Source organism: Strongylocentrotus purpuratus, unplaced genomic scaffold (genome assembly GCF_000002235.5).
Source record: "Strongylocentrotus purpuratus isolate Spur 01 unplaced genomic scaffold, Spur_5.0 spur5_scaffold_17, whole genome shotgun sequence".
NCBI classification, from domain to species: Eukaryota; Metazoa; Echinodermata; class Echinoidea; order Camarodonta; family Strongylocentrotidae; genus Strongylocentrotus; species Strongylocentrotus purpuratus.
The window spans coordinates 25,461,717-25,533,805 of record NW_022145602.1 but is presented as its reverse complement, the minus strand read 5'-3'; the positions used below and the strand labels follow the sequence as shown (position 1 = coordinate 25,533,805).

General features: G+C 35.3%; 2 protein-coding genes across 2 annotated transcripts; both read right to left on the bottom strand.

Moving 5' to 3' along the window:
- Positions 1–21,901: 21,901 nt before the first annotated feature.
- LOC100893829 (sushi, von Willebrand factor type A, EGF and pentraxin domain-containing protein 1-like) lies at positions 21,902–40,892 on the bottom strand. Its single transcript, XM_030988327.1, has 16 exons — positions 40,877–40,892; positions 38,357–38,539; positions 37,682–37,873; positions 36,793–36,981; positions 36,298–36,483; positions 35,721–35,906; positions 34,918–35,106; positions 34,421–34,606; positions 33,360–33,548; positions 32,847–33,032; positions 31,341–31,526; positions 29,757–29,960; positions 27,117–27,308; positions 25,627–25,812; positions 24,217–24,367; positions 21,902–22,833 (listed from the first exon to the last, which is right to left on the bottom strand). The coding sequence occupies exons 1-16, from the start codon at positions 40,890–40,892 to the stop codon at positions 22,641–22,643; spliced, it is 2,814 nt and encodes a 937-aa protein (XP_030844187.1). The 3' UTR covers positions 21,902–22,640.
- Positions 40,893–42,810: 1,918 nt separating this feature from the next.
- On the bottom strand, positions 42,811–63,430 carry LOC115924958. Its single transcript, XM_030987966.1, has 6 exons — positions 63,409–63,430; positions 47,216–47,404; positions 46,013–46,204; positions 45,190–45,375; positions 44,219–44,369; positions 42,811–43,682 (listed from the first exon to the last, which is right to left on the bottom strand). Exons 2-6 carry the CDS (start codon positions 47,361–47,363, stop codon positions 43,490–43,492), a joined length of 870 nt encoding a protein of 289 aa, XP_030843826.1. The 5' UTR covers positions 47,364–47,404; positions 63,409–63,430; the 3' UTR covers positions 42,811–43,489.
- Between the last annotated feature and the right edge of the window lie 8,659 nt (positions 63,431–72,089).

Below are 72,089 nucleotides of genomic sequence, written 5' to 3'. Positions count from 1 at the left end.
GCACAGATTAGGATCGAAAAATGAATGATCAACCAAAAGGATCACTGTTCGATTTACCAACTACACTGCGTTACAATGTCTTCCAGGCAAGAAAGAAACTCAGAGGTTTGGAAGGGACTCCCATCTACATACAAGGGCATTTGACGAAAGAGGGAGACTCTTTCGGGAGATGAAGTCAAAGCATAAGAAACAACTGTAAGCGATTTAGACTCCAGATGGCTTAATCATAGGATTGACCACATTTGAACGCAGTTTGGTTCTTACAAAAATGGCTGACATCAGCAACTTTGCATTGTCTTAATAAGTATGATAAGTCGATGGTTTCAGTGAAAGGGGACATTATTATCCCGTTTATTGGTCTTGATCAATCAAATAAACTTGAGAATAAAGCGGGTAGAATCATTTTGAAGATAAATCGGCAATCATATGCATACAGTTAACAATTGCATGATATCCTAAATGGGACACTTTGTCTATACGGCGTACTAAACACATGGACATTATGATGTTTCAAATACTACATGGCCTGACTCCAAATTATATTAATTAAAATGTTTCTTGTAGAGGTACTAGATAAACACTTCGACGTCAATATAATATTGCCCTTCTTAAACCAAGGACAAAATATTGTAACAGAACCGTTGTCTATAGAGGTTCAGTGTTACCGTGTTACCATTGACGTTACGCAACTGTAATACATTGTCTTCCGTTTAGAGAAATTTGACAGAAAGCTTATGAAACTTGATCCTTCTAGATATTTTTGTTGTAGCTATTATGTGAACCACATATTGAGACCTTAGTGACTGTAGAGAGTGCCGATAGATCGCATTTATTTGAAGTTTGCCTCACTCTATTGTGTTTCTATTAAAAAAAAAAATAAAAAAAAAAATAATAATGTTTTTGTTGGACATTTCTTACTATTTTTTGCTTGGGAAATTGATGTTTTGCAATTTTTCTTAGTGGTTTGTTTATAGAAATTGTATTGTTTTATTGTTCGATTGCTGGTCGCCATGGAAAACCTCCGGCATCATAACGATATTGCTGAAAATGGGCTTTCCAGTCGTTTATTTTTTATATTGTCACTCATTATTCAATTCGCTATTGTTTTACTGAATACGTCTTATCTTTTTTATATGGAAAACAAAACAAACAGACAAACAAACAAGGCAATAATCAAACGCCTCACCTGGTTTGTGGCATTCAACGAATGCTTGATATTTTACTGACACTGTAGAAAACCCCGTGCAGCTTCGATGGTGCGCAACGTCGTAAGTGCAGTTGTACACCGCTGTCATAGTGCGCGCGCTGCTATATTAAAAAAATTCCCACCACTTATTGATTACCCGAAACCAAGCTGAAGACATATGTTCTTTACTGGTAAAACCAATAATCAGCATTATCAATATCCATCTAAATCCAACTTCCAAATGTCTTTTACTCTATGTACCGAATTTCTTTTAAACATCTTCTTCTCCGTTCTGTATATCATTTTATTTATGTCTTATTCATTATTACAATTATGGGTACAATGGCTAAGTGGTCATCCTGTATCTCGGCTTGTACGTGAACCTATGCAGCGGAATATTGTTTTTCGTTTTTTTTCAGCTGATGAGTTTGATTGATTGATTGATTGATTTTTATATTTCATGCAAAACATGATACAAAAATAATTATATCACAACAAATATGTAATTAAACGATAAATATAGTTAAATCTAATTTAAATGGATTAAAATGTTTCAAATTGAAAATAGGCATTAACCTTTGGATAACGAATCTTTATACATATTGGTTATCAGTGCGCGTGTGTAATTTGCTTAAAGAACGTAAGGACTATTTTATTTTGTCTATATAAATATGCACACAAAATGGGTTTCGGCACGAACAAAGGTGGTTGACTTCAATTCCAAGCAAACCGATCGACACAGTTCGTACAAGTACGATGGGTTTCACGGGTTGGTATATGGCTTAATTATAATAATGATAATAATACTAATAATAACCATTATAATACTAATAACAATAATGATAATCGTAATATTAATACTACTAATAATACTAATAATAACTAGACTACCTGCAATCGTGGAACAACGATATGCGTGCAATGACGGGCGATGTAGCACCAACGGTCGTCTATACTAACATAATCATATACAATATAATATGGTGTCTAAAATGCCCCCTGACAAATTGTAAAAAATATTTCAAGAAAAATAAAGATCGTTCTGGGGGCCGAAAGCGTGAACCCAAATTGCCCCTTAGACAATGCGTGTAATGCATGGGCGAAAAAACGTACAGGATCTGTAATATGACCGGACTGAAATTGTTCTTTTTTCTCTCTCTTTATGTCTTTTTATGGGCCGTATTTAGTATCATTGGAAAGGGAATTTCATGGTTGTTATTGTAAACCACTCTCTTTTTTCTATGATGATTCTATCGAAACACGTGATGTAAAACAAATTTATAGGACAAAATGGCGTCTTAAATGGCCCCTTAACCAATTTAAAAAATCCGGCTTAGAGGTGCTCTGCTTATTGCAACTCGGAATGTCACTGCAAATTTAGAAGGAAAAAAGAGAACGTTTAGGGGGCGAAAAGCAGTCTGAAAAAATGACGTCATAGCCGATACGTGTTATATTTGGGCGGAAACTCGCCGGAATTCGTATGGTGATCCTTGTTCAGATGCGATTTACTCACAATTTTATGTGTGAACATATACCATTCTCGGTATCATTCGAAAGGGCACTTCATTGCGGTCAGTTTGACACCAATTTCATCTGCGCGCAATGTATTGCACGCATCAAACGTGCTATAACGTAATGCATAGTAAATTCATCATTTTTGGCGATAACTTTGCGCTGACGTCTTTGAAATTTTCCAAACTTGGCGGACAGTTGTCACGTATATGGATACGTGTCTGCCAATTTTCATTTACGTAGGTCTAAGGATCGTAATTTTAGAGCAAGTTAAAGTTATTTCGCAATTTTCTTGATAAACTGCATATTTGGATGGCAATTTTCTCAAATTTGGTCAGTGTTAGGGTATATAATTTTGTATATGGCCTGAAGGGCATATCTTCAGGTGTCTAAATCTATAAAAGGGTACGGGTCTGCCAAGCCATAATTGAGATACGGCCAAATCCCAGAATTTTAGAGGGCGCCATTTATGTTTTGCATATCCATAGGAGCGTGAAATTTGGCACGGCTATGCGAAATTATGAGATAAAGAAATCGTAAGCTTTAAATACAAAAATAAATTTATATGAGAAAGTTATGGCAGTTTTAGATTTTTAGGGGTCAATTTTTCAAGAATTTGAGCGATTTTTGACGGAGTCGGTTTCAGATTTGAATTTTGAGTACGAAGATGGCATTTTAAAAGTCAGGCTATTTGTCGCAGATAAAAGAACATCTCTTAGACCATTTAGAGGAATTTGTTAAAAGTTTGTAGGATCTAGGATAGTGAAGATAGGAATGATGACAAAAAAGCCTTAGAATGGACCAGAAATGGACAAAAAACTGAGTGATTTCAGAAAACGAAAATGTAGATGACCTTGATGAGATGCTAGAGACTATGGCCCGTATTCTGAAGTCGTGTCTTACTTAGCCACGTCACTGTTTAGTTAGACACGACTTAAACACGAGGTCGTGTCTAAGTCCTGTCTAACTTAATTTGGTATTCTGAAGTCGTGTCTAAGTCTCGTCTAACTAAACAACTGTTTAAGTCCTGTCTAAGTGGTGTTTAACTAAACAACTGTTCAAGTTCTGCGCAGGTCGTGTTTAACTTTTAGTCACGACTTCTGCGCATGCCCAGTAGGCGTTAATTCTGACGAAAGACCCAATGCGCATGCGTGCGCGCATCGGTTAAATAAATTAACGCGCACAGCTAGCTGTGCGCGTGCTGGCACCATGGTGATGTGATCGTGACGTAATGACTAGACTGCATGTACTGTGTGTACGTACGTACGTGCACGTAATGTACACTGCCATTGACAAACAAACTACTTATCAGTGCCTCAGTGCTCGGAAGAACCAGAAAAGAAACTTCTCCAACATATTCGTTAGTTAATTATAGATTATGGAATTCCCAAGATGTTACCAGTAGATAAGAATAGTTAATATTATCGAGAAATAAAAATTAGGCTACACGAAACAAGATCCTGCAAAACGTATTTGAAATTTTAGAGAATGCACGTACCATCGTTCTCCCCCGCAAGTTCGTGGTCAGCAAGTAGCAGTGGCGGATCCAGGGGGGGGGGGGGGGGGGGGGGGGGGGGGCCGGGGGATCAAAAAAAAAATGTGCTCACTACCCCCCCCCCCCCCCCCCCCGAATTTGTGGCCGGCGCGTTTTTCAAATTTTCGGGAGCAAAAACAAAAAAAGTTGGGCCCCCTCCCCTAAGAAATCCTGGATCCGCGCCTGGCAAGTAGAGTGTACCATCGACGTTGAAAAGCAGCAGAATCGCGCCCTTAAACAGGACTCAAACAACCCCTCGCAGTTGTCTAAAGTTAAACAGGACTTAGACAGGACTTCGTGTTTAACTTTATTTAAACACGACTTCAGAATACGATCAAAGTTAAACACGACTTCGTGTCTAAAGTTAGACGGGACTTAGACAGGACTTTAATAGACAACTGTTTAGTTAAACAGGAGTTAGACACGACTTCAGAATACGGGCCTATGAATAGGAAGCTGTAATGAATTTCATGATCTGAGATATCTAGAAGGATTGTATTTGTTATTCAAACTAAGATTATACTGAGGGGAATACCCATGTAAAGAATGAAAAAAGCATGAGTATCTTTATATGTATACGATATTGAACATGGCAATTATAATCATCATTATTATCAATATTATGTACAACGAATACATAACATTAACACCTTATGTATGATCACAGAAGTACGTCTTATACAATTTAAAAATAGCTGAATTATCTCACAAATAACCTAATCAACGCCTCACCTGGTTTGTGACATTCAACGAATGTTTGGTATTTGGTTGACAGTGAAGAAAACCCCGTGCAACTTCGGTGGTGCGCAACGTCGTAAGAGCAGCTGTACACCAGAGTCATACTGTACGAGGTGCTAAATTCAAGGACATCCCACTACTTGAGTTACCCGAAACCAAGCTGACGACAGATGTTCTCAACATACCGGTTATTCCAATAATCATAATAATTATCAAGAAGCGTTTTCAAACTTCCAAACGACTGTACATATTTAGCAACTGTTTGTTGTCATCTTCTTCTCCATCCTTTATTTCGATCATATATTTATCATTCTTTATTAAACAGAGCGTTCGTCCTGTGTCTCAGGTTGGAAATCAAATAGATGCTCTACTGTCTGTTGATGTGGCATATTCCTATCTTATATACCAATTCCCTCTGAGAGAGCTAACCGATTAACATACGCATGCCTTCTTATCAGGCATTGAAAACAAAACAACTTTAATACCATCATATCCATAGCAAAGGGTTCAGCTTGTTTTTTTAATATTTATTCCTGATTTGTCATTGGTTTCTATTGATAATATTAAATTTAATTTTCCTAGGAAAGAATATGTTTCAATGTTGTACAATTTTCCTCCATCTATAACCAATGTGGTGCATTTCTGGGATAACCCCCAAATAATATGAAATTATTTTCCAATCCCCATTGTGTAGAGTTTTAAAATGTGAACATATCATAAATGAAACAAATAATGCCTTTGTCCTTGTTGTGTATTAATAAAATGGGTTAGTTATTTCAAACACCTGGAAATACCCTTGGTTCTTTAATAAGAAACATAAGTTATCTAAACAGAAACGAAATATAATCCAGAAATAAAGCAAGGTTTATACAAATTATAATCGAATGCCTCAACTAGTTTGCGACAAGAAATATAAACAGATTCATAGAGTAAAGGACATCCGATTAAACTTTTAAAACGTTGGCTAGATAAGAATGGTTCGAGGGAAACTTGTGCAAAATTAAGAAATTCGATAGAACTTAAACAAGGAAATCGTGTCAGGAAAAAGATGCAGAGCATATCAATTCCTTCGCGCTCCTTTTGGGTGATCAACCGACCCGCGCGCATGACATATTGTAATGACATATTGTAAAATTCTCGACATCTTTTTACACTTTTCTTTACCATTAAAAATCGAAATTGAGTATAATATCCTCAATCGAGATATGAGAAGAAGGGAATATTTCCTTTACATTCAATGTAAAACCATGCCCTTACTTGAAAAAGAAACTTCCGTCATTTTGACGTTAAACTTTACAATCCATTTAACTTTTTTTTACTTTCTCATATATAATGTCCATTAATCGGTCGCACTTTGCTCGATTGCCTTTCAATATACCAATCTTCAACTTTGCAGCAACGCGTTTTGTGTCAAATTTGTAAATCCTCAATCCCAGACAATGTTATATGATACGTAAGCTTTTCATACATATAAAGATCATTTTGATTTAATAATTTTTAGCCCCGTCAATTTTCATGTCAAATCATGCTTCATGTCCCATTTTAAAAGCCCGACCCAGGGTTTTGTGCCAGCTAGCCGTGTATGCATACATGTACGTAATGCTATGCATACACATATAACTGAACATGCATAAGTACAATACACACGCAGCGCAGCGCGTACCAGCCCAACGTAGTATGTATATCAAACCTACTGTAGATGTGGACGGAGAAAGAGCGAATTGGTGTTCTTGACTTTGTCTTTGTTTTAGATCTTTTCTTCGAAGAGTTTGATTCTAGCAATGAAATTAAGCTAATTCTAGTAAAGTATGTGAATATGTGATGCTCTACATGACATTATCACTTCATATACCATTGAGATTTGGGATCATTTACTGTACAAACAAAAATGTATAGACTATATCTGAGATTGAGAAATCTAAAAAATAAATATGAAGCAGCATCGGCCATTTCATTGGGTCAGTACCATTATGAAAATAGGGGAACAATGAGTGGGATGGGTTTAGTGCCTTCACAATAAACTTGCGCATTACACGCGTACGTACAATTAGAGCAATTTATGCACCCCCAAGAAATAATGAATACGGCCCGACCTCTCTACACACAGAAATGCACAGATACCGCACAGTCCGGTCAAGGCGGTACGCGTAGCGTTAAACTGCCAATTTACAGAAATTGTGAGGAGCGCTTTTGCTATGAAAGGAATTGATATGAAGATCGACAATGATTCTGAACCGGTGGGCGCAACTAGTTCAAAATAAGAGTATGTACTACAATAATTATCACACTCGTGAAACACATCATAGAGGGCGTTTTTCTAACGTTACGACGTGAGTTTCGTCTTCTCCGATTTTGTGCTTTTAATTCAAGAAAGTCAGGAAATTTGTCTCTTTTTTATTTGAGACTTCATGTGATTTATTACATAATGATGAACTAATATAGTAACCCGACAATGTATGGCCAGTTGCGAAAATTATACTGTTTTTGATATTGAACATCAAACATCAACGAACTACAATTTACAGCGGAATTCAGACTGACGCCATAGTTGATATTCAACGAATTGGTTCACTTAGGAGATTTTATTTTGACTCGCAAGGGCCTAGAATCAAGCTTATCATTGAGGAAGTAAAATCGGTAGGAAATATCATCTGAATCTACAACATCAACCCATTCACCAAATCTAGAGATGAAAATTAACAAGGGTCACCATCAAGGATGTGCCACTCTCAGTAGACGATTGTTTGATTTGGTGAGACTACAGGAAATTAAATATGGTGTGAAAGGAGATATAGATTCCGTAAAAAGCGATCTCGTGTCTAGGAACTTACCCGTGCCGTCCAAGATCTTGCCAAGGGCACTGGAAACATGAAACAACTCGATGGCATTCTCCTGTATATTGCCAACGCCTTTGACAAGGTGACACATGGAAAGCTTCTCAATTAGCTCGACTACTACAGCCTTTGCAAATCTACCCATGCATTGATTGTTGACTTTTTGTCGTGATGAGTATACGCAGCAGGTAATCATAACATGGTGAGTACAGGTCATGTTCAAAAACCTCACCTGGTTTGTGACATCCAACATATGTATGGTATTTTTCTGACGATGAAGTAAACGTGCACATTTGGTGATAAGTAACCCTGTAAGTGCAATCGTACACTAACGTCATACTTATTGTACTGCGCCAGTCAATATTATACTCTACAAGTTCACTTGTAGCATGTTAGCAGGGCACAAGTTTATGTGAACGATTTCATCAATTGGTCTAATAAAAATGGACCGAAACTCAATAGTAACACAACTGATGTTCTACATTTCACCAGCAAAATCTGGAACAGTAACCAGATGAATGGCATAGAAATAAACAATACCATTGTCCAATGTGTCGATACCGCTAGAAATATTAGCGTGCGACTATACAACAAACTTACAATGACAGCTCAAATCAATAATGTAGTTTACTATATGGTCTTCCTGACGTTCATTCATATACATTACCAAGAATCAAAATCTCTACAGCGAGAATAATCACTAGAACTGAACGCAGAGAACATATGAGACCCACACTCAAACAATTGCGCTGGCTCCAACTTAAGTCCGGTATTAATAATAAGATCATTTTACTGACATATCAATGATTTCAAGGTACAGCCCCGTCTTACCTGCAAGATCTCATTCAACAATATACCCATGCAAGAAAATCAAGATCAAATAATAAGTTCCTCCTGGTAACTCAAACAAAATATTATGGCACTCGCTCTTTCAAACAATTTCGGTCGAATTGTAAAATAGCTTGCCCGATATTGTAAAACAGGCAAGCATATCAGATCCATTTGACAATATATTTAATATGTTAGATATCATATCACCTTTGTTCCAAATGTCTCGAATGCATTACGAGCGGATGAATAGTCGTGTGCACCTTTCATCTAACCATCACGATGAACGAACGTGTGCGTTTATCGGGTCTTGCCACTAGCTATGTACGTATCGAACCCCACTATCGAACCCCACTATCGGACCCCACTATACGAATGTGATTTTCGGGATGTCGTGTTTATCATCTCTTCACGATTAAAAATAAAGGCCTTGTCCAGAGACCTATTCGCAGGACCACATCACCTCCTAATGGTCTCATGGTCTGATTATGGTCAACAACATATAATATAGGTGCCTCCCTGTCACACCCTAACGTATCTACATAAAGTTAACATGCGACGGATCAAAACTACAGAGTAGGAAGCTTCTGGCATTTTAACCTTGAAAATGCATTTACCAGGGAAATCTGACACGGGAGCTTTGCAATCGAACAGGCGAGTTCACGTTTAAAATCACTTCTTGCTCGAACAGGGAGCAGAATGAGAAAAAAACTGAAGAGAAATCCTATCGTCCAGTTTAAAGTGAAATCTAAACTCAATGAAACATACAAGTCATACAAGTAGACAGGAGGAAGTTTGAACGAAATCTCGAAGACCATGACAAAGTCTCTTATGGCCAACAGAGATTCCGTGAAAAGCGATTTCGTGTCCCTCAACTTACTCGTGTCGTCCAAGATCTTGCCAAGGGCACTGGCAACATGACATAACTCGAATTCACTCTCCTTTATTTTGCCAAAGCCTTTGGCAGGTTGCCACATCGACTACTACGGCATACGAAACTCTACCAATGCACACAAATCTGAATTTGTTCGTGATCGTACGCAGCAGGTAATCATTTAAGTAACCAGCTCTACCAAGTCCAAAGTGACATACAAAGTTCCGCAGGGTAGTGTCATCGGTCTAAGCTTATTCTTTTTGTTCATGTATTACCTGCCATATTACCTGTCTCGTGACACCACTGTTAGATTCTGTGCAGATGACTGATTAGTATATCAAGTTTCAAGGAACGTTTGCAATTATTGCGTCGATTTTTTCTCCAGCAACAACCAATATTACATTACCTTGCGCAACAATGGAAGTTAACTACTTCACAAACACAACGACGTATCGGCATTGCAATTAATTTTGATTGATAAGTGAATTTAAAGGATACTTCTTAACATGACTCCCCCCCCCCCCCTAAAAAAAAAAAAAAAAAAAAAAAAGCACACAAAAAAAACAATTGTGATTACCGGTCTGTTCAAAAGCCTCACCTGGTTTGTGGCATCCAACGTATGTTTGATATTTTTGTGACGTTGAAGAAAACGTGCACATTTAGTGATAAGTAACCCCGTAAGTACAATCGTACAATAACGTCATACTAATCGTGCTGCCCCAGTCAATAAAAACTTCCACTTGTTTAGCGAAATTTAATAGTAAAACTTAAAACTGACTAATAAAATATTGAGAGCGCATGTTTATGTTTGATTATCTTTTTCTTTATTTAGTTTCATTGTCATTTGTATTTATAGCGAATGAGAGACCCATTTGTAACAAGAGAAAACTCACATGTTACAAGGTTTTTACACTGTAAATGAAATGAATATCTTGCCTGCTGTCCCCATTTAAAGAAAAATTATAATGTATTAGTTTTAACAACAAAAAACCGTTTGAGTGACTCCATTTAAATAAAGCACGCGTGCAAAGTCCCTTCATCATGAGATTTAACCCTTACTGTACTGGGCTATTTCGAGCACTCTCTGACTGGGGAGGGGGGGGGGGGGCTTGGAGGCCGGGTTAAAGCATGTTTGTTGTTTGATCACTTCGCACTCTTTGGTGTATCTGATGCATACTGTATACGTTCACGAGAAGTAACAATAAAGCAAACGCCTCACCTGGTTTATGGCATCCGACGAAGAGTTGGTATTTGATTGACTGTGTATTAAATGAGCAGAGTGTGTGTACAAATACCCGAATAAGTACGAGACAATTTAGTCATACTAAGCGTGCTGGCATGTTCAAAGTAATCCCACCAATATCGGCACAATTTGACGACAAATTTGTGATTAGTGATACTATGCAGACCAATCATAATAAGCATACAGCATACTCCAACTGTCATTTAGCAGCTTGACCTGTACCTTGCTTTAATATTGATTAGGTCCGTTGGTGAGCCGAATACCTGCTTCATAGCAAAAATTTTGGCCCAAAACTTATATCACCACCGATAGTCCATACATTGTACCATTTCTAAAAGATTACATAATACTGCTCCTAGTATTAGGTAAAGCATCCCCAAAATAAGAATGTATCACACATGTATACTTTTGATTTTGTATGAAAGATATGCTTTATTTTTTTACTATCATTTTCAAAAATGTGTAAACGGTTCCAAAGTAAAATATCGACTATTTACCCGAAAAGGGTAGTTTCATGGATTTAAACCATTACAAATAGAAAGACAATGGCATATGAATAATATTTCCATTTTTATGATATGCAAAGTTTCCTAGTTTTCTATAAAGAATATAAAGTAATACTTAAACCAAAAATGGTAATATTTGGTATTTGCAAGTAATTCATGGGGGCCTATGATTTAACTTTTATAGTAAACAAGCACACAATGCACTGAGAGGCTCTAGTTGCAATTATGGATCGAGGTGGCACGAATAGCACTATTTTTTGAGGGGCGTAGTCCCGAAGAAAATATTACTTTTTCTGTTGCCGAGGAATCCATAAATTCACTAGTGGCTTGAAATAGTGGATGATATATTTGTTTTATTTTTTTTCAAACCAAACGTTATTAAAAATAATAATAATAATAATAATAATAATAATCTTTACTGTCACTGAAGTAATGTAGAGTGCATTTATAGCAGCACAGACCGATAGCACATTGATCTTGATTGATCGCATATATATGATGTCATCCATGGTATAGTGCCATGGCATAGTGCACTATATTATGGATGACATCACAGTTGCATCATAGCAATGTTATGTTAAGATACTATGTTGACCAATCATAGAACAGGATTTTATTGATCAAAACTTTAATACTATGTATTTGTTTGTTATTCTGCTTATAATGATCTAATAACGTTGAAACCATTATGACACTTTCCCTTCTTTAGACGATGAAATACTTCAACTTGTAATCATGTCAACATTTTATTTCCTAAATTTTAAAACGTTTAATGTATATGTTCGGGAAATAAAGGTACCTTTAAAGGGATCCAGTAACTTTGTCTCAGATTATGAAACCAAATCCAGGATTTAGCTCATCCTGCAATAATAATCGTAAACCTTTAGGTCAGTCGGGAACCCCATGACTTTTACAAGCCGATCGCCTGTCTTATATCAATATATTTATGATTGGAAACCGAAACCAAATTTTGCGTTTTTCTAACGGTTCTCATAAAACTACGGTATATTGTGTAAAACGAGTATGGTAAAACAGGTCACTCACAGATTTTTACTTTTTTGAGGCACTTCTTGATTATTTTGACGCGCAATTTTAGTTAGGGCTTCAATATTTCACCAAATCACGGCCACTGATATACGTAGGGCCGTGCATCTCAGATTTAACTATGATCGTTAAACGATGCCCCTACCACTTTATGGACTTTAAGAAAGGAATATGATAATAATGAATTGTTAAAAACAAATGAGAGAAATATTATTTTTGCAAAAAAAAAAATTATGTATTGTCTTAATTTGTTATACTTATTTAAAGGTTGGTTACCAATCAGTCCTGGTTTATTTGTAAACTCGGTTTAGTACTATTTCAATCAAATTGTTATCCGTAGAGGAAATGGGAAGGGGTGGGGAGGGTGTATGATTATAAACAAATCCATCGTAATCAGAGAGAAATGAAGTTACATGTGGACATTTTGTAATTTGAATAAGGAAATACCAAGCCTACTTGAGGATGACGTATAGATCAAAGCATTTGAAAACAGATACACCCACTTCTATTACTAACACATTAATACAAAATTAGTAATATGAATAAGGAAATATGGATCCTATCCAATAAAAACTTATGGCAAAGACAAAGGTATGAAATAGGTTCTATGGTTGCTATATATGCCATTGCATTGTATCTAATGTTAACCGTCTAACCTGGTTTGTGGCATCCGACGTATGATTGGTGTGTGCGTGACAATGTATAAAACGAGCAGCCTTGTTGGAGTGCCTGCATTCATAATAGACAGCTTCTTATCCAGTAAGATGTTTGAATCATTGTTAATATTTGACATAAAACTTGATTTTTGCCTGTTACCAACACAAACAAGGGGTATGAACGCCCCCCCCCCCCCCCGGGACGCGAATTTGCGATTCCCAAACCATTCAGCTATGGAAAACATTTTGAGCAACGTGATTGGTTAAAAAAGTTATAAAGACACGCCCACATCGACGCGAGCCATCTCATCATGGCGGTGCGAATGTGTTTGGGGCCAAGTCCGAGTGAACCATCAAATCTTCAAAATGATTTTCCAAATCTGCATGTAAGTAGATATTTAGACCCTGTATTTAATCATTTTATTATAAAGTCGCCATGATCAGATCCGTGTCTATGACTTTTGGAATGATGTTTGCATGAATGGGCTGCACATAAACAATGGATAACAGTGGGCCTGTATGTGCCTGTAGCTAGCTCGCGTGTGAAGTGCATTGTACCTAACAACATAGCGTATGTGCAGTCATGAGTGTTTTGTTGAGCCTAGCCATGCATTGTTTGAACATTGACAATAATACAAGTCACATGTAGATTTAGATGATACACACCTTCAGTAGCAGAATTCTAAGGCATGTGAGTAGTTTGCAGGCACATACCTGTGCAAAATACAGAGTCTGAATCGTGAGACTACAGTGGGCCATTTCATGTAGATAGACTATCCTCAGACATGATATCTTTCGTAAAGTGTCAAATTAGAGTCTGTGCTTGCATACTAACACCGTGAGTGTTTGTGTGTCTGTGTCAGCTGTGAGCGAGCCCGAGCGTGCAGTAAATGACGTAATATTTATTTCTTCTCTCGACCAATCACGTTGCTCATAAAGTGTCCCATAGATGAATGGTTTGGGAATCGCAAATTCGCCCCCGGGACAATCCCCAACTGAGGAGAAAGGGGGGGGGGGGGTGTTCAAATACACAAGGAACATACACAAATAAAAAATTATTAACAAAGATATACAGAGAGAGAGAGAGAGAAAAAAAAATCAATTAAAGAATTGCATAACATAATTAGGATAAAAAAGCCAATTATCTTCTTTTCCAGAGTGTAACTGTGGGGGGGGGGGGGGCACCTATGTCAGGTTATGTTTTAGATTGGTTTAAAGAAAAAAAAAGTTTGTTTAAAGGGGGACATTGTGTATTGATATATATATATATATATATATATATATATATATATGTATATATATATGTTGTCATTCGTTGCAGTTTGTCACGCTTTTAACAAAAGTATGGGGGCGGGGAAGGTAATCTTCACTTTAGTTTTCCTCGGAGCTTGATATATATATATATACATACATATATAAATGTATATAGCTATCTTAATGATAAAGAGTAAAATTTGCAGTTTAATGATGATGGTTTAATGATGCGGCTAGACTGAGCACCCAGCCTCTAAAAAGATAACGATGGGTTAATAAATGCACTCACAATCACAAGTCCAGTTCTCCCTTCCCCTTTGCTTTTCCAACTGGGCTCATTCAATTCAATTGAATTACCGTCAAACATAATGAATTTATTACATTAGCCGTTATTTTTCGACTTTAAAGAGGCAATAATTAAATGCCTCATCTGGTGTCTGATAGAGATGAATACTTGATATTTGGTATAAACTGTAGAAAACATGAAGCTTCGATGGTGCCAAAGGTCAAAGTGTAGCTGTACACCCACGACATAGTGTACGAGCTTCTATATGCAAAGACATTCCACCACAATAGCTCCCCGAAACCAAGCTGCTGACAGACGTTGACAATGTACGAGTGATCCGCATAATTATAATTATAATTTGACCCTATAACAGACGGAACACAGGTGGCAGCTTCACCAAACACTTACGATGTGTAAATTGCACTGAGACACACCTCCATACAGCATTTGAAAGAAATCTGTCAAGTAATGTGGCAGTTAGAGCGCCTATGGCCTTTTACCCTATAGAAGACAAAACACTGGGGGCAGCATCACCAAAAGTTATAGCTGTGTAGATTATACCAAGATACACCTCCATACAAAATTTAAAAGAAATCCGTCAAGAAATATGGCAGTTAGAGCGCACACAAGATGACGCGGCGTAACGCTGCTGAATCCAAAGTACCCCTGAGGCATACTGCCGGGGGATACAATAACCATCATATTCATAGCACAGGTTCGTTTTTTCGTTTATTTTCATTCCTGCTATTTCATTCATTTATCTTGAAATAATTAAAGATAAATTTGTTAAGAAAGATTGTGTTCCGACTGTTATTAATATTGTGTATGTCTATTGTGCATTATTCAAAATAAATTCGAATACATTACGCCAAACCCACTGTGATAGGTGTGGGAATGTGAACATGTCCCAATGGAAACATTTCTGTGTCATTGTTGCGTATTAGTAACATTATCTATTGATTCAGTTATTTCATAGCATGGAAATATCCTTGGTTCTTCTCTAAGAAAAAAAGTTCTCTTAACAGAAAAGAAAAAGAATCAGAAACATAGGAAAATTAGATGATGTTTGAAGGTTTGCATGGTGGTATGAACAATCGCGGAAGAGGTTTACGGTACACCATGTGTAAAGTCCTAGAAGGACAGTCAACCTGTCCGAAACGTCGAGTCTACTCTCCTGCTGCTGCTCTGCAACTCTACTCAACTCTCCAACTCAATCCAGTCTTCTACTCAAACCTCTCATCCTGTCTACAACTTTCTGGTTTACAGTCCTTTTCAGGACTATACTCACTTCCGAAAGATACTCTTCCTTCCAACCTCCACTTTCTCGCCTTTCCATTTCACTTCTATTTTCTATCCACTTTCCTTAGTCCTTCTAGGACTTTACACATAATGTACCGTAAACCCCCGGCCCCCCCCCCCCCCCCCACTCAGTGTTATTTAGGGTACGCATATGCGTGTTCCAACCGACCCCCCCTTTTCAGCAAAAGTCCGGTGTGTAAAGTCAATACGGCTCGACCTTTTTCTTTTGTATACGAGCCTTTTTCAGCATCCCCCCCCCCCCCTTTTCAGCAAAAGTCCGGTGTGTAAAGTCAATACGGCTCGACCTTTTTCTTTTGTATACGAGCCTTTTTCAGCATCCCCCCTTTTCAGCAAAAGTCCGGTGTGTAAAGTCAATACGGCTCGACCTTTTTCTTTTGTTACGAAAAGGACATTTTGGCAACACGCATGCGGTCATTTTGAAACCTGAGTGGGGGGGCCGGGCGTAAACCTCTTCCGCGGTAGGAAAATTAGTATAGCAATGCTCTAACACGAGCCTTAATCCTATCCTAAAGAGTGGGGTTCCACTTCAAAGAGGGAATGGCGGAGTAAATTTTGTGCTTCCAAAGCTTCCGCCATTATACGGCTACAAGAGTTTATACAAATAGGATTGGCAATTAAGTTTTCTTAAACAATTGCAGTTTAATTTCTTTTGTAGCACTTCTTAAATCTTTGAGTTGTCCTTGAATACATTTATTTTTTGACATGCATAATTTTGAGTACGATTTTGATAATTATGCTGATGACACTTGAAACGTAACTACAAATTTGATTTTACACACAGTAATGTTACGTTCTTTTAGCCCCCCCCCCCCCATTTTTTTTTTATTTAAAAAAAATTATATACTGTACTTCCTATCATGCCCCCTAAATAAGACCGTGATGTGATAAGCAGTTTGTTCAAAAGCCTCACCTGGTTTGTGGCATCCAACGTATGTTTGATATTTTTGTGACGTTGAAGTAAACGTGCAGATTTGGTGATAAGTAACCCCGTAAGTGCAATCGTACACTAACGCCATACTGATCGTGCTGCCCCAGTCAAAATAATCCTATACAAGTTCAGCGAAATTTAATATTAACGCTTTAACGAATTATTTAAACGCTTAGAGCGTATTATATATTTAAATGTTCTTAATATTATTTGTTATTATAATTTGTCATAAAAGAGAATGCAATTCTCATTTGTTATAAGACAGAAAATCGCACGTGACAAAGTTTTTAGACTGGTAGTGATATGTGTTTATTGCTTTTCTTTTTTAAAGACGAAATTAAAATCTTTTATTTGACTTACACCCAGTCATCCATCCTTATTTATTTAACGATCACACACGTCATTGTTGTATTTCATATTAATGTCGACGGTAGATGGTCAAAGCCCAGTAAGGAAAACGTTAAATGTCCAGACCGATTCCCTGTCCTACCTATTCAATATCAATCTCAAAATAGATGAAAATAGATATAGAGTATATTGTACTCTAAGTCCCAACACTAATAAAATGGCCTATCATAAATATATACATATATGTATAAATAGTTATGTGGTGATTGACGAAAAAAAATAATAAAACAACCGTAGAAGTTACAAAATATAGGAATTTTCTACTATTTGGTATATTCTGCAGTTATTTTGTTATATCTTCGTCATTAAGATAATAGCATATGCACGTGTGCGTTCACGTTGAAAATATCATACGTTTTATTTGTTAATAATATAAAATATTATTTACATTTTTTCTCTGCTTTATTTCGCCGTCTTCACTCGGAATGCCAGAGCGTTAAAAGATTTTCCCTGCCAAATTCGTCCAAAACATGATTTTACTTCTCAACATTCAATCAAGTTCACTCAAATTTGGGTTGCTTGCGGTTTCTTATGCTTGAATCTTTGTACATATAATGTTTTGTTGTTTCTCGAAAACCCCGTGTTTCACATTCAAATTTGGGTGTATTTCAACGAAATTCGAAATGCGTAATCGTAATTTTATTTCGCCAAGTGTGACTGGAAGGGTGAAGGGGTGCTTTTGAAATATAAATTAAATGATCGCATTCAAGCTGCCGTACATAGTTAGTTTGCAGGCAGAAACCCTGGTCAGTCGTAAAAGAGAGTCTGCACTGTAAGACTACCATAGGCAATTTACTATAGCTGCTCCTGACACAGGCACAAACCTTGGTCAGTCGAAAAAGAGAGTCTGCACTATAAGACTACCATAGGCAATTTACTATAGCTGCTCCTGACACAGGCACAAACCTTGGTCAGTCGAAAAAGAGAGTCTGCACTATAAGACTACCATAGGCCATGTACTATATATATATATATATATATATATATATATATATATATAGCTGCTCCTATATTGACACAATCAGTAGGTAGCTGGTCTAGGCTTCTTTCAGGGCACGATGATTTTTTGATAAAGTGTCACATCAGGGTCTGTGCTTGCAGACTAGTATATAGTCACATGCTCCTAATTATTGATTGAATGAGCAAAATTACATGTTGAATGACGATCTACGCATTCATTCGATTTCGCACGAAATTGAATAAACTCTGGCAATGTTAACTTGGTTACTAATTTAGAAAGTTGGAAGTGAAACCTATATAAAATTATTTATGCTAATGTAAGGAAAAGAAGTCCCATCTTTTACGTGTTTACACATACAGATGCATATTGAATATTATTTGTTCTTCAATTTAAAGAACTCAAACATTTAATGCCGTTATGGTATATGTGGTTTTGCCAGATTGAGAGAGAAGTAGAGAGGGGGCGGGGAGGGTGCTAGCAGGTAAACAACATTCAGTAGATCAATGCAACATTTAATATCGGTCTTATTTTGGCGTTGTCGATATTTGTTTAGAACTTCCATTTGCCTTTTTGACCTCTACCCTGCCTGTATACTGATCAGGTCCGCTGACGAGCCGAAACAAAACTTTATTTTGAAATTGAGTGACTATTACATACCGGATTCCATTTTTCTTGTGCATTCATTGATTATGTTAATAATTGGAATTAATTACTCCATCTTCTTTAGTCACGTCAAAATTGACGGGATTGCACACTAAGCCATAAACCACGGGTATTTCCAATCCCTTTTTTCTTCTTAAGTTCAAGTGTCATGAAGCCCATATTAAGATTAAATAATATTCAGCATTCTAAATCAGTATAGTAAAACGCCTCAACAGGTTTCTAGCATCTGAAAACATCAGAAAAGTGTTCTCATCATCTGTAAGGCTGCTTTTAAAGGAATATCTCCAAGGACAACTCAGCACTGTCATATGATTTATTTGTCGCCACGATTCGTCGACCATTTCACAATTGCAATTATTTTAATTTGGCGTCATACTAATGATTAAATTCGAAGCTGTTGAACATTGTAATCAAGTTCTTCCAAATGTCATTTGTAAGCTTGACCTGGACCATGCCAGAATAAAGATTATGGCCGTCGATGAGTTTAATGCCCACTTCACTTAATCTTTAATCCATTAAATGTTCTATAATTAGATAGATTTGTTAAACAAACCTTGGTTAAGAGCGGATATGCATTGTTTTACCTCAATCTGTAGCGGCCGTTAGCACTTTTATGTATACGCGTGTGTGTGTGTTTATGCGCATGCGTGTTGGTGAATGTACCTCGCAGTATGTCACCTAGTTTTCACCGAACTTGCTATTTAATAATATAAATGTATATATGTATATACAGTGCGTCCCAGAAAAAAACGAAACCAAGAATTATCGATGTTTTATCATAACTCGATCACAATTATAATTAATAAATGACACACATTTGTAAAGTTTAGATCCTCCTCTTTCATTTGATGCAAATCATGTGAAGCATATCCTACGAATGAGTGATTAAAACAAATTAAAGAGAGGGTAACAAAAAGTCAATTGGCGGGGGGTATCTGCATTTCAAGGAGAAGATTTATTTCGGAAAAGTTCATTTTCTGCCCTTTCATATGACGCCTCAATAAGGAAAAATGAACCAGGAAAAACAAAGTTCTGTTTGTTTAAAGTAATGCTTGCATTTCCATAAATTGAGGCTTAACTGTGTTTCGTTGACGATCACCCATGCACAAAGAAGACGAAAGACTTGATGCATGGCCGATCGTCTACGAAACGGAGTTAAATCTTTTGTCAACTTTGTTTGTTGCAACGGCTGGCAGCCATTGGAAACGAATTTTGGGTACCTTTTAAACAGTCCAAACCTTCCCAAAAGATTAGCATAAGGATATAAGTCTTACTAAAACCCTCACTGAAGTCTATTATTTGTAGGTTGTTTATTCATCTCCCCACTATATTAGTTATAGTAATAATACAAGGAAACCATGTTATGTTCAATTATTGCTGAAAGCGAGTGACAATTTTATCTTGTGATAATCAGTATTGTCGTTACGTATGTAGGGTGGTGACATGATAAATTGTTCACATGAAATAAAAGTCGTAAGAAATCATTTCTGCTAATGAACGGATTTATTGTATATCATTCTCTGTAGATTGACATCTAGATATCACTAAGTGACAGTTTTCCTTCTTTTACATAATGACATGTACTTTGTGGTATATGAAGTGCAAGTCTGAGTATAAATATATCGTACACCGGTGTAACGAACACAATGGCAAACATCGAAAGATAAACCATTTTCTTAATTTTCAAGTCCATTTAGATCTTACATGCTCTGAAATAAAATGTTATATATATCCTATCATCATCATCCTTGACGATTTTCCATTATTATCATTGTAGTATTAGTCATATTATTATCAAAATCATTATCATCATAATTATCATTATCATTATCAATATTATTATTATTGTTAATCCAATTATCATTACTTTTATCTTTTCCCTTTTATTTTGGATGGAGGGGGGGGGGGGGTATTATCATTATTGTTACTCTGATTGTTAGAATTCCTGTGTCTCCCTGATTATCCCCTTTAAGATTGTATATTTACTCATTCATTAACGTACTATGTTTCATGTCCTACGCCATTATACAAAGGAGGACTATGAGACGTAAGCCTATTGTGATAGTTATTATTGTACAGTGCGTCCCAGAAAAAAACGAAACCGAGAATGATCGATGTTTTATTATAACTAAATCACGATTAAGATTAATAAACGCCACATATATGTAAAGCTTAGAACCGCATCATGCACTTGATGCAACTCATGTGATGCATATTTCACGCTAGAGTGATTAAAAACAATTTGAAGAGAGGGTACCAACAAGTCATTTGACGAGCGGTATCTGAATTTCAAAGAGAAAATTACATTTCTACACAGTCCATTATCTGCCCTTTCATATGACACCCTAATCAGGAAATATGAGCCATGAATATAGTATTGCTTGTCAAATACCGCCCGCCAAATTATTTTTTGTTACCCTCTCTACACATTTTTTTCGAAGAATGCGTAGAATATGCTTGATATGAGTTGCTTCGAATAAAAGAAGAAGACCTAAGCTTTACAAATATGTGGCATTTATTAATTATAATTGTGATTGAGTTATGGTAAAACATCGATAATTCTGGGTTTCGCTTTTTCTGGGACGCACTGTATTATCATCAATGTTATAATCATTATTAATACCATCACCATTATCCTTATTGCCACATGTATCGCCATTTTTATATGATGTATGCATACATTGACATTTTGCGAGTCATGCCAACAAAGTCATGGGTACTTTGTACACAAATGACTTCTAATAGGTTCTGTGTATGTATATATATCACGTTCATACATATATAACGTCTTGAATTTTATAATAATTTGTCACCTTATTCAATATTTTTATACTGTTTTTTTCCTTCTTCAAGTTTGATTGAGTTTAATTTACATACATTTCCACAAAGGGAATACAAGGAGCTAACGAGGTGTGGTACTCATTTATAAAGTTATCACCCTTACGACTTTAACCGTACCTTTTATTAAGCATGTACAAAATATATATTCGTCCTGATTGATGTTTCTTGAGAACATGACATAGTAAAGCTTTTAACTAAACGTATTCAACAAAACGTTCATTTAACTGTTACATCTTTTATTCTTGAGTTACGGAAACCAAAGAAACAAAAACGAAAAACATCAAATTTCAAGGGGTGCAAAAAATAAATTTAGTCGTTTCTTTTTAGTGAAAAATACACATATGCCTAGCCAAAGGAATTTCTGTGAAATGGATTGGAAGTTGACCAATTGTTTTGTTTTGTTTTTCATTAAGGCAATCTCATTTGGTATTGATGGATTCCTTGATATTAAATCCATCAATTAACTAAATATTGTACAACTTTATATTAACCTGGACATGTTTTTAGAAAGAAAATAAATTATCATTATGAGGAAATACGTTCTTTATCTTGATGTATACATCTCCTATCTACTATACAGAGAGCAAAAATGGTTTAACCTCATCTTAAAATTATCTCAATAATACAAATAGGATACAAGAGCGATAGCGGTCTTCTTCATATTCTTACTTGAACAATCATGACATAAATCAACATATACGTTTATAACTTTTATTGAGTGCAACATAACAAGATATTCAGTGGATTCAGTTGTGGATCCAAGACAACAACGAATGCATTATAAAAAAGAAGAGGGGATAAATGGTATGCCATTTTCATATATTGAATGTACATGTAAATAAGTAAGGAATGGGGAATGACTGCGTGAAATAACTTCTAACATTTGAGGGAAATATTAATCAAAATTTATAACAACTAAACAACACCATAGAACAACAGCATAAGTATAAAAGAAGGTCAATAAAAGAGAGTGGAGTTTTCCTAAATAAAGTGCACACCGAATCTAAAACTGGTAGTAATTTATTCAAATTGGTTTTTCGTAGACTTCATAGCTTCGAATGGGATCTCCATTTTCTTTGAGATATGGTTCGACATAGAGTGACTGGTCACCTCCAATGTACTTGGCATAACCGTCAGGGACGTCAGGAAGAGGTCCTCTGGATCCCTTCTCATCTTGAAGTGTGTCTTTCGATGATGTTGCTAAATCATAGCCACGGCTGTAGATTATAAAATAAAATTAAAACAAATATTATATTCAGATAACATTTAATTTACTATTCAGATTTCAATTGAATCGTTAAATTATGGGAAGTATAAGTGCGCTGTTAATTATTAAAAAAAAAAAAAATTCTTGGATGAACTTTCATATTATTTAAGCCCCTCGAAAGTGTTGGGAGCCCAACAAACTTGATGGAAATTTTGTATTTAAATTGTATCATAATGTGAAAGAGGATGTAATTTAAAACATTTGAAAATGTTTGAATTTAAATACAATTATGAAAGAATATCAAATTACGTATTTTTTCATCAATATTTGTCTTTGAACGCAATTTTAGGGGAAAATCTTTGCAGAAGTGCGTCTCAAATGACACCCTCTTTCACATTAAGACACAATTTAAGTGAAATTTTTGGCGAATTTGGGACTCCCAACACTATAAGAAGGAGATGTTAGGTTGCATTTCATGAACATTATCTTTCTTTTCAATGATTTAATAATTTTTCCGACTAACACTTCTGTTGGTTCAGCTACTTTTAAAAGATATATCTATACAATAACACAGACACAAATTACCTGAATATGTCAACATCTTTTCCAAGTTTTATCTAAGTTAGTAAGGATTTTTTTCCGGAGTTTATTAGACATGTTATTCTGTCATATTGTTTTCCATTCTAAGATTATACCTAAAGTGTATCAACAACCACGAAACCACCTCTTTCCTTGATTTCGAGGAAACGCTTTCCCAAGTACTTGTAGTTTTACACATTATGAACGCGAGCGGCGGGGTTTCAACCTCCTTCAATTAGTCCCAGTAAATTGAGTTAATTGGAATTGAGTAATTGATGTTAAAAGGGTAAACTCCTGGAATCAACTGAGAGTTGATTTTCATCATGAAAAATGTTTTGCGTAAGGAGAAAATACACTGAAAATATAATAACAAGTTATTGTACAGATCTAGACATTATAGAGTATCGAGGTTGTGAAATCATACAAATCTTTTTTTTTTTTAATTTCTTCATTTTCCAAAAGAGCATCAAAAATAATGTCCGAATGTCGAAAACTAATTGAATATATTAGGTATTGGCTGAGATATGACCCGATGAATAAATAAATGGTTTATGGGAACTCAGTGTTATAGTGCTCTGGTTCCTAATGTTATGAACCAGAGCACTACACACTGAGTTCCCATAGGACATTTTTTTTTCTTCAGATGGTCATATCTCAGCCAATGCTAAATATATCCAATTGGTTTTAGCCATTCGGACATTATTTGTGATGCGTTTTCAGAAAATGGAGAAAAAATGAGAAATTCTAATAATATTTTTTTAACGACGTCACTCTTCACCACTCTATACGATTATTATAACAAACATTTACTTACTTTCTCATGAAGATAACAAACGCAGCCATACACATCAAAACAAGGATGAATAAGATGACAGCTGTAACCAGAAGACCGGTGATAAAGTAATCCCTTCCCTTTTGCTCACTACTAGAATATGCAATGCGCTCTGGAAATGTAGGTTTTCCTCCTGTAGATATAAATAATTTGGTTGTAAGCAAACACCAATTATCATGAGATATATTTGTATTAAATTTCAGTAATTGAAGTTGGATGCATATTTTTCTTAGTACTCTAATATGTGTTTGTATTTGTATTTGTATTTTTGTTTTGTTTTTAATTTGTATTTTCCTTTAAACTTGTAATTGTATTTGTACTTGTACATGTATGTGTATTTTTATCATTTCATTTGCATGTGCATCATTTACATTTGTATTTTTATTTGTATTCTTCTTCATATTTGTATTCGCCTTCGTAAATGTTTTTATCTTTGTATATATATATATATATATATATATATCATTAATATATGAGTAATTATATTCTTTATTCTATTTGTATTTCTTTTCCTTAGATATTCGTTACAAAACAAACAGCTAATTTCTGTACATGATTACAGCAGCCCCGTAAAATATGTTAAACAAAATAAAAAGATAAAAAGATAAATGATCATAACAAAAAGTTTTGCATGGAAGAAATACCTGGAAAAAATAAGTAGGAAGGTAAATAATAAGCAATAATAATACAATCCCAAATTAGTAAATTGATGCAATATTATTTCTGATTTGCAAAGAGATGAGCTTAATTTGTAAAGCAGTATCCTTTTTTCCCTTTACATTTTGTTTTTCTTTCCCATCTTATGTCTAAAATGATTTAGCTTTTGTTATTCATCACCGTGTTTTGCTCGGTCTTTCAACAGAAAAAAATATCATGCAACATAAGAGCTAGTGTAAACTCTCCCGAATTTTGTGGCGGCAGAGATGGTTTCTCTTATATTACTTTTATTTACATGTAAAAGGACCAGTTTACATTCATTATTTTAAATATTTTAGTATGCAACATATTAAGATGATTATCATTTACAGCATAACTATTATAACATATAACACAAGATCGTTATCATAGTCTGGTACCACACACTATGAACATGACGGACAAAGAAATAGGACAAAATATACAGTTCCTCATTCTACCCTCAACAAATGCTGTGGTAGGCAAAGGAACATCCCTTCACTGCCATTGTGTCAGAAATGCGTAGAACAGATGGCACATGCATATTCGCCTGTTCTACATATGTTTACATCATAGCAGTAAAAAGATGTTCCTTTGTCTACAACAGCAATTGTTGAAGTTAGAATGAGGAACTGCATATTTCGTCCTCTTTCTTTGTCTGTTATGTTCATAGTGACATTATCCCCGTATATCAGACATTTCTAAGTGCATAATAACCTCCGGTTGGTGGACAATCAGTAGAGCACTGGACAGAATTCCCTCGCCACAAGCCATCTGTGTGACATTCCCAAGCGAACCAATCAGAGTCGTCGTTACATGTGATGTTGACTTGGTCACCAATCTTGTAGCGAGGCTTAACATTTTCAACGAATGAGACGACGGGGATGATTGGTGGATTGCATTCTGCAAATGAATTATTTAAACATTACAACAAACTCATTCACTGGATAAGGGTATATTTGTACACAAACAGACAATTGGAGAATATTCAAAATCAATGGCTTCTTCGAAGACTCTTCAATGAATACATCACAATAATCATTCAAGGAAGCCTCTTTCGAGCGCTTGTAGTTGCCTAAAAAAGTGCAAATCTTTGATGATTGAAAATGGAACTATGTTTCGATCGTAAACGTAGTTACCTTGATCACGCACGGTACAAACTGTCCAATACACACACACACACTCTCAAAGAGATCATAAGATTTTTGAAGGGCGCTCACAATCTTTTGTTGATCACATTACCTCTTATCCTCGTATCATTTTTAGAAAATCGACGTTATTACAAATAAATAATGATCGAGTCTTCGTCTTGCAATTTGTAATGTCCCAGTAATTGTCAAGCACCTATACAGTGTGAGTCAAACGACAGTTTACACCTAGAAAATTGATAATTATTTAAAAAAATCATCTATGAACAATAAACGATTATACATTTTATAAAAGAGTGTTTTATCCCAGATATTTGATATCAATTTTATGTGGTATGTGTTCACGCTTTGATGAGCAGGAGGCATTGTTTGCGAGAGTGCAAACATCGATTTGCGCCAAAGTTGCTTGTGTTATGTTTGAATTTAAAAAAAAAATGGGATTTGGGTATTAATTCGGTCTTTGCAGATCCAAATAACAACCCTAACAAAATTAATCATGACATACATATCAAACATCGGATATCAAATAACAACGAACATTTGTGCGTGTGTGTGTGTGTGTGTGTGTGACTTTTCCTCTGCAAAAAGCATATGTAATACATTTCATTCAATTCAATCTCTCACTCCGCTAATCCCAAAATAATACATGCTGTAGGCATCACTTAGTTTGGCGCAATTCGATTTTTACACCCTCGCAAACAATGCCTCATTTTTTATCCAAGCGTAAACACATACCACACAAACGTGATACCAAATGATTTGGGATAAAACACTCTTTCATAAGATGTATAATAATTACTATTCGTAGATGATTTTTAAAATAATTAGCAATTTTCTAGGTGTAACATTTTGTTTGACTCACACGGTATGTACATGGTCGAAAATAGGCGAATGTGCATCAATGTGTTCAAAGGACGTTTGTAGAGGGATGGGATTCGATCCCTCAACCCTTCGACTGATAGTTAATTGAATGAAGCCCTATACCACGACACATATACATTTTTATTACACGAACTGACTTTACAACAGGCAGCTTTTTAAAACGTATGTTTTGCATACCTTTGGGAGGGTCAGGGCAAACTATGTTTTGGCCTATCCATATTCCATCGTCACATGACACGTCGAACCAATCAGAACCAACGTTACATGTCACGTTCATCCTGTCACCGTTTTTGTATGAGAGACGAAGATTCTGAATGGTTGAATCAATAGGCACTGCTGGTGCACTGCAGGAGGCATGCGATGGAGGAACTGTGGAGAGAATAATTGCAAACAATATTATGGAGGCCACGAGAGGTGCTGTACTATAAATGGGAAGCGTTGGTTCATATTTTAGGAAATCGTTAGGATATTTAAATTTGTGACGTTCTTAAAATAATTAATGTGTGAAATAAACATAAAAGTATTGAAAAGGTGATTTGAACCTCTCTCAGAAATACCTGTACGACTTTGCTCAGTAAATACAAGTTTATTACTCATACAGAACAAACAGTCTTCAAAATATTTACATAAGATATTGTCATTGTAATGGCAATTTAAGCGTTTTTAAGTTTGGGACAGCAACACATAAAAGGAAAACAATATTTATATTTAAAAAAATGCTTTAAATCCACAAATGCTACTAATCACGGTTAAAAATATTCGTCCTTGTCATATGTTAAGGACAATGGAATAAAATTGATAGGTGGTAAGATTTTTTGTTGAAGAAAGTTTGTAGGTTTAGGTGTAAAAAGGGAAATCAGATTTTGGAAATCGAAGAGATGGAAAGAGAAAAAAAAGAAAGAAATTCATTCCATGGACCTATTCTGATGTTAAAATATTAGGGGTTCATTTTGGGGAAAATGAACAAAACCTAATAAATCTTAATTGGAAACCCAAAATATCAAAGATTGAAAATAAAGTACGTCTATGGAAAGCAAGGCGCTTAACATTTTCTGGTAAAATAACTATAATCAAATCATTTCTTGTTTCTCAAATTATATACAATGCTCACATGATTTCCATGCTAGAAATGTAATGAAATTCATTGACTCTTTACTGTATACATGTTTGTGGAATGGAAAAAAAACACAAAATAAAAAGAAAAGTGGTTTGTATGAGTTACTGGATATTGCATTACTTCTCCCACGAAAACTCAAAGTGGAAAAAGATAATTGATGGTTTCTTTAAAAAAAAGTTGGCAATTTACAATATGTGTTCAATAGTAAATGTACAAAAGATGATATGAAGTTTTGTTTAAAGAATATAAAAATGCCCCAATATTACAATAATATGGTATATACTTGATTTGAATTTAAAGAGATAGTAGAATGTAAGACGCCAATTGATTTACAATGTACTAATGTTAGAAGTGAAAACATATGGTTTAACTCAAATACAAGAGATCATAACAAAAATGTATTATTTATTTTTAAAATGGTTCGATGTAGGCCTTTTGAAAATTATTGATGTAGAAAACTCTAGATTTATGTCTTTGAGAGAAATTGAAGAAAGATTTGAGAAAAAACATGCTACTTTGTTTCAAGAATATTATATCATAGTACATGTAATTCCCAAAGTGTGGAAACAAAATATGTTTAGACAGGTAGATGTATAAAATGCGACACGAGAAGAAAATGAAGGTGTCATGAAAAATGTTTTAATGAATGTTAACACTAAACGAAAGTCGAAGTTTTTTTTACTCTACGTTGTATATTCATTCAATTGTTAGACCTCCAATATAAGAGAAATGGGAAGAAATGTTAAATAGTACAGAAAAAATTGACTGGAAAGTCATATGGTCATTTAATTTACAAGCTATGAAAGAAAACAAAATATCAGAATTCAATTTTAAGTTATTACGCAACGTATTACCAAATAGGTATAATTTATTCAAATGGAAATTGTGTAACAATCCCTTATGTTTATATGATAATCAGTTACACGACAATCTCCATTTATTTGTAAAATGCAAGCCCACAAGATTTTTTTTGTTAAAATTTGGAGACATAATTCGAAAACTTTACAATGTTAATTTTTCTTTTGACAAGTTCGTTTTAATTGAAGGTTATAACTTGAAAAAAAAAATTTTAACAGTTTAAATTGTCTTATCATATATGCAAAATACGCAGTTTATTTAACATTTATGCAAGCAGAAAATCACAAACTCATGTTTCATGAATTCTCTATTCTTTGTATTTGAAAAAGACTTATCCACAATCGATTAAAGATCGAAAGGAACTGTAAAACAAAAAAGCTATGCATTTTTTAAAACACTGTTATTCAAGAAAACGAAACATGTTTTATTTGAACTATGTTAAGATGCTACGATATTATTTCAATCGATTGTGTATGATTGTTTGATTTGTGCAAATGCATATATATTTTTTCAATAAATTAATTTTACAAAAAAAAAAAATGTACTTTGTATTTTTGTTTAACAAAATATCAGGTTCTCTGGAAAAATACGTTATTCTAGATATCAGTGATTATTGTAACGGATTGAGCGCAAGATGTGCGTTCATCTCAGTGCGTGTTTATATTACTTTTATATTTATATTTTTATACTTCTCCGGGCCCCATTTATGCCATGGTTATGGAACTGGTAGTGGTGATGATAATGAAGAAGAACATGATGATGATGACGATGATGATGGTGGAAACAAGGGAGTATAAGAAAGAAAATATTTCAGATACAATACCCAAAATATATTTACTTACATGGACCTGGTATTATCGGCAATGTCGGTGCTGCACAGGATATATCAGGGCCATCCCATAATCCACTTGCCTGACACCGTAAAGTGAACTGATCACTGTTCGTGTCACATGTCACTGTCACTCTGTCATCGTAATTATAGTTCAATTGATAACTCTCAATCTCGGAATATCTCGGAATATGAGGTGCACTGCAAAGTGGTGGAGCTGTCATATTCATAGCATTTGGGGGAAAGAAGAAGAAAAGTTCAAAACTGAAACCACTGAAACCTCAAATTAAAACATCACATTATACAGACACCTCATTCAGGAAGAATGAGCAAGGGATAACAATGTTCTGTTTGTTTAAAGTAGTGCTTGCATTTTCATAATGTTATTAAATGGTCTCGTTTTCACTGGCTGTGTGCCGTAGCAACAAACGGAATTAACAAAAGACTTAACTCCGTTTTGTTGACAATCAGTCGTAGACGAAAGTCTTGATGCATGGCTGATTGTCAACGAAACGGAGTTAAGTCTTTTGTCAATTCTGCTTGTTGTTACGGCAGGCAGTCAGTGAAAACGAATTCGTTTGATAAAAATATGGAAATGCAAGCACTGCTTTAAACAAACACAACTTTGTCATTAATTGCTCATTTTTCCTGATTGAGGTTTCATATGAAAGGACAGAAACTCAGCCTTCTATAAATGTGATTTTCTCTTTGAAATTCAGATACCGTCCGCCAAACGACTTTTTGGCTTCCTCTCTTTAAAATAATTGTACTCACTCATGCGTGGAATATGCGTCATATGAGTTGCATCAAATGAAACAGGAGGTCTAAGCTTTCCAGCTATGTGTCATTGATTAATTATAAATGTGGCTAAGTTATGATAAAACATCGATAATTCTCGGTTTCTTTTTTTCTGGGACGCAATGTAAATAATTACAGTGCTTATATAGCGCTTAACACTTACTTTGTCTGAAGTCTCTAAGCGCTCTACAATAATGCAGCATAATTACCCTGGCTTTAGCAGTGCAGCTGTTACGCGCGCTGCGTTTCAAGGAATAAATTCCTACCAGTGTACAGCATTGCGCAATATAAATCTACAATTATTATAATTAGTTTATTAATTAATGTATAACGTTGGGGAGCGGGGTAAAGGTTCGTAATTCCGAATATCTATAGACTAATTCCGAATACACTAACTTGCAATTTCCAGCCTTGGTGGCACTTTTAATATTGTGTGTTACTCCAAGGTTTTAAATTGCGAGGATTTGTTATTTTCAAAGATTTTTCGTCTGACGGCTCACAATTTTGATAGACGCTAACGTGCTATTTTGTTGAAGTTTTGCAATTCCCAATATGAAATAAGATTCATAATTATAAACATAAAAGAAGTTTCGTTCATCTCAACGTACATAATTCTAAAATGATTTAGTTATGTATATGGATGATGAAAATGACAATTCTATCTATCTATTCAACTGTTGGAAATAAAAACTATCTCTAATTTTTTAAATTATGATTCATATACATAACTAATTAATTTTTTGGTGAAGGTAAACCAAGCACATTACCATACTAGTCAGATAAAAACCAAATATCTTACGTTTGGCTGGTTCTCGACAAGACATTTCTGGTCCACTCCACGTTCCACTGTTGTTACAATGAAGGGTAAAACGATCGTTGCTTGCATCACAAGTTACAATCACGTCATCACCTGAGTTGTAGGTTATTCGGTAGAATGCAATGGTAGAATGTCTGGGAATAACAGGAGCACTGCATTGAGATGGAGCTGCTTGGAAAATATAACATAACATCATTGGAAAGTGAGGTTCAATGCAACAAGGAAATCACGTATGTAGCATAAGAACATAAATAAATAATCAGGTAGTAGTAAAAACAGCAGCAGTAATAAAACGAAAACAATAATATACAACTGTATAGAAATGTGAGATAATTAAACACTTAACACATCTCTGAAGCACCTTACATATATCATTACCCTTATCATTAGATTTTGAGCATTATTTCTAGCTCCTCAGCATGTATTCTTATCAATTATTCACAATGACAATATAATATTTCAATGAAATCACAGTCTGTCCCAGGTAAAATGATAGATTTTCTTTTTTTCCCCCGAGAATTAAGTATACAAAATTTATCAATAATTAGACAAGGACAATGATACAATTTGATTTGATTTTGATTTGATTTATTGGTTTCTGTATCTTTTTTCTTTTTTTCATCATACATTTTCATTAACATAATATGGCTTAATACAATATTTCAAGTGTATATAATTGTATACAGATAATAAACGATATTAAACAAATATATTGAATTTAAACAAATATATTGAATTTAAACAAATATATTGAATGCATAATTAACATACATTAGATGCAGGAGGGCTACATAAATAAGCAAAGTAGCTTGACGTGCCGGCAGCCCTCAACTTAGATACAACAATACAAATAAAAATAAAAAAGAGTGACTTGCAGAAAAGAAAGGGAAAGAGGAGAGAAGGAGGAAGAGAAGGAGCGTTGGTAATAATACAATAAATCTCATACATCTGTTGATTGAATGCAGGTTCATTCATGAATGGAAAGACGATGCTAGGTCACAATTACATGACTATGTAGATTGTGTAGTTATAACAAAATAAACAGACATCAAGAATAATGTGTTAGGTTCCCAAACATATTAAAACAAATGTCGTTTTGAGTATGGTAAAATTTTAATTATAAAAGTTTAATTTTCCATCCCTCTGGTACACGTCAATGTCCAGGTACATGCGAACGGACAAGTCGTATGTCTAAAATTTGCAAGAAGGCCACAACATTACATTTTTAATAGGGTGAAAATGTTATTTTGTTATAGATACATCAGGCATTTGGGGCGATTTTATTTGTGTTGGTCAAACTTTTTTTTAAATTGTAAACTCTCACAATTGGCACAGCACCTGTCAGTGTTCCCTGGATCTAATTTCAGATTCATTCTATTTATCCCCACCATCATGACCATTGATTTGGGGCTTGTCTAATGAGAAAAGCGGTCCAATTCGGAGGGGAGGGGTAAGTGAATGCAATCAAATCAAAATCGAAAGTCTTACATTGTGGAGGTCTAGGACAGGACACCACCTGACCTGTCCATTGACCATTCGTGCGACACTGAAGGGTAAACTGAGCATTGCTGCTGTCACATGCAACAGTAATACTGACACCGTAGTCATAATTCAGTTGCAGGTTTTGAATGGTTGCATATCGTGAAACGTAAGGGGCACTGCACTTCTCCGGAGCTGTACAGAAAATCAAATAAAGATGATAGTTGGTACATCAAACATTTATCTACTTGAAATGTTATTGTATTATATTTCCGGACGTAACCAGGAGAAATTAAGAATAATGTTGTTGAGTGATAACATAAAACAATGAAGTGGTTGGATGCTTTCTTCTTTTGACAACAACCACTAACAACGCCAAGTGTCAGGTTCCTTATTCACGTATGCGCGTAGGATCAATGGGGTTATATATGTTCTTTGATATTTAAAGGTTTTGGACAATAGATAGGTGGGTAGAGAAATGAATAAGACTTAATATATAATTAAATAATAAATAAAGCTAACCTTCGATCGGCTGTGTGCAAGAAAGGACACTACCCGCCCAAAACCCATCTGAGTTGCACTGAAGAGTAAACGACCTGTCTGTATTGCTGTCACAGGTGATTGTTACACTCTCACCGATGCTGTAGACCAAACGAACGTTTACAGCTGATGCATACTTTGGGATGTATGGACTAGTGCATCGTATAGGGGCTGTGAATGGAAATACAATACGTATGTTTATTAAAATAATTAATAGTTTAGACAGAGAAAGTAATGATCAATATCTAGAGTTTAAAGTAGGAGCTGATGTGTTGATAAAATAATATACACGCTCTAATTATGAATAATGTCGAACAGTTTTACGACCAATATTGCAGTGACCAAACTCTTACCCTACTAAAACTTCCCAACTTGAACTATTTATACCGATCTCCATCTGATGCTTCGGCTAGACATAACCTTAATGTTAATCACAGGTCTCAATCGATCCGACGGTTCTAGGACACCTACCCCCTTGACATCCCCCGGATAACCAACCCGCAGTCACCTACCCCCCGGGGTAGTCGTCCTAGAGGGTGGTTGCCCTAGGGGGTAGTTGTCCTAAGGGGTAGTTGTCAGGGGGAAGTTGTCGGGGGAGTAGTTGTCCGGGGGTAGTTGTCCAGGGTGATAGTCGTCCTAGGGGGTGGTTGACTGGGGTTGTTATCCGGGGGTGGATGTCTAAGGGTAAGGTGTCCGGATACGCTATTTTACATTCTGATAATAAACCCTGATTAAAATGTTACCTGATCATATGTCGGGTCTCCAGTTGCGTGCCCATTCATTTACTTTGTTAATGTTGTAGTACATTCGCAATTACATTGCTATTGGTCAAACTGTGCTTTAAATTTGAACTCTTACAATTTGCACATTAACTGGCAGTTTTCTCTGGATCTAATTTCAGAATTCTTCTAACTCCCTTCACCATCATGACCATTGATATTGGGCTCGTATAGTGCGAAAGCCAGTCGAAAATAGGGAGGGGGGGGGGGGGTGTTCAGACGAAAACAATGAATCAAATAAATTTACAATTTAATTTTTTTTACCTGGGGTAGGTACGGGACAAGAAACTTCCTGACCAGTCCATCGACCTTTCGTGTCACACTGAAGGTTAAACCGAGCACTGCTATTGTCACATGCCACAGTAATGCTGTCACCATACTCATAATTCAGTTGCAGGTTTTTAATAGTTGCATATCTTGGAACGTAAGGGGCACTGCACTTTTCCGGAACTGTAAAGAAAATCAAGTAAAGATGATAGTTGATACAGCAAACATTTATTTACTTGAAATGGTATTTGAGTATATCTCTGGACGTAAACGGGAAAAACAAAGTATAATGTTGTTGAGTGTAAACAGAAAACACTAAAGTGGTTGGATGCTATATTCTTTTGACTACAACCATGAACAACAACAACTGTACAGTAAATTATAAACGTGTGTGCGTTGAGGCTAAGGTATTATTTACACGTTTTCGAACATTGATAGCTGGGTAGCTAAATGAATAATAAATGATGAATAATTGAATAATAAGAATAACTAACCTTCTATCGGCTGTGAGCAAGAAAGGACAGTTCCCGTCCAAAACCCATCTGAGTTGCACTGAAGGGTAAACGACCTGTCTGTATTGCTGTCACAGGTGACTGTTACCCTCTCATCGATGCTGTAGACCAAACGAACGTTTACAGCTGATGCATACTTTGGGATATATGGACTAGTGCATCGTGTAGGGGCTGTGAATGGAAATGCAATACGAATGTTTCTTATTATTTCATTAGTAGTTTAGACAGAGAAAGTTATGATTAATATCTACAGTTAATACTGGAAGCTGATTCTGATTTTATCCATAATTTACATCCTACAATTATGAATAATGTCTAACAGTTGTACGACCAATACCACAAGAATCAAACTCTTACCCTACTGGACCTCTTAACTTGAACTATTAATACCTTTCTCTAATAATACTTCGTCTCGACATAGCCTTAGTTATAATAAACAAATTCGATATTTCCGACATTTTCATGATAAGCCCAGTTCAAAATGTTACCTGATAATAACTCGGGTCTACAGTAACGTGCCAAGCCAGTTTCTCTGTTAATGTCCTAGCATTTTGGGCAATTATATTGTCGTTTGTTAAACCCTTTTTTGAAATGTGAACTCTAATAATTTGCACATTCACTTTTTCCTAGATCTAATATGAAGATTAAAAATATCGTCCTCCATCATCATGGCCATTGATTTAGGACTTGTTTATTTTGAAAGCTAGTCGAATGGTGGGGGGGGGGGGGGGGGTAAGTTATAGACAGAAACTATGAATAAATCGAATCAAAAAAAAAAGTCTTACCTTGGGTAGGTACGGGACAAGAAACTTCCTGTCCACTCCATCGACCTTTCGTGTCACACCGAAGGTTAAACTGAGCACTGCTATTGTCACATGCCACAGTAATACTGTCACCATAGTCATAATTCAGTTGCAGGTTTTGAATAGTTGCATAACTTGGAACATAAGGGGCACTGCACTTCTCCGGAACTGTAAAGAATATCAGGTGAAGATGATAAATCGTACAACAAACATCTATCTACTTGAAATGTTATTTGAGTATATCTCTGGACGTAAACAGGAGAAATAAAGAATAATGTTAATGAGTTATAACAGAAAACACTGAATTGGTTGGATGCTATATTTTGTTGACCACATCCACCAACAAAACCAATTGTTATGTAAATTGCGAAAGCCAGTCGATTTTTTTTTTTTTTTTTATTGATTTTTTTATTATTATTATTATTATTATTTTTTTTTTTTATTTTTTATTTTTTATTTTTTTATTATTTTTTTTTTTTTTGGGGGGGGGGGGGAGTTTTAGACAAAAACAATTAATCAAATAGAATCAAATAAAAATAATTTTTTTTAAAAGTCTTACCTGGGGTAGGTGCAGGACAAGAAACCTCCTGGCCACTCCATTGACCTTTCGTGTCACACCGAAGGTTAAACTGAGCAGTGCTGCTGTCACATGTTACAATAATACTGTCATCATAGTCATAATTCAGTTGCAGGCCTTGAATCGATGCATATCTTGGAACGTAAGGGGCACTGCACTTATCCGGAGCTGTTCAGAAAATTAAGTGGAGATGATAGTTGGTACAACAAACATCTATCTACTTGAAATGTTATTTGAGTATATCTGTGGACGTAAACAGGAAAATAAAGTATTATGTTGTTGGAAGATAACACAGACAACATTAAGTGGGTGGATGCTATCTTTTTTGAAAACCACAACCACGAAAGACAACAAATGTACCGTTAATTAAATACGTGTGAGCGTTGGGGCTTAAGTATTATTTACAAGTTTTTGACCATTGATAGCTGGGTAAATGAATAATGATTAATGAATAAATGATTAATGAATAAAGCTAACCTTCTAACGGCGGTGGGCAAGACTGGACACCACCCGTCCAAAACCCATCTGATTTGCACTGAAGTGTAAACGACCTGTCTGTATTGCTGTCACAGGTGATTGTTACACTCTCATCGATGCTGTAAACCAAACGTATGTTTTCAGCTGATGCATACTTTGGGATATATGGACTAGTGCATCGTGTAGGGGCTGTGAAAGGAAATTCAATACATATGTTTAATAATATAGCATTAGTAGTTTAGACAGAGAAAGTAATGATCAATATCTAAAGTTTAAACTAGGAGCTGATGTATTGATACCATGATGTTAATGCTACAATTATGGATAATGGCGAACAGTTGTACGACCAATAGCGCAGCAATGAAGCTCTTACCTTACTGGACCTCCTAACTTGAACAATTAATAGCTATCTTTTTATAATGTTTTGCGTAGACATAGTCTTCGTTATAATCACAACTGTTGTTTTTATCCTACATTTCGATGATAAGCCAACATCTAAATGTTACCTGCTAATAAGTCAATTACAATTACAGTTTGCACAGTAATGGGCACTTTTCCCTGAATCTAATATTAAGATTTAATATATCTTCCTCCATAATCATGAACATTAATTTGGGGATCGTATTTGACGGAAGCCAGTTGAAATTTTCCTGTCAGAGGGATAGGTTTCAGATACCAATGCACTGCTGTTATCTTGTTCACCTCTTTATAAACCTCAATTAATAAGGCAGCATATATATTCATATATTTCAGTCGTTGTCAATGTTTTTGATCTAAAGTAATCGAAATTTTGAAAACTAGTAAACTTGACTTTTATAGGTGTTCTATTTTTGGTCCCGTATATATTTATCTTCTGTGACAATAATGGATGCATGTATGTTTTAAATACCTGAGACGGGTGGCGGGCACGACTGCATTGGTCCACTCCATAGCCCAGTGGTTTCACACAGAAGACTAAACGGTTGAATGCTGGTATTGTCACATCGGAATGTCACACTGTCTCCAAGGTTATAATTCGGACTGAGGGTTTCGAGCGTTGAGTATCTCGGGACTGAAGGAGCATTACAGTTCGTCGGAAGAGCTAGAGTTAAGGGAAACAATTTTAAGTTACTTGCTTCACATCTGTACGAAATGTCTACAATTACTATGTTATGTCTGAACCCTCAGTGTGGTGGATTGTGTAAACCAAACTAAACGAAAACAATATGTTTTACTTTCACCAAATTGTGAATGCGTCTCACGTAATGAAGTGCAACAAGAACATATATACGGACTAAAGAACAAACGAACCAATCACGTATGCAACACATTCAGCAATACCATTTGGAAAAAAAGTGCTCATCAGCATTAATACTAGCATTGCGAGTTCATAGTTTTTTGGCAGCTAGGGATTCATTCGGGTAATTAAGTTGGACTCCGTTCAGAACGTTTCGTAATGGGACGAACATATTCACGCCCCGTACAACCTGACGCAGTGTTAGGGATTTCGATGCATTGTTTAGATTCAAATCTTAATAGAAGCAAAGTAATCCTAAACCGGGTACGGATTTGAATATTAGCTTACCCGTCGATTCAGGGCAGGATACAATAGGTCCACTCCAAAGTCCTTTGTTATGACACTGAAGGTTGAAGGTATCCGAACTGGCATTGCACGTCACAGTAATTTTGGCCCCAAAGTTGTAGTTGAGACGAGGATTTGTAACATGTGCGTGTGCGGGAATGTATGGGGCACTGCAAGGAATGGAACCTGTAAAGAAGGTCATAATAAATTATTTTAAATAGATTTTCTTTCGTTATTTCTTAACAAGAAAAATACTTGTACATTGCAATTTGAGATTTATTAATACCTCACGCATTATTATGCAGTGACAAATTAATTGTTAAGAGTAATGAAACTTCGAAGTTTAAGGATCATGGAAAATACTTCGACGTTATTTTAATTTTTCTTCTTTTTGATTTAATTCAACATGCATCCCTTGAAAAGGGTTTAATGTGTCTTGATTATAGACGGTAATTGATATCAGCAATTGTCTTCTGTCCGTTCTTGCGGGGGAGGGGGCATGTGAGGAAAGAAAATTCCAGTAAAATACATCACCTAGTTTGTAGTACATCACTGTTTGCTTGGGTCTTATGTGTTTATTCGGAAGAGATATTATCTGCTGTGTCAAAGTTAGTAAGCACAGCTAGATACTAGGGTCATAGTAATTGTGGTGGTAAGGTAATGTTATCATGAATCTGATTCACAAACCAAATTATAGACAAATGTTCGGGATATGCTGATTTATATCAACATCATTCTGCCATACATATATATTTTAGGTCCGAGAGCCAAATTGGCCACTATTGGTTGCGAAATGTCAAGTGTTCCTCGTGCCAATATAAAATACATGAGCCAAAACCTTGTTTCCTAATAATTTAAAATTGCTTAACTTTCCCTCTCGTTTCACTAAAAGAGCTCACATAGTCTGTGGTATCTGACATTATTTGAATGTGAAGAAAAAACATATATTAAACGCGTGCCTTTCTCCAAAAAGGACAGCTCACGACGAAACTGATATCTAAGAGGTCTGAATACTGATCAGGTCCGCTGACGAGCTGCACACCCGCATCACTTGTATTGTATTATATATTCCAAGTCCCTTTATAGCTTTGCAGAAGAGAACAAAATGCGTCGGGGTACTTTTCTTAGTTCAAAAGGAAATATGATCTTTAAAATTGTTTTGGAGAGCAACACATTTAATCATAATTAATGTTTAATTCACTGATTATACAGTTCCATCTGGTTATTCTTGGGCACTAATCGAGGGTATTTGTTACTCCATTTGTATATACATTTTTTCTCTTAATTTTCCTGGAAATTCAAAAATGAAAATACATTTTATCAAACACCTGCTTTGTTCTATAACATCTTAAAGTTGTTTTACAATGTTTCCAATTGACGGACGATAGCAGTCATTTAAGGTATATTGCGATAACATTATGCAGAGTCTTTCCTTTAAGAATTGAACTTTAATTATTTATCAATCTATTCAAAGATTGTTAACCACAAATTGCCATTGGTTAATTCTGACTTGTACACCACCTAAATATGTATGAGGTCCGTGCAAACAAAGTGTATACATCAACACGTGATCTATTATCGGCACTGCGTATAGCTGAATGCGTAGTGCCATTGTAGAAAAAAAAGAGAAGTGACGATTTTTTTTTTCTTTGAATGATAACAGTTTACTTTGATAAAAATGACTGGCTAACAACGGAAATAAATTATTTTGCCTGAAACCTATTATTGTTATTTTGTTCTTTTATCTCCCCTATATGATATAAAATATGATATGATAAAAATATATGATATAAAATATATGATAACCAATTTAGATAATTATTATGTACAAGAAATGCAGTCTTGGTGAATTGCATTCTTTGAAAGCTAGCAGGTGAACAATATTATCGAGTAGACCAACGTAACATTTAATGTTGGTCTTATATTGGCGTTGTCCATTTTTTTAAAGTGCCATTTGCCTGTTTGACCTCTACCCAGCCTGTGTACTGATCAGGTCCGCGTACGAGCCGTAAACACACTTTATGTCCGTGTTAACTTTTGAATTATATTAAACATTGGAGTAAATTCATTTGTCCCCCTCATTATATTAATGTTCGAAATTTACGAGATTACGAGCTAAGGTACAAAACAAACTCATTTCAAATCAACGTTTTTTTCAGATTGGGGCAGTAGAACAACGATCTGGCTTCTCTTCCATCTAGCCCATATCAACATTGAATAATATTCAGAATTTAAGTTTTATATAATAGGCTTCTAGCTTCTGAAAACATGATATATGAAGTGATGTTATAAGCTGCAAAGCAAACCTTAGTGAATGCCTTTGCTGTCATATTGTTGGTATGGCTTCTTGTTCAATGTAGAGCCCCTTGATTCCAGCCCTCACAATCAAAGGATGATTTAGTGGTCTAACCACCTCCAAAACACTCCACGTAAACTATTCCCCAGCCCAATGGAGTCCCTTGTATCCAGTTCCAACTTGGCCTTCTTAGCTAAGCCTCAACCGCCTAAGGACAGGTTACTTACGATGCAGTATTGCCATGGTCAATCATCTCACAATCGGAAGTGTTAAACATTTGGAGTAATATTAATCATAACGTGTGAAGTCGGTGACTTATGGGATCAGATTATTTCTACTGCCACTTGTAAGCTTGACCTGGACCCAGCCTGAATACCGATCAGGTCCGTAGACGAGCTTAATGCCCGCTTCACTTGGTACTTTATTTGATTAAATGTGCTATTATCATTGTCGACAGCGTAAAAGTGCCATTGTAGAAAAAAGAGAAGTGACTAATTTTTTTCCATGAATGATAACAGTTTACTTTGATAAAAATGACTGGCTAACAACGGAAATAAATTACTTTGCCTGAAACCTATTATTGTTATTTTGTTCTTTTATCTCCCCTATATGATATAAAAATATGATATGATAAAAAATATATGATAACCAATTTAAATAATTATTATGTACAAGAAATGCAGTCTCTGATATCTTAGGTATATATTTCATTCAAATCGATTATAGGGTATTCTTAAACTCAACCTCACAGAAGGCAAAGACGGATCAAACTATTGATGTGCGCCTGTTACATATTATCTGAACGTATTTAGGGTAGTTGCATACGAAATCGCTGACAGGAAATAAAATTCATATACAAACATGTTATGCTAATGTAAGTAATTTATTTTCATACCATTCTCTGTAGAATCATAACACAATATTATATTACAACATTTGCGTTGTAGCATATAAAGTGCAAGTCTGAGTATAGATTATAATATATAGGTTTAACGAATAAAAATCCGAACATCATTAGATAAACCACTTTCTTATTAAATGTTCTTAGTCCTCTTTAATTCTTCTTATTCGTATTATTATTATTATTTGTATTATTAGTATTATTATTTGTATTACTATTATTATAATTGTTTTTATAATGCTCATTAACATTAGTAAAAGTGTGTATTATTATAATTTATCATTATTGTTATAATTAATATCATCATTGTTTTCATGATTTTTATATATCCTGTTTTCTCCTGTTTATGATTAATGAACCTTTTATAAACAAACTGCGTTATATTTTATACACCGTTAAACAAATGAGGAGATTGTGAGCTACGGTTGTTTATCATTTTTATTATCACTATTGTTATTATAATTACCATCGTCATTAACAGTGTTAGTACCATTTTCATAATTATCATTACTTTTGTTACTATAACTATCATCATCATTAACATTATTATTTTAATTATCATCATTATTATCACTATCCTTGTCAGCACCTTCATCGTAATTGTTATAGATGTATGCATGCATTTATATTTAACGAGTCAGAATAAAAAATCCAAGGTAGTTTTGTACACAAATTATTTCCTATCGGTTCCGGATATATATACATATGTCATATTTAATTCATTGAACATATGTCACTTACTTATAATAGCATTTCTTTTTTCAAACTTAATAATCGGGACAGCGGCAGGATCGTCACAGCGTGACGAACATGTGCGCTGTATACGAAGCCACCATTATTATTATTATTATTATTATTATTTATTTACAAAAAAAATCACATACAAAAATACAGGGACAACACTGATTTTTTTTTATAATAGGGGTACAAATCCATGACGTTAACAACTACATTATTAATACGCTTATGATGCTTAAACAAAACAAAAAAAGCATGTGAAAAATATATTTGTATGGATTTATTTTTCTTGAGAATATGACATATTAAAGCTTTTTATCTAAACATATTAACAAAGCGTTATTTCAACCAGGGCATCTACTATTCTTGATTTACGAACAAAACAAGAACGCATCAAATTTACAAGGGCTGTAAAAAGGGACATTTAGTTTTTACTTAGTAAAATATACAAATATGTAAAGCTACATGAATTGACTGAAATGAAAATTGAAATCGAAATGAATTCGAAATAAAAATGGATTGAAAATAATGAAATTAGTATTCCTAAGTTGAAGTTTTGTTTTGTTTATTTTCCATGTGTATTAGAGTAATCAATGAGTTGAATATCGTACACTTTGATAATAACCTGGACATGTAAGTTGAAGAAAGAAAAGTATTCACATTATGAAGAAATACATATAGAATCATACTGTACACATCTGCTACCTATTGTATGTAAAGCGTTAAAGGTTTAACCTCGTCTTAAATTGATCTCAGTAATAAACATTTGATACACGAGAGAAAATTGGGCTTTTCATATTCTTACTTGAGAAATTAAGAAAGAAAAAACGCTAATAAACATACATTTCATTTAAATATGCAGAAAACAAATCAGTGTTGGATTAAGGACAATAACTAATGCATCATTGGGGAGGACAGAAATTGTATAGCTTTTCTATATATTGAATATACGTATAATTTAGTGAGCAGAAGGGAATAACTGCTAGTAAGAACTTACATTAAAAGATTAAATAGTATTAAAATTAAAACAACTGACAATTAATACATAGATTATTAGGCGAAGGTGCATGCCCCAGGTTGGTCTAAACATTTTGTAAACTAAACCAAAAAAAATATTAACATGAATGGTACAGAAAAGGAAAAGCACGCTGAATCTAACACTGATAGTGATTAGCTGTTTACATTATCGAGGATAAATTAATCAAACTGGTTTTTCGTAGACTTCATAGGCTGGAATGTGATCTCCATTTTGTTTGAGATATGGTTCGACATAGAGTGACTGTTCACCAGCAACGTAGTTAGCATATCCTTCAGGAACGTCAGGGAGGGGTCCTCTAGATCCATTCTCATCTTGAAGAGCGTCTTTCGATGATGTTACCAAATCGTACCCACGACTGTTTGATTATAAAATGAAAAAAAATGTATTGGAATGAGATTTAAAATTCTATTCTGATTTTAATTCGATCGTTATATTTAAAACTATAAACGTCTGATTTATTTATGCAAGTGTTGCATTGCATGACCATTTTCTTTTCTGTTCTAATTGATTCTTAGGCTCTGCGAAAATCTTTACGAAGTTTATACGCATTTATTGAGAATCTTCCCAATTTTACGCTTTTTTTTTTTTTTTAACAATCTATCTTTACCGTATCACAGAAAAAAACTGCCTGAATATTTCAACATTATTTGTCAAACTATCTGACCGAACAAAGATAGTGGAGACTTTTCTTACAGCGGAGTTCATTAGTGGTTAAATACTTTGGTTTGTCTTCAATATGTATAATGTAAAATGAAAATAATGATATCATGAAACCATCCCATTGCCTGGTTTTGACGAAACGCTTGGTACAAGTATTTTTTAAATCACGGCCTTGATACAATAAAAGACATTTTGCATAAATAGAAAACAATAATGAAAATATTTACTTACTTTCTCATGAAGATAACAAACACAGCCATACACATCAGAACAAGGATGAATAAGATGACAGCTGTAACCAGAAGACCGGTGATAAAGTAATCCCTTCCATCATGCTCAGTATTAGGTCTTGTAAAGCGCCCCGGAGATGAAGGTTGTTGCCCTGGAAATACAAGTAATTTGGTTATCAGCAAAGACCGCATTAATTTGTGTATTAAGATATATCTTTATATTCGTATTTAGCATTTGCATTTGTACTCGTATTCATATTCAAACCGGTAATTGTATTTTGTTTTTCTTTTCTTTATTTATTATTTGCATTTGTATTTGTACTCATATTTCCATTGACATTTGTTTCAGTATTTTAATTTTAGATATCTTTATTTTTTACCGAACATGCAGCAAAATCCGTACATAACTTTAGCGACCCCGTACACAAAATATATATTTGTTTAAAGATAACAATTATTATAAAAACAAGGTGGGCATGAACAAAAATGTATGTATAGAATAGTCCGGATGGTAAACTATAGACGGTATTAATATAAGCGCAAGTAGGTAAATTGTTCCACAAATATTCATAATAATCAAAGAGATAAGCTTAATTTGTAAAGCAGTACCCCTTTTTCGCTTGTTTCGCTTTTTACTTTTCGTTTCTTTTACATCTCATGTAAATATGCTTTTGGGTCTTGTAATTCATCATGCTTTATTTGATCTTTGAAATAAGAAATGTATTGTAGTAAAGAGCTTGCGGGAAGTCTATCTATTCATTTGTTCAGGTGGAGATACATTTTGGTCATAGAGCTTGATGTTACATGTAAAAGGCGCAGTTACTAAATGACATACATCTAGTAGTACTACACATTCAGAGGATAAATTGTTTACTTTATAAGTTGGTATATGATGTGATATTATACCAGATCGTGTCATAGTGTGGTACCACATTATCCCGTCTTATCGGATATGTTTAGGTGCATAATTACCTTCAGGCGATGGATTAGTACGAGAGCATTCGAAGGGAGGCCCACGCCACAATCCATCTCGTTGACATTCCCAAATTAAAGAAACAGAATCGTCGTTACATGTGATGTTCACTTGGTCACCATTCTTGTAGCGAGGCTTAACATTTCCAATGTATGCGTCGACAGAGATGATCGGTTGATTGCATTCTGCAAATGAAGTATTTTTAAATAAGAACAAACTGATTTATAGTTTACTTGTACAAACAAAGAAAGTTGGAGAATATTCAAAATCAATTTTTTTTTCGAAGGCTTTACATTCATTACAGCACAGTAAATATTCAGGGAAGCCTCTTGCAAGCGCTATGAGTTGCCAATAAAGCGCACATCTTTGGTTATTGAGAATTAAACTACGTTTCGATCGAAAACGAAGCGACTCTAATCATGAGTTGAACAAACTATCCTACACCCTCACCCCTCTCCCCCCCCCCCCCACAGACACGACAGAATGAGCTTTTTTTAAGGGCGCTTTAAATCTCTATATAAAATGTTAATTCAAATTGTCAGATCACCTTGCATTCTCGTGTCAATTTAGTGTAAGCGTTTGAATACCGATTTATTATTAATCAATGTTGTTAAAAATAAATAATAATTGAGTCTTCTTCTTTTAATTCGTGTTGCCCCAGTAATTGGCACGCACTTATTTATACATGTTCAGAGATAGACAAATGTGCATAGATGTGTTCAAAGGACATCAATAGGGATTCGATCCAACACTTCGCTGAAATCAATATACGACCGGTAGCTTTTTTACCGTTAGGGTTATTTCAATGTATGTTTGGCATACCTATGACAGGATTAGGGCACACTATGTTTTGGCCTGTCCATATTCCATCCTCACATGTCACGCCGAACCACTCAGGGCCCTCGTTACATGTCACGTTCATCCTGTCACCGTCTTTGTATGAGAGACGAAGATTCTGAATGGTTGAATCAATTGGCACTGCTGGGGCAGTACAAGAGTCAACTGATGGAGCACCTGCGAGGACAAATGAAAAGCGGTGATAAATATTTGAGAATTTTTTCGAATATGCATATCGCACTAGTTTTTAGATAAATTAACGTTTGAACAATTAATAACAAGAGTATATAAACAGGGGATTGGAATCTCTCTCACGATAACTTTTACGACTTTTGTAGAGTCTTTTTGTATTTATCACACTGGCAAAACATTGGCATAGCGATTGTATATTGAAAGGGAAATTTAAGCCTTTTAGAGTGTATGACAGTAAAACATAAACGTAGTTAAAATGAAAAAAATGATAATGATTAAATTCCAGATAACTTACGGATATGATCATATGGAACAATATTGCAGGTCTGATTTATATTCATCAATAAAAGGGATTTGATGAAAAGTAATGAAACGCTGTGGTTTTGATGTTCTAAAAATGGTACTAAATGATTAATGATTCATTTCTGTAATATTTCCTTTGAAAACAGAATCAGCTTATATTGGTTTAAAGAAACCAATTATGCCCTAAGAAATATCGATAACTTAGTCTTGCCCAAACCTAAAACTAATTATTGTAAACGAACATTTTTTTATCGCGGATCTAAATTATATAATGAATTACCGATTAACTTACGTAGACCGAACACACTCAATTTATTTCGACAGGGCCTAAATGAATGGATGCTAGATTTTGATGTATAAACTTTTGGTGTAAACGGGGAGGGGGGAGGGATGGTAACAATCGTATTCATAATGTGTTATAGAGGGTTTGGAAGGGGGTTGTAGATAGTGCGTTTGTTATATTATATTTGTGTACTATTTTGTGTTTTATTTCTATGTTTGATTATTTCTGGACCTCTAGGAACAACAGAGCCATTTTAATAATGACTCTGAATAGAGCTTTCCAGCCGTTTTTTAATTCTTGATTTGTATTATTTGTAAATTGTATTCTTGTATGTATTGAATTTTTATACGGAAAATAAAACCAAACCAAACCAAACCAATATTTTTACAGGAACTAAGAGGAAACCTTACTCTTTGGTTCGGGTTCGGGACAAGACGCAAGCGGCCCGCTCCACAATCCTTTGTTATGACATTGAAGGGGGAAGATAGCATCACTGGTATTACACCTCACATTCACACTGTCACCAAAGTCGTAATTCAAACGGAGATCTTCCACCATAGCATGATGAGGAATATATGGAGCACCACATTTTATTGAACCTGAAAGAACAAACAAATTGATAGAATAAAGTGATTTTGATTATTTACGCCATTAAATTTAGTGTAAATAAATGTATACTTTAGATGGGTTTATAGACATAAATATAACTACCACGCGTCCTTAAAAACTGGTCACCCTGCCATCATTTGAAATATGTAGATCAGGGGTTCATTGCTAAGAAGTAAGTTGAAGTCAAGAAGGTTATGTTCATTATTAAAAAGATACATCGTGATTATAAAGATGATTATTATTATTATGACAAAATTAATAAAACGAAGAGTGTGAAGACAAGCAATAATTCATTCAAAGCTTGGAATGGCTGTAACAGAAATAGGCTGTGGGAGTGCAAACATGTTAGCATGAGTGTTTAGCGGGGAAACGTGACACGTAAAGAGTAGCAAAACAGACAAAACTGCCTCAACAGAAAATTCATTATGACACAAATAAAAAACATTGCATAATTGAACTTTCATATCCTGACAGAATTGTTTTGCATTCATATTTTAGAAGATCCATATCAACATGGAATTAAAACTTGAAAAGCGCATCAAGAGTCTGAAATTTATTTCGAACAAATCAGAACTAAGGTAAATATAATTTAAATTAAAAGATCAATACTCCAATATCAAAACCTCTCAAATGATATTGCATTTTAAGCTTTTGTCAACAAAGTAATGAACTCCTTTATTTTTGTAATTCTGTTCACGATTCCTGAACACATGACAATCACAATATGCTGAGCAATATCAACGTTTTGTTTAAACCAAGTCCGAAAATAAAAATAAGACGACCATATGCTTCAATTCTAGAGTAAGAAGAAGATAAGAAAGAAATACGGCAAGAAAGGCAGAACAAAAATAAATTTGTAGATATAAAATGGAAATGTTAGCGTAGTTAATTGCAATATAATATTTTGAATCGCGTGTATCTTTACATTTAATTTCGTTTTCACTTGATCAAAAACGTTGCAAGCTTTTACTTCATTTCTCAAACATAAATTTCCTGTTAATTCGTTAATTTTCACTAATTTTTCCAGGGTGTGATTTGACACAGAATGAATCTTAGTTTAAGTTTAACCGATATTAGTTAACATATACCACAAGTCGAGCCAACTTTCTACCATTATCGACTTGCTCCTTTGTTTCAAAGGAATCTAGAAAAAATGGGCTCGAGATATAGGTCAATCGTGGGGATGATTTACAGACGTTCTTTAGAACATGGTAGGCATGGTTGTATTTTGGTTTTGGGTATCAATACATTCCCTTAGAACAATGACGTCACCTATTTTCAAAATACATTTACCAATTCAATCATTGCCTTTTTTCTACATTGCCTTTGCCAAAGATATCATCAGACTTTAACACAGTTATGAGTTTAAAATGGGAAACTTTATTATGTCTCAACGTTATATCGGACTTTTTCTTACACTTTTAATACTAATAATGTAATTATTACAATATTTTGATTTGATTTGAATTGATTTGATTTATTTTCCACTCAAATATCCACACATTAAATGACATATATAAACCATACAATAATACAATATATAATAGAACAAATGAATTATAAAATTAACGAAATACTGACAAGTATGTTCGTAATTAAATAAGTTTACAGAGTACATTTAATTTTGAGAATTATACAAAATATTTTATATTGCTTGATTTAACTGAGAGGGGAAAAAGTAAATCTCAGAAAAGCTAGGCTTGTTGAGCGAGATTCCCAGTATAAATGAAATGATGGACCATCAACGACGTGCATCAAATTCTGCACATGTCCGCTCCCAGAGAGACCAGAGACGATCAAACCCACCCGCCCGCGCCAGATCCCCGGGTCTCCCCCGCCAATGCCCATTCAGCGTACACCAGTCTGCCGTTGCCAGGTCGAACAAGCTCAAGGTCTGCCCGACCTAGCAACGAGCAACATAAAATGTTGCGCACCGAACAAGCCCCGACAAAAGAAACACAAATATCTGGCATTGGCAGCCGAACCCGCGCGTCCGGAGACTCTCCGGGAACAAACACGCGAAAACCAGACAACACGTCGAAGATGGTCCACTAGTATTTTGTACAAGCGTATATTGAACAATGATTACGTGAAGCTCACGATCAGAAATCACCATCATTTCTTGGGCCATGGTAAGTATCGACTTCGTTACAAACTTTACATTCCATACGTTCCATATGCTCAAATAACCGGTGGATAATTATAACAAAAAAAAACACGAAAAAATCAATGTATTAAGCCCCAAAATGCGTGTTCTTAAGCACCACATTAATAGGCAATAGTGACTAAGTTGCCTAGTCGATGGCTTCTAAAGAATTTATATCACAACGAAACACTTTGAGTGAACATAACATTAAAAGTGGCTGTGTATTGAAAAGGGACAGAAGATTTTTTTATTTTTTAGCTCTTTGACTGTTCAAATATGTGACTGGAATACATTTTTGTTCTTACAAGTGAGTATCTTATAATTTATATGGAACACTTCAGCCAAAGATGTCCCTTTTAAAGAATTATACGGATTGTAAAAGACAAATATCTAAAATATTTATGCCATTCGTCTATTTTTGGTAATGGTTAAAGCTATCGAATCATACAATCTTGATACTGAGGTACGCTCCTCGAAATTGTCTTGGAGAACCATATTCATTTCAGATCCTCTAGTTGCATTGTATAATAGTTGGTGTATTTCCTTCTTTAGTTATAATATTATACACAAAACTAATATTTTAGCAGATGCAGTACCCTGCATTTCACCTTTTCATCTCACAGATGGTGTTTATCTGAATTCGAAAACCTATCGCATAGCATGAACAAATAGCTGTTAAAGTTATGGTATTGTAAATAGAAATAATTAACTATTTCTTGTTTCTGCAAATGTAAAAACGATCATCCAAACTGTTCGAGTTCAATGGAAATATGCTTCATTACAAGAACATTACTAAGCGATACTTATATAGTGCGGTACATAATAAGTTGTATTGCTATGCACACACTACTACTACTACTACTACTACTAATACTAATACTACTGATACTACTACTACTGATACTACTACTTATCATAATGATAATATAAATAACTATCATAATTAGCTTTGTTCTAAGATACAACAAATATACTTTTAACAAAATGAAATCATAATAACGATCTACAACCTATACAATAAAGCTGCATTAATACGATTAACATAATCGAGCATTTAATATCACTTTGCACAGAGAGGTAAAGTCGGACGAGAAAGTATTGAATTCACTGTACAGTGAAATGAGTTAAGGGAATGGGCATCACGGACGTCAGTAGGTAGATTATTCCAGAGTTTTGGTGCGATTCGAAGAGAAGGCGTGATCTCCATATAGAGTGCATGGGCGGGGTCCTGGCGTCTGGTCAAGGCGTGCATGGGACGTGGATGTTAGTCTAAGGGAAGAAGTGAACAAAGCGGGAGAAAATAAAGCAGTGAAGCTTGCCGGAGCTAGAACATGTTAAAAAGCTTTGAATGTTAGGAGCATGATCTTAGATTTAATTTGTTGTGCATTGAAAGCCAGTGAAAAGTCGGGATTGGAGTTATATGTATCATATTTCCTTTATGCAAATCGTGTATTCTACTGTTATCATTTATCATTTAATATTAGATGGAAACTATGCCACATGCCTTTTCGGCAGATGTGTATTATAAAGTGTACTTGGGTCTAATGCACTCGCCTTTTCCCGAATGGAAAAAACCAGGTGTAAATAAGCTATCGAACATCACCCTCAAAGATCCAATCCCCATAAATTAGAAAAAAGCCCTAAACAAATTTAATCTAATATCTTTCGGTGTGACATCTTGACATGAGATAAATTAACAATACGATTATACAGTAGATATATCCTTTCATATAATCTGATGAGAGTCCAGCAGAAATGAAGAGTGCCTCTTGTATCTCTAGCCCTAATGCTACTCTTTTTCTAGAACTGAATTTAAAATATTTTGTTAGACTTAACCTTAATTTGAGTATCGAGGATTACTCAAGGTGAGTATAAAACTTAAACTTCAAACAAGTTTGTCGTCTAGCTATAAATCTGTGAGGGCTTACAACTTATCGCCAATCTTACTGTCCGTATATGATGTCATGCATTCAAGCGCAGCCAAAAACTATTTTTGGACTGAACAAATATAAAATTTAACCTGAATTTTAAATATGATATATATATATATATATATATATGGGATATAAATTACGAGACTTAGGATTTAACTCCACGGTTCGTCTACGTTTTAAAACCCCCTCGTACTAAAACTATTAATCTTTAGGACTTAAAAGTAAGTCTAAACAATTAAAAAGGTAGAAGACTCCTTGGTAAGGCTAACACTTCAAACCTAGGCCTAATATAACTAACCTATGTATAAGATAGACGTCGATCATATCTACACCTACAGACTATGCATCTGGATGTACATCTAGATCTTGTGTGCAAGAACTAGATCTAGGTCTCACCTAGTTTTAGAATCTACATACAAATTAACGCTTTGTTGTTAATCTCAATGTCAATGTCAATCTTCATGTCTTGTGTGCATGGAGTAGATCTAGGTCTTATCTAGTATTTAGAATCTACATACACATTAACGCTTTGTTGTTAATCTCAATCAGATCTATATGGTATATTGAGAATCCATACAAAGACAGTCATTAATCTCACCTTGTTAGTTTCTTACCTGTTCATTGTTTATTACTTGAGCTGAACACAGTCTGAAAGTTAGTCATCGTCTACTAAACTTGAGCTGCGTTTACACCGCAACCAAAAATCGTCTGTTTGTCTCAAATTCCGGTGTTTCACAAAAAGTTACATAGCAACTACTGCCAATCGCAATAAATCTAAATCGAAAACCCTACCTCTGGGGTATTTTTTTTTAAACACTGCATTGCAAAAGCAATTTTTCGGTGAGATGCCCGTTTTTCGTCACGTGACTCTGCAAGGCATGTATTGCACCGGCGAGTTATTCTTGCACACAACTCAACCCGAAAACGGTATGAGCAAACTTTGACGTCAAATAGTTGTAATCGGGAGTAAAACAAAATCGACGATTTCTTTAAATGGTCTTTTTGATGTGAAAGTGGGCCTAAGTGATGTTTCCAAGGCCAACTGAGTAAAAGTGGCAATGGACTGACCTACACCTTTTTTATTCAGCGTACTTCTGTGATCAGAATTAATGTTAGAGGACAACTGGCAGTGGGACAGAAAACAGACCACAAAGAAGAACAAAACGTTACTTTGAAAAGTCTTTCGTAGCACCAATTGATTTTCCCTCGACAAGGTAATCGCTCCCTTATTTTTCTACAAATTCGCAAAGGTCAAATTAACAGGTCTTCCCAATCCATGACCATGAATCGTTTCAGTAAGGGATGTAATAGTAAATAAGTTCTTATAAGTATTATGATATTTGAAAGAGCCTTCTTTACAACACCATTTATATTCATTCTACGCCTCACCTGGTTTATGGCATCAGACGAATGCTTGGTATTTGTTTGACCATGAATCGAACGTGCCTTTGGTGTTAAATGCCATAATCGCAACTGAACATCTTCGTCATACTGACCGCGCTGGTATATTTGAATGACATTTGTGTATTGTCTATCACTTTAGGACAGATGCAAATGAGATATGGCCTACAAATGGAACGTTTTGTTAATTACAACGTGAAATCATGCCTCCCTTTTCTTGATATATCATATTTATTATCATTGAAAGAACACTCTGATGCAGATGAAGTCGAAATTGAAGGGTAGAGAATATTATATACGATCTTAATGATCACAACTTCAAGCTTCTGATGAAAGCACGACATATAGCAGATCGAATCGTCATGGTATGTTAAAGTTAAAATATTTATTGAATAACTAAGAGCATAATCATCTCATTTGAAGAAGAAAAAAACCTCAACTACAATGATTGCAGTAAAGAGTACGAAAATGAAAATGATAACGTGCTTCATGATATTTCATCAAATTCTGAAAACAGTATAATAAACACACTTTATCCACTATTTTTTTAAATATAAGACATTGTGTGGAAAAGAGTAGGCGGACAAGGCTATTATTTAGATCCACTAATACAATCCGGCATACTCCGGCAATCCGGCATATACTGCAAATAATTGCAATGTGAAGGCTACGTAAAACATGAAAAATAGTTCAGTATTCTACTTTAATACAACAACAAACAATTCTCAGGCCAGTCACTCTGCAATTAGCCAAAATACAAACAGTAGCATCTTTGATTAATATCGACAATTTTTCGTCAAATCAAATTATCTCATTATTCCTTCCAATATCTGTTTTACAATGAACGTAAAGCTGTAAAGCTCAGTATTTTTTTTGTGTGTCGGTGACTGGCACTGAATTTTTTTATTTTATTAAAAGACATTTTTTGTTACATATCGTATTGTATATATTAACGAGTGTGGATTTCTTAGGGTCAACACTTCGGTGGCTTTGTTTCGCCTCTCTGCACGATCACCCGTTTGCCATTTGTACATTCTTGAACGACGGAATTTAGTTTAGGCGCCTATCGAGGGAATGATGTTTTGTTCAGTCTCGATCAGCTTCATGAGAACCATTTTGAACACCAATATAATACAATCTTCTATCGCAAATAGTTTAATATCTTTGAAATACTTTGTATATGTATATATATATATATTATTTTTACGATAATTTGAATGTGACAAAGCAATTACATGAAAACAAATTATGACATGGAACGAAACATTAATTTCATTCAAATGCCGAGTGATCTTAATGGACATACCGATTAAGTGGTAGCAATTTAATAAGCATACATGCATGTACGAGACTTTGTTAACTATTCACTAGATGTAGCTAGCTTCGGTTAAACGTCTCACCGGGTTTGTGGCATCCGATGGTTGCTTGGTGTTTTACTGACACTGTACCAAATGTGCATGTTTTGGTGTGCAAATGGTGAAATTGCCACAATCGATGTGGTGTTACGTCATGATATTTCAAATTTATAAACAATATATTTGCAGAAAACCCTTTCATAATCAATTTTAAGAAAAAAGAAGGAATAAAGACACCGTGTAGCCCTCCTTTTTTTTAAATACAACAAGCTTCACGCTTTAAACGAGCTTTCCTAATAGCAAGGGCATCGGCGTTGTCTTTAGAATACCAAACGCCCCGAGGCTATTTCATGCAAAGGATACATCACCTACAGAAGAAAAAACAGGTATTGTCTGCAAGATAACACGCACTGATTTTTGCAATTACTATGTTGGAGAGACATGGATAACATAGAAGGGTTGATTGAAAGAACACACAAGATCCCTCAGATTAAGCAATCCATCTCAACCATCGGTAGTAGAACACGTTCATAATGAAAACGATATTGGATGGGATAATATTGACTTTGAAACACACTTCTGGTCAGGAAAGGTGACAGAATCCATCCGGGTCAAAATGTTTAATCCTGTAGAGACTATGGCTAGTCTCTGTCACTTATCATTGCTCCAGTGTTCTCGATGAAGCAGACAACGATAAACTGTTCAAAGAATCATTTACCTTGAGAAAGTCATCAAACGTTGATGAAAGCTTGCCTGATAAATGTTAAGGTTGCTGGAACCCTAAATCACACATTATTATATTTTTAATGTGCCCTATCACATCTAGCAGACCAAACATTTAATAATTATTTTATAATTTGTCGTTCAATTCAGTAACTCCCATTTCTCAACGATATTCACTATAATTCGTTTGTCGCTAGTGAACAACTTGTTTGAATTTTGAATAATATGATGATTTTTAGTATCTCTGTTTGTGGTATGATATTATTTAGACCCTCCCAATCAAAAACCATTAAAGTGTGTCTAATAATGAATAGTACACGCGATGTTCTCATATTACATGGGTTGTAAATCATTACATACCGCAAATATAAAGGTTCAAGGCTGATAATTATTGTTCAAACTGCAGGCATGAAATTCAATATTCACTATTGTGCTGCTCGAAATTAATGGAGATGCCACTTGATAACTCTACTTTCGCGAACAATGCAATGACGAAATAAGTGCGCACGAATTCAACAATTTTAACGATTACTTGTGTAAATTACAAAATAACTTACTGTACCGCACATTCCTCACACGATGTTGTATATGAAACAAATGTTAACTGCTTAAAGCAACCTATATCTTTTTTAAGAGCCTTAAAGTTTAATATGAGAATAATTTGTTTAAGGGAAAAATAAATGTTAAATTCTTATTAAAAGTTACATTAAACCATTTGTGTTTATATTTTCTATATCCACGTTAAAAATGTCAGTCTGTTTTTTTTTTTTTTTTTTTTTTTTCTTGTGTCTCGACTTGCTCTGTAATTTCCTTATTTTGGTAAATCATAACTATCCATGAGATGAACTCTTTTCACTCAACTTTTAAGAAGGGTTTTTGATTTTTCTTACTCTTCTGTCGCTAAATAAATTGTTTCATTCATGTTATGTTTCGAATTATTTTGCAGATTTTAGTGCATTTTCTACATGTTTATGTCATTAATGATATACACTATTAAACTTAATAAGCTGTTATAAATAGTCTGAGATCGAGCCCCTTTCACTTCCAATCTTGTTTGTTTATAGTCCCCCCCCCCCCCCGAAAATAAAGGCCCGAACCGCATTGTCAAAATAAGATAGGTGCCTTTTCATATTAATATGATGTTGTTTCTGCTTCAATTTTACAAAACTTTAGACACACTTGATATTTACAATGATACAACAATGACACAGTACAAAAACCATAACAGGATATTATTGTCAATTTGAAATAAAATGTTTAGTGTGCAGAAATAGAGATCTCTGTTATACTGTCATGACTTTAGCCAATACTTATGATCACATAGCGTAGACATCAGGACGGACAGTTTCAAAAGAAAACCCTACGAATATAAATAATTTATAATTGTGTGTCTGTTGTTTGATTACCCAACACCAAAATGGACTTCCTATTGCAGGTTTTATACACATCTCAGCGGCCCGTTTGCCCTTGTAAATTAAATAGTTGAAAAGCAGCATTGACATTGGCTTAAGAATACTGATTACATTGTAACATATGACAGCCATAGTTCAAATGTTAAAATATCAATTTTTGTCAAGCACTTAACATGTTTGTATTGGTGCTGCTTGCGATGTGCTAGGTATTACACCAAAACATTTTATAGGGCAAACCAAGAAAGTATACCTCGCAATTTTCTGTAATTAAGATCGTGATGGGATATTAATCGTTGTCATGAATACCTGAATATATTAAATGTTGACAGATAATATACATTTTACATTTTTAGATAATAGAACAAAACATAGATGTCTTTTTAACTCTAGGTAACCATGTTTCCCCTAACCTTGTTTGTGGCATCCGACGAATGCTTGATATGTTACTGACTCTGTAGAAAACGTACAACTTAGGTGGTGTGCAACACCGTAATTGCAGCTGTACACGTAAGTCATACTGGTCGAGCTTCGAAGTTCAAACCAATCACAACAGTTAATATCCCAGAGACCAAGCTAACGACAAATGTTCGGGAAAAAGGTGTAGAACGTCGCCCAATCGTTATTATAATGATGATGATGAAGATTTTACTTTACCTCAATTTCAACTCATGATAACAGATAGTTCCTTATTTATGTGATACAAATATCAATGTTTATTAAAGTGTGTTTTTTGCGCGCGCGTACAGGGGTACAATGCATCCGAATGAGAATATAAATGCACTGTCAGTATCAACATGTACTGATATAAGAGGCACCGGTTGAATCTATGAGACTTTCGTGCCGCCAAGGGTTGCAAAGTTTCACTGCTGATTTAAGTAAAGCAGTAAAATCATTTTATCTTGAAAGGATTCTAGATCTAGTTGAATCAAATGAAGAGGGGGAGGGGGGATTAAATGTGATATGTGACTATAGGTTGTTTTATTGGACCGTATCCAGAGGCCAACAGAGTTGTTTATTGTTCATTGCAAACACTATGAGATAAGATAAATTAAGCTGAAAGGAGGGTGCTGTGATATCATTCATGCATAGACTCATGAAGTCACTGTAATATTGGCAACATTGAACAAGTGCAAGTCTCAATTTAACAAAAATATGGGGGGAAAATAACAAGAATGTAGAAACAGAAGCAATGATTATGTTGACTTTGGTTGGATACTTGGTATAACCCTGTTACCTTTTGAATAAATGACTAGTTCTCTTCACAAGTATTTTATACATGATGATAACTGTGTAGATGATCTACGACAATTGCAAATGAATTTAATAATCATTCCATTAAAGTAGCCACACGAATAATCAAAATTAATCAACTCACAAAAACGTTTTAAGATCCAGATTTTCTGCCTTCAGCGGTCCTCTGTGGAGCGTCAATATTTGTGACGTCACATACGGGACACGGCTGGCTAGCTGCATATTGCTACACGGCACTAAGCTGTTCGTCCAGTGTGTGACGTCACAATTCAGAGCTCGCTACGCTTGTGTATTTGACTTACGTTCAGGGGCGTTTGGGGGTCTAAGGAGGGTCTTGACAAATTGCATTTACGCCTTTCCATGATATCTATATGATTTCTCAGCAAATTGTTCGTGTTTTTCAAGAGAAAATCTTCCCATCCATATGTAATTTGTTCTAATTATGAGTTGTTAGTGAATTTTCTTTGTGTAGCTCCTTTAACTCATGTACCAGAGCCATTACTTCATTGCTCAAATATGATAGTTTTGTATCCTCAGATTTTAAAGATTATCTGACAAATCCTAGTGCTGTCTCTTTATATCTAACATCTATAAATGACACAAACAACTAGTAATGGTAAAGAAGCATACATTCCGGGTGATTTTAATAATATTAAGCTTAACAGACAATTGTGTATCCGATAAAACCTTAACCCTAAAAAGGCCGGGCTATTTGAGGTCTTAGTACGGCCGTGGGGGGGGGGGGCATTATGCCCCCCCCCCCCCTTTAAGATCTCGGCCGTGAAGCGGCCGATCTCCGCGAAAATATGCACGCTAGACTAATATGATAATTTCAATTTTTTTTTTAAATCACTTATTTGCATATTTATGGTAATTTATGCAAAGAAAGTCATAACATCACATTTTTGTCCATAAATCATATATTATTCATATTTGGGCATTCTTTTCCACTACATATCTTTATTAGACCAATTGGAATAAAAAAGACAAACAAACAAATCTGAAGAGCTAGCTTATTCCTTATGTTATCTCTTGTTTTTATAATTTTTTAAGTATTTTCTTGTTTTTTAACTTAAGTATTTTATTGTTTTTGTTGTTTTATTTCATTTCTTACTACAATTCAACTATTTTGACTCCAAAAACAACCACCTAAACGTTAAACAAGACCCCAAAACCAAGTTTTAGGAAAAATGACATTTCCATATGTTTTGTACTCAAATCACAAAAATGAGCGATTTTCGGGCTGACATGCAAAGACAAAAGGTTACGTCACCTTGTAACTATTGGTTCGATTTTCATTTTTATTTTTTTAAAGATGCGCAAGACTCGAAAGAAAAAAGTCAGCGAGCGGCGGTGCGCCATCCATATGCGTTTCCGAGCAATCGGAGAAATTATGGCCTTATTAGGGTTAAGCAAGCTATTAGATCATCCGCCAGCATCAATGGAAACGGCGAATCCATAGAAGCGCTTACTAATATACCGACAATGTGAAAGGTATATATAGAATGCTACACCCATGGGATAGATGATCACAGTCTTATTAATTGAATCAGGAGACTTCGCAAATCCAAGTTAAGTCCAAACATGTTTACATTGCGGTCCTTGATAAAATACATATCATAAATGTACACTGGGTTGCATCCTTGGTAATATTTGTATCAAAATTCTCGAAGCTGCAGCGCGCATCTTATGATTTATATGATTATTATTCCCCTTGAGTAAACGATAAGTAGCGTTAGAGTGGTTACAATCAAATGATACCCCAATTTTGAAGGGGGAGGTGCCAAGGTCAAGTGGTTAGGTCGCCGGACAGTCGCTCACAAGGTTCGCGGTTCGAGACCCGCCGCGGCACTAATATCCTTTGGCAAGACATTGATCTACATTTGCCACACTCAACCCAGGTGACATAAATGGGAAACTGGCAGGAATAAATTCCTTGAAATGCTAGAGCGCCGTAAAGACAGCACAGCTAAAGCCGGGTTAATAATCTCAAAGTTTGGAAGCGCTTAGTGATTGTAATAAGCGCTATATAAAAAATGAGTATTATTATCTCAAATTAAGGCCAGTATCAATTACTCCAATGATACTGAAAATGCTTGAAAATCAGTCAATGGCCAGCTAATTGAAAAATGTTCCAGAAGATGACGTTCTGCGTGTCCTGATTGAAGGACAATGGGTTTTAGTAAAGCACATTAGTTTGGCTGGCATTGTGTTTTTTTAACTTTGAAAAGGTATCTGACACTATAGACCATCGATACGCTTTCCCGTAATGTAGTAATATAATTATTAGGGAGGGAATGATTCATTGACTATCCTTATGAAAGAGGTCGATGCACTGTTGTGTTCTCGTTCTATGTGAAGAATCGGGAAGTTATGATGTATGCTGATGGTGCAATTACTCTATTTATTGCTACATCAGTTGCGGATATTAAATCAGGGGTTAAAAAAACGAGTTCGAATATATTCGAGCAAAAACACACACTTACAAATACTCCAAGTCCGAAAAATTCCATATACCAGCACGAAATATTTTGTCTGATGAGAACAATTAATACAAAAAGCTTTGTTTTTCATGTATTTCGATTCAAAACAGCGTTTTTGGCTATTTCGTTGTTGTTGTTGTTGGGGGGGGGGTGTAAGTCCAATAGGTGGGTATGAGACGATAACAACATAAATGAATAATAATCATGTTATTTTTTAAAGGAAGCCTGAATTTAAAAATAAACTGGAAAACTGTTTCAAATCCTCTTCAAGGTGCTCCATAACTTTCAAGGCAGTTTAAGATTGCGACAACAGCAGACCTTTCAGCAACACATATTAATACAAATTGAAAGTGACACAAAATAAGAGATAGGGAAAGCCGTTTAAAAGTGCAATTAGTCGCAGTTTTTTGAGAATGGAATAGTGAGAAATATGCAGAAGCTTTGTAAATCAGCAGACCTTCTTCCGAAATAGACGGCTTCAATGATCGAATGACGTGAAAGATGACGGAACCTTCAAGCAAATATTTGCTTTTGATTTTACCAATCCTTACTTTCATTAAATCGTAACTGGTATCGCAAGTAAATTTCAAGCATAAGTTCCATTCCTATCTCGTCTCTGTGATGACATCAACACATAAATGGCTACCACTAACATTGGTAAAAAAAGGAAATAATCTTTTTTGATTGAAACTGTGTCAAAAACCATTGAATCTCCTGAGACAACTGATAACAAGGGTCATGCGGCCCGAGAACAAATCCAAAAACAGACGCCAAATAAAACAGAAAAACAACAAAAACAACAACAAATTACCTTTTAAAATGGATCGACGTACCCGTTATCCTAAACTGTATTGAGGATGCACCCAAAAAGTGGACAGGTGGACATGTAATTCAATCATGCAAAAAATTATGTTTTATACGTTTCATACGTTTTATTTTATTGATAACAAATGGTTTATTTATATAACGAATCGTTTTTCTCAATGCCTATATTTCAGGAGTTTATACCAATTACTGCAACCTAATATTAATAGCAAGATTTATTATAAAAAATAGACCTTTGGTTCGAAAAAGAAACACATTTTGTTGTTTATAAATATGTTTTAATGTCGACTAGAATGAGTCTACCTTTATTAATGTTTGTATAATTATTTTTTTAACGTCATGTTTCCTAAGACCAATCAACATACAGAGTCCAACGCCTCACCTGGTTTGTGGCATCCGATAAATGCTTGGTATCTCTTTGACACTGAAGCAAACGAGTAGCTTTTGTTGCGTAACAATCTGTAAATACAGCTCGTCACTTGTGTCATACTAGTCGCGCTGCCATATTCATAGACATCCCACCAATATTTGATATCACCAAAGTTGAAATATGCTGATCATTATAGTTCAAACTAATAATATCAATCATACAGTAGAGCCCAACTGCAATCCGCTAGTTTGACCTGTACCTCGCCTGCATATGAATCAGATCCGAGGATGAGACGAATACCTGATGAGACAAACCCTGGTCAGTAACTGTGAGTAACAGTATCTGAACTGTGAGAATGATAATCTAACATACTGCTCTGTAGTTTAGCTGAAACAGCTACAGACAGATGAAGATAGACTTTGTTTGAGGTTTCATGAATTGTAATAAAGTGACAAAGTAGAGACTGTTCCTGCAAACTTCACTCAAGTGAATTAAGCTCATTGCCGACTTCTGATAACCAAACAAAGATGCACTCATCGCAAGAACTAATAGTGGGCGATCGATTGAGGATGAGACGAATACCCCTTATTCCGTCACATTGGAGTTAGTTTTTGAGGCGCAAAACATGGTCAGTCGTTGTGAGTAACATTAGTAATATTTAATATGAGACTATGCAAATAGCAAACTGCATTGTACTTAAACTGACATACCTAGAGACAGACGGTGCTAGACAATGAAGGCCAAAAAATGAAAAGTTTAAATTCCAACGGCATCTAAAAGGTAATACTAATTTAGAAGTTCCATAAAAAGGGGGGCTTAAAATGTCTTTAAGTGGGAAAAAAACGACTATTAGTTGTGAAATCGACTTAAGTGCTACCAAGTCGGTAAGAAATAGTCTGATTTTCAGACTGTACCGAATGGTCGTACGTTTTGTGCTGCGTAAAGATTCCGTCAGTTTAATTTTGACCATTACAGGAAGTGGGTTATTGATGTAGACAAATGCTCATGTAGGCCTACCCTTTAGAGCTCATTTTATGTATGTTATTACCAAAGAACAACAAAGTCAGTCGGTCACTCAAAAGTTTCTGACAGTGATTTCTAGCAAGTAAACGGGTTTCCTTGCATAATTTAAATTTTAGGACACTGATTACGTTTAAATTTCACAGATAGGAAACACATTACACATTCATAATACCTGCAAAGTTCGACATAATTTGATGTTGGATGGAAAAGGGACATAGTATCGTTAAAGCTTCATGAATTGTAATAACAAGAACTGCAAACTACACTAGAGTTAAATAAGACTTAAGCCTTAAAGGGGCTGTACTATGACGAGACTATGCGTCTTTCCCGAGGCCCAATTTTTACAGTTCTTTAAAAGACGATTACATGGATTGCACTGAAGCAGATTGTTATGAATTGAACATAAGGGGTATTTTATCGGCCAACCTTCGCGTAAGCAACATTCAATCACAAATATATTGCGTATTGCGCAAGTAAAGAGATATTATAGACCGACCTACATCTTTTGGATTTATCATATTTCTGTGATCAAAAATAATTTTAGAGAACAAGTGGAGTCGAACGCAAAACAGTGGAAACGATAAAAAGACCCAAATTCTGAAAGTTCTTACCCTTTTTGAAATATGAAACTGACTCAAAGAGCCCTTTTCCTTCCTCTTACCTAAAAAAGTCCCGAACCGCATTGTCAAAATAACTTGGATGCCTTTTCATATTGACGTGATATTTGTCTTGCTTAAATCTGACAAAACTTTAGACACACTTCATAACAAATGATGATGTGAACATGGATCACTACAGGAATAGAAAACATATCATTGTCAATTTGAAATAAAATATGAGTGCGCCGAAATAGAGATCCCCACTATACTTCCATGACTTTAGGAAACATAATAATCACAAAGCGTAAACAGCTCGACGGGTTTCAGGAACAAACCGTACGAACGTATATTATGTTTAGTTTTGTGTCTATGTTGCCATTACCCAACACTAAGATGGAGTTTTGTTTGTATAGTTATTTGGTTCACGTCATGTTTCCTAAGACCAATCAACATACAGAGTCCAACGCCTCACCTGGTTTGTGGCATCCGATAAATGCTTGGTATCTCTTTGACACTGAAGCAAACGAGTAGCTTTTGTTGCGTAACAATCTGTAAATACAGCTCGTCACTTGTGTCATACTAGTCGCGTTGCCATATTCATAGACATCCCACCAATATTTGATATCACCAAAGTTGAAATATGCTGATCATTATAGTTCAAACTAATAATATCAATCATACAGTAGAGCCCAACTGCAATCCGCTAGTTTGACCTGTACCTCGCCTGCATATGAATCAGATCCGAGGATGAGACGAATACCTGATGAGACAAACCCTGGTCAGTAACCGTAAGTAACAGTATCTGAACTGCGAGAATGATATTCCAACATACTGCTCTGTAGTTTAGCTGAAACAGCTACAGACAGACGAAGATAGACTTTGTTTAAAGGTAAAGACCAGTATTGGAAACGCCCCAATTTCAAAAAATGAAATGGAAGCTCTCATTACCAATCATGTGAAAGAATATGTTTTGACTAATACATGGTGATAAAAAATTTGCCGGGAAACCGCCTACTAATTCATATATTTGGTAAATTTGTTTCTCTCATGGTCTGTAAGAGATATAGGGTAGTCCCATATACATCTTTCTGTGTATAGTGCTTGTAACTTTACGAAGAACGGGCCTAATTTCTTATCATTTTGATGATTCCAGAACCTTGCAGATGCTAGATGCTAGATGATCAACCTTTTCTGATCGATTCCACAACGTTTCTTTTACAATGCAATCGCATGACCATAACTGGTCTTTACCTTTAAGGTTTCATGAATTGTAATAAAGTGACAAAGTAGAGACTGTTCCTGCAAACTTCACTCAAGTGAATTAAGCTCATTGCCGACTTCTGGCAACCAAACAAAGCTGCACTCATCGCAAGAACTAATAGTGGGCGATCGATTGAGGATGAGACGAATACCCCTTATTCCGTCACATTGGAGTTAGTTTTTGAGGCGCAAACCCTGGTCAGTCGTTGTGAGTAACATTAGTAATATTCCATGTGAGACTATGCAAAGACCAAACTGCTCTGTAATTAAACTGACATACCTAGAGACAGATGGTACTATGTCCCATTTGAAGGCCAAAAATGAAAAGTTTATTTCCAACGAAATTTAAAAATATATATTAATTTAGAACTTCGCTAAAAAAAAAGGGGTGGCTTGAAACGTCTTTATGTGGGAAAATAACGACTATTAGTTGTCAAATCGACTTAAGTGCTACCAAGTTAGTAAGTAATAGTCTGATTGTCAGAACATTGTACCGAATGGTCGTACGTTTTGTGCTGCACAAAGATTCCGTCAGTTTAATTTTGGCCATTACAGGAAGTGGGTTATTGATGTAGACACATGCTCATGTAGGCCTACCCTTTAGAGCTCATTTTATGTATGTTATTACCAAAGAACAACAAAGTCAGTCGGTCACTCAAAAGTTTCTGACAGTGATTTCTAGCAAGTAAACGGGTTTCCTTGCATAATTTAAATTTTAGGACACTGATTACTTTTAAATTTCACAGATAGGAAACACATTACACATTCATAATACCTGCAAAGTTCGACATAATTTGATGTTGGATGGAAAAGGGACATAATATCTTTAAAGCTTCATGAATTGTAATAACAAGAACTGCAAACTACACTAGAGTTAAATAAGACTTAAGCGTTATTAAGGGGCTGTACTATGACAAGACTATGCGTCTTTCCCGAGGCCCACTTTTTACAGTTCTTTAAAATACGATTACATGGATTGCACTGAAGCAGATTGTTATGAATTGAACATAAGGGGTATTTTATTGGCCAACCTTCGCGTAAGCAACATTCAATCATAAATATATTGCGTATTGCGCAAGTAAAGAGATAATGGACCGACCTACATCTTTCGGATTTATCATATTTCTGTGGTCAGAAATAATTTTAGAGAACAAGTGGAGTCGAACGCAAAACAGTGGAAACGATAAAAAGACCCAAATTCTGAAAGTTCTTACCCTTTTTTAAATACGAAGCTGACTCAAAGAGCCTTTTTCCTTCCTCTTACCTAAAAAAGTCCCGAACCGCATTGTCAAAATAACTTGGATGCCTTTTAATATTGACATGATATTTGTCTTGCTTAAATCTGACAAAACTTTAGACACACTTCATAACAAATGATGATGAGAACATGGATCACTACAGGAATAGAAAAAATATCTTTGTCAATTTGAAATAAAATAAGAGTGCGCCGAAATAGAGATCCCCACTATACTTCCATGACTTTATGAAACATCATAATCACAAAGCGTAAACAGCTCGACGGGTTTCAGGAACAAACCGTACGAACGTATATAATGTTTAGTTTTGTGTCTATGTTGCCATTACCCAACACTAAGATGGAGTTTTGTTTGTATAGTTATTTGGTTCACGTCATGTTTCCTAAGACCAATCAACATACAGAGTCCAACGCCTCACCTGGTTTGTGGCATCCGATAAATGCTTGGTATCTCTTTGACACTGAAGCAAACGAGTAGCTTTTGTTGCGTAACAATCTGTAAATACAGCTCGTCACTTGTGTCATACTAGTCGCGTTGCCATATTCATAGACATCCCACCAATATTTGATATCACCAAAGTTGAAATATGCTGATCATTATAGTTCAAACTAATAATATCAATCATACAGTAGAGCCCAACTGCAATCCGCTAGTTTGACCTGTACCTCGCCTGCATATGAATCAGATCCGAGGATGAGACGAATACCTGATGAGACAAACCCTGGTCAGTAACCGTAAGTAACAGTATCTGAACTGCGAGAATGATATTCCAACATACTGCTCTGTAGTTTAGCTGAAACAGCTACAGACAGACGAAGATAGACTTTGTTTAAAGGTAAAGACCAGTATTGGAAACGCCCCAATTTCAAAAAATGAAATGGAAGCTCTCATTACCAATCATGTGAAAGAATATGTTTTGACTAATACATGGTGATAAAAAATTTGCCGGGAAACCGCCTACTAATTCATATATTTGGTAAATTTGTTTCTCTCATGGTCTGTAAGAGATATAGGGTAGTCCCATATACATCTTTCTGTGTATAGTGCTTGTAACTTTACGAAGAACGGGCCTAATTTCTTATCATTTTGATGATTCCAGAACCTTGCAGATGCTAGATGCTAGATGATCAACCTTTTCTGATCGATTCCACAACGTTTCTTTTACAATGCAATCGCATGACCATAACTGGTCTTTACCTTTAAGGTTTCATGAATTGTAATAAAGTGACAAAGTAGAGACTGTTCCTGCAAACTTCACTCAAGTGAATTAAGCTCATTGCCGACTTCTGGCAACCAAACAAAGCTGCACTCATCGCAAGAACTAATAGTGGGCGATCGATTGAGGATGAGACGAATACCCCTTATTCCGTCACATTGGAGTTAGTTTTTGAGGCGCAAACCCTGGTCAGTCGTTGTGAGTAACATTAGTAATATTCCATGTGAGACTATGCAAAGACCAAACTGCTCTGTAATTAAACTGACATACCTAGAGACAGATGGTACTATGTCCCATTTGAAGGCCAAAAATGAAAAGTTTATTTCCAACGAAATTTAAAAATATATATTAATTTAGAACTTCGCTAAAAAAAAAGGGGGTGGCTTGAAACGTCTTTATGTGGGAAAATAACGACTATTAGTTGTCAAATCGACTTAAGTGCTACCAAGTTAGTAAGTAATAGTCTGATTGTCAGAACATTGTACCGAATGGTCGTACGTTTTGTGCTGCACAAAGATTCCGTCAGTTTAATTTTGGCCATTACAGGAAGTGGGTTATTGATGTAGACACATGCTCATGTAGGCCTACCCTTTAGAGCTCATTTTATGTATGTTATTACCAAAGAACAACAAAGTCAGTCGGTCACTCAAAAGTTTCTGACAGTGATTTCTAGCAAGTAAACGGGTTTCCTTGCATAATTTAAATTTTAGGACACTGATTACTTTTAAATTTCACAGATAGGAAACACATTACACATTCATAATACCTGCAAAGTTCGACATAATTTGATGTTGGATGGAAAAGGGACATAATATCTTTAAAGCTTCATGAATTGTAATAACAAGAACTGCAAACTACACTAGAGTTAAATAAGACTTAAGCGTTATTAAGGGGCTGTACTATGACAAGACTATGCGTCTTTCCCGAGGCCCACTTTTTACAGTTCTTTAAAATACGATTACATGGATTGCACTGAAGCAGATTGTTATGAATTGAACATAAGGGGTATTTTATTGGCCAACCTTCGCGTAAGCAACATTCAATCATAAATATATTGCGTATTGCGCAAGTAAAGAGATAATGGACCGACCTACATCTTTCGGATTTATCATATTTCTGTGGTCAGAAATAATTTTAGAGAACAAGTGGAGTCGAACGCAAAACAGTGGAAACGATAAAAAGACCCAAATTCTGAAAGTTCTTACCCTTTTTTAAATACGAAGCTGACTCAAAGAGCCTTTTTCCTTCCTCTTACCTAAAAAAGTCCCGAACCGCATTGTCAAAATAACTTGGATGCCTTTTAATATTGACATGATATTTGTCTTGCTTAAATCTGACAAAACTTTAGACACACTTCATAACAAATGATGATGAGAACATGGATCACTACAGGAATAGAAAAAATATCTTTGTCAATTTGAAATAAAATAAGAGTGCGCCGAAATAGAGATCCCCACTATACTTCCATGACTTTAGGAAACATCATAATCACAAAGCGTAAACAGCTCGACGGGTTTCAGGAACAAACCGTACGAACGTATATAATGTTTAGTTTTGTGTCTATGTTGCCATTACCCAACACCAAGATGGAATTTTGTTTGTATAGTTATTTGGTTCACGTCATGTTCCCTAAGTCCTATCAATTTGAAGAGTCAAACGCCTCACCTGGTTTGTGGCATCCGATAAATGCTTGGTATCTCTTTGACACTGAAGCAAACGAGTAGCTTTTGTTGCGTAACAATCTGTAAATGCAGCTCGTCACTTGTGTCATACTAGTCGCGCTGCCATGGTCAAAACTTTCTCACCAATATTTGATCTAACCAGAGTTGAAAGTATGTTGATAAATACTTTAGGTTAAACCAACTATTTAAATCATACAGTCTAGCTTAACTACCATCCGCTAGTTTGACCTTTACCTCACCTTCATATAAATCAGATCCGAGGATGAGACAAATACTAAAAACTCATGCACACCATAATTAGTTTACAAGCACAAACCCCTTTAAGTCGCTGTGGGTAACAATATCTGAGCTGTGAGAATTATGCAAATAACAAACTGCTCTGTCGTTAAGCTAATACAGCTACAGATAGCTTTTTTAAGCTTAATGAATTATAATAAAGTGACAAATTAGAGACTGTGCCTGCAAACTACACTCAAGTGAATCGTTATAGACGTCTGACAACCTAACAAAGCTGCACTCATCGCAATAATTAATTATGGGCGATCAATTGCTGATCGGTGGAAAGGCATTTGATCGATTGGTTGCGTAAAGTTGTACGAAAATTGTCTGATCATCAGAGATTTTCGTTAACTAATTTGCTACCACTCGGTGACATATTGTTGAATGGTAGGCATTTATTTCTTCAGAAATTGATCGGAGATAATAAATAACTGGTTGGAGATCAATGGCCGATGTTCTTACAACGGCAGGCAAGATGTACATTTAGGGAAGGTGTATCATCACTGGTTCAAACAAGCATGAGAAAATTCTCGCTCATCATTAGTAAATGTATTTTTTTTTAGATAAGGTGTTTTACTCTGTTTTTGTTTACAGTTCTTTAAAAGACGAATAAATGGGTTGCATTGAAGCTGATTATTATTATGAATTGATCATTAAAAAAAAGTAATCATGAAATATGAGAGGTAGGTCGAGGTTAAAGGTATTATGTCTTATTTACAGGCCCCAACAAATGAAAAGGCTAAATTCGAACAGTAATCGAAAGCCAATACTAATTTAGAATTTCCCTCAAAACGAAAGGGCTTGGAAATGTTTTTTAGTGGGAAAATAGTTTTCGAATCCTCAAAGTAATAGTCTTATTTTCAGACTCTTTTACCAAATGGTCGTACGATTTGCGCTGCACAAAAGTTCGATCAGGTTAATTTTGGCCTTAACAAGACTGGTTATTGATGTAGACAAATACACATGTACCTGTTAAAGTTAATGTTATGTATTTTATTACCAACGGAAAAAAAGGCAGTCAGTCACTAAATAGTGTCTGACAGTTGAAGTTTAGAAGGTAGACGGGTTTTATTGCATACTATGAATACTAGGACACTGCTAATTCTTAAATGCCACAGACAACTATGGGCTGGTTGATGAAAGATGGGTTTGCATGTTTATCTTAATCCTAATCCTAATCCTAACCCTAACCCTTTATCCTAATTCTAACCCTAACCCTAACCCTAACCCTAACCCTAACCCTAATCCCAACTCTAACCCTAACCGAAATCACTTACATAGTCACATTACACCTATCTTACAAAATCTCCATTGGTTGCCTGTTACAGAACGTATACTTTTCAAAATCCTTCTTTTAGTTCATCAAATCATGAACAGAACAGCTCCTGGATCAACCAGTCTTTAGTTCACCTCTACCAACCCACACGTACCCTCCGATCTTCCAACTCTGGTCTTCTGCACATACCGCTTTCAAAGAAATCTTAGGGGGAACGAGCTTTTGCTAATGCCGGACCAGCCCTGTGGAATTCACTTCCACGGGAGCTGAAGAACTCTGACTCTTCAACATCTTTTAAGAGCAACCTTAAATCACATTTGTTTAATTTTGCGTTTTGAAGACAGACATCCATTCTTTCATTTTTGCATTTTCTTTGTTATGTAAATGTACACGATTCTTTGTCATGATGTAATGTGTGCCCTAATATGTTGAAGCGCCTCGAGCATTTAATTAAAATGGATAATGGCGCTATATAAATCTCATGTATTATTATCATTATTATTATTATTACCAAATTATATTCCTTACCCTAAGGCCTAACGTTTAATCTACAGTTCACTGCATCCATCTGGTTTAGGTAAAGAAAAGATGCAGCCCGTTTATCAAGAGAATATATAGACGATGTATTGTAGTGGTAAATATTGATGTATAGGCAAACCTTCTGATAATCGTTTTTATTATCTATTTATCATTAAGCCTTGATACATACTTTATACGCCGGGTGCATATTGCGCACCCTTGAACGTCTCGCACCCATAAAGGTGCAAATTTACACCGCTTGTTAGTTACTGCATCATACAAGGAGCAGATCAGCACCCTCTGCCAAATACGCGTAGGTGGTTGCAAATCTGCACGCCAAATGCACCCTTATTTTTTAGTTGTATACATTTGAAATACAAGTGTATGTTCTTTTTTCCACCAACACCAAGTTAATTTTGGACGCCTTTGCTGCTCTAAAATATAATAATAGTGTATAATCAGGGAGTTGGAATGAATGAAAATGCCATCCAAGAGGCCTCTTAGGAATCATCCGTGGTACCGCGCGTCTCCCCATACCGTAATCACATTTACCCTCTCCAAGACCACGTAGCTCCCTGGTAGCACTAAGTTCTCCCTTTCCACCCACAGCCCAGCCCAGCGAGAGGCGGCTTATGCTTTGCCGGCCCGTACTCGGGGTGAAAAGTGGTGTTGAATTGACCACTTATAACCCTCATTCAACACATATGCAAATATATAAAAACACTAAAGTTAGTTCTCTAGGGAGATAAACCATTGGACTACCTTCCTAACTATTACAAAGATTCGAAAATTTTGGGAAAATGTCAATATTTCGATGAGAACCTTACATTCGCTCTTATTCTCTCGTTTTCCTTGGTCGATTCCCTGGTTCAAATGGTTATGTCTCCAGTAGAGTTTATACCCAAGCACGAGAAAAGTATTAGGTAACCAATAGAACGTGGTGGTGGTGATGTTTTGTGGATTATGTTGCATAGCTATATACATCTTCACTGAACAAAGACACCACAAAAATGACGTCATGTTCAATGAACATGACGTCATTGTTACGGTACCACGCATGCCTTGCAAGCTCGAGGCCTACATACCTTTACAACCGAGTGAATAGAGAACTTAGGGAAGAGGACGGCGATGCGTAACATTTCGTAATATTTGGAATACTAGAGGTGAACTGTGATTAGATAAGGGCAGCTGTTGATGGATTTGATGGATGGAGAGTTACATTTCATGTTGTTAAGCCATTTTAATCCAGAATATATCTCCCTCTGGAAATCCTTTCGAGACGGTATATCCATTCATTCCAACTCCCTGGTATAATGATGTAAGAAAGATGGTAGATGTCACTCCAATATTATGACATGTCTCCTGGTATTCAAAAGAATTATTGTTTAAAAACTAGATCTTAAGTTTAAATCCATGTATCACATATTACCATCCTCCGTCTCTCAGCTTGTCACTAAGCCTAAAGTAACATGTTGTTCGTTATTTACTGACCAGGCTTTAGCGATAGAACCTCTCGTTCTAATCGATTGGTACACTTTTGGTGTCGTCGTGGAGTGGTTTAATCACTTGTCTGAAAGTTAAATGGTCGCGGGTACGAGTCCCAATACAGCTTTTGTTTATGTCCTTGAACAAGACATTGTATATAGCATGCATTGCTCCTTTTCG

Excerpts from the sequence above, each read along its gene's own strand:
- LOC115924958 (XM_030987966.1), bottom strand. The coding sequence starts at position 47,363 with ATGGTGGAAGATCTCCGTTTGAATTACGACTTTGGTGACAGTGTGAAT. Across the intron at positions 46,205-47,215 it reads TCCCGAACCCGAACCAAAGA|GTGCTCCATCAGTTGACTCT; the intron begins GTAAGGTTTCCT and ends TTGTCCTCGCAG. Across the intron at positions 45,376-46,012 it reads GTGCCCTAATCCTGTCATAG|AATGCAATCAACCGATCATC; the intron begins GTATGCCAAACA and ends CTTCATTTGCAG.
- LOC100893829 (XM_030988327.1), bottom strand. Across the intron at positions 35,107-35,720 it reads TTGTCCCGTACCTACCCAAG|CCCCTACACGATGCACTAGT; the intron begins GTAAGACTTTTT and ends TTCCATTCACAG. Across the intron at positions 33,033-33,359 it reads TTGCACACAGCCGATCGAAG|CTCCGGAGAAGTGCAGTGCC; the intron begins GTTAGCTTTATT and ends TTTTCTGTACAG.